We start from the raw sequence: 60,948 nt of genomic DNA on the forward strand, positions 1-60,948 counted from the left end.
TAAGGTACTTAATTGTTACCCAGAAATTATTTAATTTTGAGATTTTGAAAAAATTGGCTGCATTGGACCTTTAAAGCTATTTTATAACATATTTCCTGCAATTCTACTCATTTTGCTATGTGGCAGAGAGAATTTTTTGTTTGTTTTACAGCTAATTCCCTGCAATTCTACCCATTTCGCCACGTGGTGGAGAGAAATGTTTGCAGTTTTTAAGCAAGTTTTCTGCAATTTTACACATTTTGCAAGTCATTACAAAAGTCATTACAAAAGTCATTGCATGCCATGTTACAGTTTTTCTCAGTCGCTTTGGTGCATTTCTTAGATCAAAACTGCAATCCTTGATACTACTTGTACAAATTCCAAATCATCTAGTCACTTGTGCACATCATTAAAGCAATTTATTATTCATTTGAACAAATTGCAATTGATAATGTACAAGTGTCAGTTTTTTTCCACATTATCAATTGCTCATGTCATGTTGGTTCTCTATTGAATAGTCTTATCCCTCAAAACATCTAGGCATTAGTTCCTTGCATAAGCCATTACATGCTAAATTGTTGAACTATTTGTCATAAACTGTCAAGCATAGTTTTACACTTTTCTATTAGACCTTTTGTACAAAAACGTGAATTGATGAATGGTGCAGGTGAAATTGACCCTCACTCATAAAGGAATGTAAAGTGTTAGTTCAACCAACAATCAACCAGGTGTCTAAATTGCTCAAAGGTCCATCTCATGAAGAATCAATTGGCAAGCATATATAGACAGACCACAACATAGAGTTGCAATTTTCCAATAATGGATGGACCAGGAAACGAACAGGGTCAACAGCCAAGAGGAGAAGGAAGAGGAGCAAGGATGCGTGGTGGAAGGCAAAACAGAGGAAGAGGCAGAAGAGGACATAGGTGCATATCTGATGACATAAGGGCCACTATTGTAGACCATGTTGTCAATCATGGCCTTACAATGGCTGAGGCGGGTCGAAGGGTGCAGCCGAATATTGGGAGATCAACCGTGTCCTCAATAGTTCAAACGTTTTGAAGAGAGAACAGGTATGTCCACTAATGTACAGTGCACTGTTACTGTATATAAGCAGTATACTGTATACTTCCTACAATGTTTCATATTACAGTAGTCCACTTGTATTTCACAGCATACAGAGATATACTCTATACAGATACATACTGCACCTTACATGCACCCACCTGAATGTTTTACAGTAAAATGTGTGTTCGCATACTTTTTGTATATGTGAAATGCGATGCATCACTGCATTTTTCCCCACATAGGACTGCAAGATTACCTCAAACCGGTGGCAGAGGACGCCTTTTCACACCTCAACAGGAGGAGGCTATTTGCACCATGGTCCAAGCAAACAATGCCATGAGACTCAGGGAAATACAAAGGACCATTATAGAAGACAACGATGTCTTTGAAAACATCCATACGGTTAGCATCTCAACTATCGACAGGGTGCTGCATAGAAACCAGATGAGTGTGAAACAGCTGTACCATGTACCATTCCAAAAGAATGAGGACAGAGTTAAGGAGCTACGGTACCAGTATGTACAGGTAAAACATATATCTATGTAACTACTTTACAGCAACATTTTATAGTTATACATTATACAGTAAGCATAAACTGCACACCTTTCCATTGCTGTGGAAGGAACATGCAATATATGTAAATTTTATGTCACTCTTCCTTACCAAAACAAATTCAACTGTGTGTTCTGGGATATAGCGTATAATGGAGTTGGAATCAAGTGAACCCTCTCACAACTTTGTATACGTGGATGAGGCTGGCTTTAACCTGACCGAAGGCGGGGTCGGAATATCATCGGTCACAGAGCTACTGTGGATTTGCCAGGCCAACGGGGAGGAAATATCCCCATGTGTGCTGCTATTTCGGAGCATGGTGTCCTAACCCATATCCCCCTTATAGGGCCATACAACACCCAGCATCTACTCAACTTTTTAGAGACTCTCTACAGGGCTGTCATCCCTGATGATGAGAGGGGTCTGTTTCGAGAGGATTTGCCAAAGTATGTGGTCATTTGTGATAATGTGAGTTTCCATCGATCAAACATCATAAGGCAATGGTTTGTGACCCACCAGAGGATGCTCATAGAATTCCTCCAACCTTATTCACCATTCCTTACCCCAATTGAGTAAGGAATTGAGGAGTTCATGAACAATGACTCAATGACTTATCATTCTGATGACACTGACATGAGCATTGGCATGAATATTTACTTTTAAAAGATGTACTAAGTATTTTTAGTGACTGACTAGCTTTAGAAACATATCTATTGTATATTGCAGTTTGTACAAATTGTTCTGAGAAATGCACTTATTATTTTGCACATGTTAGGGATGATGTGAAAAATGCACCAAAGTGACTGAGAAAAACTGTAATATGATATCTGAGTTAGAATGACTAACAAATTCAATTTGGCCCCCTGCTGGTCAGGGCCCCTGGGCACATGCCCTGCGTGCCCAGTCAGTATTCGGCCATGATTACTGCAAGTTTAGATAGCTGGCTAGACTAACTACCAATCAAATACATTTTAGCTGACATACTGTAGCTAATTGAGTGACTGTCAGTGACTGACATAACAAGAGAAAAACTGGTAATGCACAAGCAAATTTCAATATTGCTCCTTGTGTATTGTACTATTATCACTCTCAATAGTAAGTTGAGACCCTGACAGAGGTAAAAAAAAGGTATTTTTTGGGGGTCGGGGGCCCCCTAGCAGCCGGGGGCCCTAAAAGACCACTTATGCCTGGAACCGGTACTGCATATCATATCATTTAAATACACATCAACTAACAGATGTCACCAGCCAATATTTCGCTCAGAGAATTATGAATACAGAACCTCTAAACACGATGGCCCTGCACAATCTGTTACTCCAAGACCAACAATCTAACTTCATTCCCCCACATTCACCTCTCTATCACTCCTCCCTCCTCTTCCCCTGTTTTCTCACATACTGATCAGCCTCTGTCTCTGATCAGAGTGATCAATAGTCAATGTTGACTCTGTATGTGTGTTTCATTGTGCTTGAAGTTCAGAAGAACAAGCATCAGAGCTAGCACATTTACCCCCCCCCCCCCCCCACACACACACACACACAGAGGCTTATGTTAATCCTTGTAAAAACAAAGCAATATATTTCGCTCAAGCCAAGCGTGGGATGTCCGTTTATATCAGGATTACGGTTTCAAATATATCTCCTCTGCTCCAACATGATCTAATACTGAACTGACATCTATATTGGACTGGGGGCACATTTGATGTAAATATTGTGTAACAGCATTGATTGTTAGTACTCAACTGGATGATGTGATGAAACTGACCACCAAGGAGCTCTTAGACCACTCCCACCCCTGACCCCTGAACCCAGATGACCTAATAACCACAGTAAACTGACCTCTCAGTGGGTGGTCTCATCTCAAGCCAGTACAGAGGTTGGACAGACAGACAGACAGACAGACAGACAGACAGACAGACAGACAGACAGACAGACAGACAGACAGTGCCTTGTGAAAGTCTACACACCCCTTGCTCTGTCTTTACATTTTGCTGCCTTCAAATTTGATCTGAAAAGGGATTAAATTAGATTTTTTTTCCTACAGATCTACCAAACCTACTCCACATTTTGAAAGAGAAAACTATTATAGAACATTTTCCACATCAATAAAAAAACGTATTGTAAGACATGTCTTGATTGCATTTGTCTTCACACCCCAGAGTGAATACTTGGTGAAAGCAAAGCAGCTTTGGCAGCCATTACAGCTGTGAATAATTTTTTCTAAGATTTTACCAACACTTAGGGCAACATATACCTATTTTTTTGTCAAAATTGCTCAAGCTCAGTAACTTGGTTGGAAATCATTGATGGACAGCAATATTCAAACCGCGTCTCTGATTTTCAAGCAGATTTAAGATCATTTCCATTCAAGAACACTCACCGCCTCTTGAAGTGTCTTTAACATTTGTGTAACTGTCCAATTGAAAAATAAAACTATCCCAGGGTTAGATTTTCAGAAGACTGAAGCGGGTTTTCCTCTAAATATTTACATTGGCTTTGCTCCTTTAATATTTATTTTGCTCCCAAACTTCCCAGTCCTTGCCGGTGACAAGCATACCAATAACATGATGCTGCCACCACAATACTTCAAAATACAGAGGGTATCTCTCTGTTGTATTGGATTTGACCCAAACCTGTAGTTTTTTATTTAGGCCAGAACGTTGTATTTGCAATGTTGTATTCTTAATGGCCTTGTTGAAAACAGAGTGAATGATTTGGAGTGATTTTTTTTCTTCTTTTAACTTTGTTATATGGGCCAATAATGTGGAGTGAATGCAATGTTGTTGATCCTCTGTATTTTCAAGTGTTGTGGTGGCAGCATCATGTTTTGGGTATGCTTGTCACTGGGAAGTTCTGGGGAGTTTGTCAGGATCAAAATAAATACAGATGTAGGATCTTAATTTGAGCCAGTTTACTATAGCAGGAAAATAATCATGCAGCAACAAGAAATGCATTATAATTGGATTATAATTAATAGAGATTTTTGTAGGGGTTGATACATTCATAATGAGGGCAAATCAAGTGCGACATTATAAAGTGTAAATTAAACTTTAGAAGCCTTTTTAAAACTAAAATACACCACAAGTTTGCATTTCCTGCTTTACAGGAACATTCTCTGTAGCAAAAGAGTGATCAAATTAAGATCATACATCTGTATAAATGAGCAACGCCCAGGTAGAAAGTTAGAGAAAAACTCGCCATCATTTTCTGAAAACCTAGAGTTGTATTTTTCACTTTTAATGCAGAGACACACCAGAATGGCTTTACAAGTGGTGTTGGGTGTTCTTGAATGGTCCAGTCTCAGTCCTGACTTAAATCTGCTTGAAAATCTGAGACAAGGTTTGAATATTGCTGTCCATCGATGATTTATAACCAAATTTTCTGAGCTTGAGCAATTTTGACAAAAGCAATGGATATACACTGAGTATAAAAAACATTAAGAACACCTGCTCTTTCCATCACATACACACCTAAAATAGTTATTTGGCTGTCCCCATAGCAGAACCCCTTTTCATTCTAGGTAGAACCCATTTGAGTTTGAAAGACCCATTTGAACCCAAAAGAGTTCTACCTGTGTCACATTGGCATGAAGAATTGGGAGATAGGTGCAGGAATGCGTAATAGTTTTTTCTATTGTACCCAAATTACGGCGTGCCGTCTAAGGGCACGGGGATGAAGACCAAACAAGCACGTACACAAAACACCGGGTTGAAACCCAAACAAAAGAACGAGGAGTACCTCGAATAAATACACACGAGCACAATGTTTAACACACGGTACAAGACCCGTAAACATCTGCCCAATCCACAAGGGCACGAAAGCCCAAAACACACAGCACATGTACTCACACGCACCAACGGACATTGGAACAATAATGGACAGCCCAATGGAAACCAAAGGGCACACGTGTACAAGTACTAATCAGTGGGAATAGGGGACAGGTGTGCTTAATGAAAGTTCCGGATGGATCCGTGACAATCTGGAACCAAAAAGGGTTCTACCTGGAACCAAAACGAGTTATCCTATGGGGTCAGCTGAAGAACCCATTTGAAATCCGTTTTTCTAAGAGTGTAGACTGACCAGGTGAATCCAGGTGCTCAAAGAATTGTGCAAGGTTGGTAGAAACTTATTAAACATTATTCACAATTGTGATGTCTGCCAAAGGTGCTTCCACCATGTGCACTAAATACACCTGAATTAATATATATTTTTTAATTTGGAGTAGGTTGTGTAGATTGCTATGTACATTTTAGATTCAATTTTAAGGCAGCAAAATGTGATTACACTAGCAACTGATTATAGACCTTATACTCTTTCCCTCTATTCCACTCTTTCTCTCTCTCGCTTTCACATTATCTCTCTTCTCTTATCTCCCTTTTACTCATCCCTCTCTTACTCATCCCCACAGTGCTCATGTGTTCATGTTAACTCTCCCTCTCTCTCAGGTCTTCTCTTCTCATGTCTCTCTGTTGCTTTCCTGCAGTAAAAGTGCCCATCTGTCCCTTCTCTCCTGTTCCTCTTTCGGTCAATTCTACAGTGAAGGAACTGTGGGGTGGAGGGGGTCATCAGGGTCAGAGTCAACACGCCCCGCTCCCACAACCATTCACAGCTCTTTAACACCTAAACCCCTCTCACCCCACACACGCACACACACCCTGCACACCGTCCCTGCCCCCTACTGCCTCATCCCTGTGTTGTGCCCCCCCAACCCCCCTGCTACATCACCCGCCTGGTGTGTGTGTGTGTGTGTGTGTGTGTGTGTGTGTGTGTGTGTGTGTGTGTGTGTGTGTGTGTGTGTGTGTGTGTGTGTGTGTGTGTGTGTGTGTGTGTGTGTGTGTGTGTGTGTGTGTGTGTGTGTGTGTGCGAGAGAACTGAGCCCAGTTGAATAGTACAGGATTATTACAACAGCAAAAGCCTCCCCCTCTGCCCTATGAGGCCAGCCATCTTAATCACCAAACTTCATCCTGCTGCAATCCAGCCTCCGCACATCCACTCTTTCATTAAGAGCAAGCCAATGGATTAGTGTAGCTAAACCAAAAGATTGAGAGCGAGATGAGAGATGAAGTTGAGGGAGGAGAGTGAGAAGAGTCGAGAGGGAAAGAGTGGGATCGGGTTGAATGGTGTAAGAGAAAAAAAGGAGGAGGGCAACTTGCCTTGTCTGTTGACATTTCTTTGTAAAGTAAGATTTCATAACCTTCACTCTGCCTATCAATGAGACATAGAGTGAAGGTATAATATCTATTGTCTGCTCGGTATGAAATATTTGTTCACAAGAGGTTTCTGATCTTTATACACTGAGAGTGAGGGCAGATGGACTCCACTGTTTGTGACAGTGTCATCATGTCTCTCAGTGAAGAGTGAGCAGGGACTCTCTGTCTCCCCCATGCTCTCGCTCTCTTTGTTTTTTCTCTCTCTCTCCTCCTGTCTTCCTCTCTTCATCTCCCCCCAATATATCTTTGGCTGGCTTGCTATCAAGACAATCTCCTCATCCTTCAAAATTCTCCCACAATAACCTTTATTGTCTTCTTGAGAACCACACAGATTTTTAGAGGTTTCAATTGTTCAAATGCCAGACAGCTTCTGAATAATGTCTGCCCAGCAACACACACCCAATACACACACCCTCGCACAAATACTCGCTGCATCACCATCTTCCACCTGTCTATGTATGTGTGCGAGTGTGTGCGTGTGTGCCTATGTGTGTGTGCGTGTGAGCAAAGTTATGTGTCATTCCAATGCTGAATGAAGAGGGATGGGATTGGTTGGAGGTGGGTTTATGAGGGGGTGTAACTTACCCTCCTGTGCATTTGCCCCCCTAGCTGTCTGTCAGAGAAATGTCCCTCCCCTCTGTTTCTCCCAGCTGTCTTTCCCTCCAGAGCCAGCAACCTCAGCACAATGCAGGGTCAGGGGTCAAGAGAAAGAACAGGCTGCGTTTACAATGGACCCACAGTGGCCATTTAACAGCAAAACTCTCCTTTATGCATCTCCATTTTTCATGTCTCTCTCTTTCTCTCTCTCTCTCTTTATCGCTCTCTCTCTCCTCTCTCTCTTTATCTCTCTCTCCCTCTCTCTCTTTATCGTTCTCTCACCTCTCTCTTTATCGCTCTCTCTCTCTCTCCTTCTCTCTCTCTTTATTGCTCTCTCTTTATCTCTCTCCCTCTCTCTCTCTTTATCGCTCTCTCCCCTCTATCTTTATCACTCTCTCTCTCCTTCTCTCTCTCTTTATCGCTCTCTCTCCTTCGCTATCTCTCTTTATCGCTCTCTCTCCTCTCTCTCTTTATCGCTCTCTCTCTTTATCGCTCTCTCTCTTTATCGCTCTCTCTCTCTTTATCGCTCTCTCTTTCTCCTCTCTCTCTCTTTATCTCTCCCTCTCCTCTCTCTTTAGCGTTCTTTCTCCTCTCTCTCTCTCTCTCTCTCTTCTCTCTCTCTTTATCGCTCTCTCTTTATCGCTCTCTCTTTATCGCTCTCTCTCTCTCCTTCTCTCTCTTTATCTCTCTCTTTCTCTCTCTCTTTATCGCTCTCTCCTCTCTCCTTCTCCTCTCTCTCTTTCTCTCCCTCTCCTTCTCTCTCTTTAGCGTTCTTTCTCCTCTCTCTCTCTCCTTCTCTCTCTCTTTATCGCTCTCTCTCCTTCTCTCTCTCTCTTGCATGCTCATTTCTCACTTCCTTTCTGGTCTCCACCTGTAGGGCTAGGGGTGTGTGTGTGTGTGTTTGTGTGTGTGCGAGTGTGAGTGCGTGTGTGCGTGCGGGAAAAGGATTTTCTCAGGGGTGGTAGCATAATAACAGTAGTCACAGAAGTACTCTCATTTGAACCCCCCCCCCCCACATCTTCTCTACTCCCTCTCACCTCTCTCATTGTGTTACAACCTGTCCATACTCTCACATATCACTCCCTCCCACTACCGGCAAACACCCTAATTGCAGTTGGTCCTTGACTGTCTTTTGACCTAACAAGACAGTTTTTTAATCTAAGCAAACTCACTTTCAGAATTTCACACAAAAAAAAATAAGTTTACATTGTTTTAATTCATAAAATGTTTGTTAAAAAATACAATCCAAAAGTTTTCAGCTCGAGGAACATTTGTACATTTAAAGGAACATATTTGGCAATGGAGAAAGTGTCTGGACAGAATATTATACAACATATACATACAGTATATTTGATTTAGGAATGTCCATGAATAAGATCCACCTGGCTGATGGTTCAACTTCAATCACATTTTGGAATTTATATTTGTTCTATTCATTACAACAGCAGACATTTCTCATTTCCTCATGGGCAGTTTTCCCCTTGGTCATCAGCAACATTACACTAGCAATATTATATGAGAATCTCTTTTCAGTGTGAAACAGGAAAGAACACACAACAAAGGAGAAATGGACACAGAGAGATAACAGATACACTGTCAGAGTCCGTCAACAATGTAACAAGGACAGCACAAATAGAGAAGGCCAAGACCAAACACATATAAAACGGATAAACACAGCATTACTAACAATAGTTCATATAAATATTAAATAAGATAATAAATAAATGTATAATGCATTAACGTGAATGATCTGTTTCATGTTCCCAGTGCTGGTCAGAAGTGCTCATAATGTGGTCATAATGTGGTCATAATGTTGTCATAATGTGGTCATAGCGGTCAAGCTGAAGTCCTTCTTCAAGACAGACTTTCCACCAATAGGAACTAGGAATAGGAAATGGTCATGAAAATGGTCAAGTTGTGGGTGCCTTTTAACCTAATCATCATTCAGAAACAACCGCAGCAAACAACTGGTTTAAAGTCAATCATGAGCAGACTTTGACAGTGTTGAGCCCTAACCTTTACAGTCCACAAATGTAAACAACAGTCCACAACAGCACTACCCAGTTGTTCACAACGATGGGCTGCTTTCACAGTGTTCAGTACCAAAGTCTGATTTCTCCCAACACCTCAGTCATAGGTTAAGATGAAGCCAGTTGGGGCAGGGTGATTGTTGTGTTGTTGGAGAGAGTAACATCTGCCCCATCTGTCCTCTCTGGCCCTTAATCCCCATAGACAGTTCCCATCTGCGGGGGTGCCATGTGAGGAGGGTGGTACGAGTCATAGGGCATCTCCAGGGGCAGCTCATAGCGGGCGCTCTGGTACAGGCCCATGGAGGAGGGGGGGTAGTGGTGAGGGGGGAGGTAGTGAGGAGAGGACTGCTTGGGCACCAGGTTATTGCCGATGCTGAGCGGGGGTGTTGGGGGGCCATCGTAGGGAGGGGTGTTACAGTCATTAGGGGAGTGGCTCTCGTAAGCCCCTCCTTTCATTCCCCTCAGATGGAGCAGGTGGGCGGAGTCCAATGTGCCATAGGGCGGGCTGGGCAGGCCGGGGGAGGAGTAGCTGATTGGTCTAACAGCCATCCCCACCCCTCCCAAGACTGTGGGCCCTCCTCTCCCCCCATTCCTGTCCTCAGGCCTCTCCTCAACAAAACCCCCAGGCCCGAGCTGCAGACAGCCAGCCACCAAGTTGCTGGTGGGCTGGGAGAGGCCTTCACACAGGGTATCCATGAAGGCCCTGCTCTCCGTGGACTGGTCCCCTTCCAGGGCTTCAGACAGGGCACAGATGTAGTTGCGCGCCAGCCGCAGAGTCTCGATTTTGGACAGTTTCTGAGTCTTGGAGTGGCAGGGCATGATGCTGCGCAGGTTCTCCAGCGCGTCGTTCAGCCCGTGCATCCTTGAGCGCTCCCGGGCGTTAGCCTTCACACGTCGCGCCTTGAAGCGCTCCTGCCGGGCTTTGGTCATCCTTTTCCTCTTGGGCCCTCGGCGTTTGGGAGCGTTCCCGTCTCCCTGGCCCTCCTCTTCCTCCTCCTCCTCATCCTCCTCCATATCCTCGCTGCCCAGCTCCCTGCCCAGGTGGCCCATTCCGCCTGGTCTGTAGCGCTGCGCTTTGATTGGCTTGTCTCCGTCTGGGGAGCTCACGTCATCATCCATCCACTCCAGAGAGCTGACTAGCTCCGCCCCCTCGCTGGGCCTTCCGTACGAATTCGCCATCATGGTCTCCTGGAAACAACACACCAACATTAGCAATAGTTCTGACCTTAACATATACACTTTTTATCAAATATTTTGTACTAAGAAAACGAGGCTCATCACAACTTTACCCGTTGACTTGTTTTGTCTATCCTGTCCAAAGCTGATGTGAATTGAGAGTAAGTTTTCTACTGATAGACCTACTGATGCTGGGACATTGACCCAAGCTGGTCTTGAGGACCAGACCAGTCTATTTATAGCAGTTTTATCCCACAGCCTAATGAGTTTTAATGACCTTGTGTGGCCTACTGTAGTAGCCTCAAGGTGAGCGCCAGATCAGGACTGATCTCGCTTGACCCAGAACAAAAATCTCACTTAATTTAGTTGTATGTTTATGTTGTCTGTTCATGAGAGATTAGGTCAGGACTAGCCTTAGCCTGTTTACTCTACAATCTACTTAGAACCACAATCAATTGTCTAAGCTAAGGCCTTTGATTACCGGTTTGGTGCAGTGCTTTGGGGGTTCTTTGAATATTTTAGTGATTTTATGTTTTAAGATTTTCATGAAACATTCTGCTTTCATATGTAATATGTTTGTCTGCAAACAGCGTGCGTAGCCTACAAGGATTATTTTAATCCGAGGGGAGACTTGATCTCGGGGGACTTCAAAACTCTGTAATTCCTCGCTTTTAGGTTGCGGCGGACACCGGGATGGACTCTCAATCTGGGCCATTGCGGGATTTGCTCCCTCCATGGATGAAGCGGCAACATGGGATTAACTCAAGGTTAGACTACATTCCCGGATCAGTAACAGGGAACGCAGAAAAATCTATTTATAACTCTGCAACAAATTGTTTTTATGATTAAGGTGATGATAGGCTAGATTTCACTAGGAGTTTTCACTGTAGGTTTGCCCATAAATTATCTATTTGGGGAGTTCTAGAAAATGATCTTAATTTAGCCTATTAGATCCTCTATAGCAGGGGTAGGCAACTAGATTCGGCCATGGGTCGATTTTTGTCGAAGTGGATGGTCCGGGGGGGGGGTGTTTGGAAAATAATTTACCTTCATTATATTGAGACACAATCACGTCTCTGTTTTTATTCGTGGGAATACTTTGGTGAATTCCTGGTGATTGTACAGACCAAAAACTTTAAATATTTTTTTTTGTTGAGGCAAAAAAACATTTGGGGAGAAAAAAAATGTCTGTTGCCAATTCCAGATCTATAGGCCTATTTGAAACTAGGTTTTAAGTGATTTTGTCCACAATTTTGTGTGTGTCATTGATTTTTATTCCACACCATAATTTAGTTTGATGAATGATAACCTAATAGCCTAATATCATAAATATGTTGTTTCTTTATTGAGATGTTTCCCAGCTATGCCAGCAATGATTCTGACCATTTTAGGAACAAGCTGATGACCAAAGTGATTCTGAAGCAGGCTGAGCAGGTGGGGTAACCCAGGTTTAGGCTGTCTTTGGATAAATAATCCCTGTTTCCATTTAAAGGGAAAATCTGCAGTTGCCACATCCATTCTTTGGACTTATAAATGAATGATATGTACCCATTGATTCTTGAAGAATATAAATGCCTCATGAGCTTAGTTCAACTGCCACACCCCTTCAGAGCCCAAAATATATGTTTGTTTTACTCCAATGTTTGTAAACAAAGTAAATGTAAACAAACACTCTATAGCTTCAAAACATGACTAAAACTATCATTTTGATATCATAGATGCTCAGTCCTTGCATTCATAGCTCTGTCTATGAATTTGAGATTGGTTACATTTCTCCAGCCCCATCCGTCAGCTTTTTACAGAAACAGGGGCGAGGACGAGGCTTTGTTATTGTTTCAACTGCTGATTGCCACTTTAAGTAGGTTTACACCTGTTAACGTTTTCCCTTAAGATTATGCCAGGCACATTTTAAGAACAGCAGCCTAGTGCCTAATGATCATGTCGCAGTTCTTAAGAATCCTAAATGGATAACTATTTATTAATCTGTCTGTAGCCTATCTAATTAATCTGTCTGTAGCCTATGCTTCATTCCCGTTACTTAGCTGAATAACCTATGGGCCGAACCCAACATTTAGAAAATGTCGAATAATAACCTACTAGGTTACCCTACCAATTTAGAAATGGTCAACATTTCAATTTCACATTCAACTTCACATAAATATTATTAAAATATTTGAATAGTCAATTATTACTATTCCAATGGGCCTATGCTATTCGAAATAGACTATGATCTTTGGAGAAAGAAACATTGACATTCATTCGAAATGAAACAGATGAGGTTGGCCTACCTGATATTTGAAATAACGCTCCCTAGGACCTCCTGTAAATTGTTATTTGCTGTTGAGCGGATTGAGCCTACAGGTTACTATCTCAACTTGCCTTAAGCACTCAATCTTGAACTTTCTCCCATGCGTCTCCTTCGCAAGTTGTCAGTGTTCCATCCCAGAGTGACGCCTCTCTGCAGTTCACTCCGCGGGGGCCCGAGGTTTTAGCGTCCAACCGACAGACAGGCTCCTCCTCCCGCTCTCTCATCCTCTCGCATCCAATTCATCTGCGCCCGAGCGCGCGCGTGGCCCGGCCCGTGGCCAACAAAAAGAGTTAACTAGTTGTGTGTGTGTGTGTGTGTGTGTGTGTGTGTGTGTGTGTGTGTGTGTGTGTGTGTGTGTGTGTGTGTGTGTGTGTGTGTGTGTGTGTGTGTGTGTGTGTGTGTGTGTGCGTGTGTGTGTGCGTTCGTGCGTGTGAAACAAAATCGTTCTAATTAGATTGATAGCCTGCAGGCCTAAGCTCTTATGGCCCGTAACATTATTGCGGCACTACATTAGAACATGTTCATAGTTGCAATAGTTTTATTTGTACAATTTGTATTACCAGTCTGTATCAACAAATAAGCAGTGCAACTTTAGCGTAGAGTGAGATGCTCTGCGAGCTTAACGGATTGTGACAGCTTGCGGTTGCGCGTGAGCAGGTGTTTGCGCCATTCCCCCGTAATTCATACATCCGCGTTTGCTGAACCGATATTGGCGTCGGGCGTGAGCTCATTGCACCCAATTACGCTAATTAAATAGGGCTCCAGAGACACCCCTCACGAGACGGGACAGGCGCGGCGCCTGCATAGAGAAGTCCTGAGGTGAAAGACAGAACAAACTAACCGAATGGAGTCAGGTCATCTAGCTACAAGTGGGCTGTTATTTGTGTAGCAAGTTGGCCTACTAATTTAGCCAACTCTACAAGTAGGTAGGTTATACCATAGACATATAATGATTCTAATTATGTGGGTTATACAGGGCATTTCATTTCCTCATTCTGTGAATTATTTTACAATTATGCTTTTAAAGGGTATGTTCATCTCTGTATAGACTTGACCGTCAATAGATACACAGTGTGCGTGTGATTGTATGAGGGAAAGATAGAGAGAGATGGAGGGAAGTGCTACTGTCCCATGAGAGAAGAAAGAATCACATGTGCTCATGCTGGAGGGAGCGGTGAGTGAGGGGTTGGATGGGGGGACTGTCTGTGCACCCAACGGATTTGTCTCACACTCCCCTGCCGACCCCACCCCCCCACCACCACCACCCCCTTCCTCTCCCTCTCCCTCTGGGTCAATGCCTGTCCTACTCCACACCTGCAACCCAGAATGGAAATAACTGAGCCAGGCCTTGCTCTTCCCCAGAGTGGGAATAGCCTCACTCAAAATCAAACTATGGGTGGCACAAAACAAGACAAAAATAAACATATGCCATTTAGATATGAAGACAAGCTGCTACTCTTCTCACATTCAATTCATCATTTTTTTGTTCTCTTTAATTTTCACACATTTCAATTTATCTGGAGCAAAATATAACTGGAGCAACATTAAAGAGGGATAAATATCCCTATTCCACAAGTGGTAAAGAGGTAGATATGATTGCTGTCATGTGCCTTAGTCCCCTTGGTGTTGGTCATGCACTATGAACCTTTCTGACAGATGGCTCATACGTCTTTCCTCTTCCCCCTTTTTCTCGTTCAGTAACTCTCTGCTAGTGGCTCAGAAGCACTTGTATTCTCACCTGACCTACCATTGCCCCTAAGGACTCTCCCTCCTCACCTTGCCTTGCATTGGTATGTTTGTATGTTTGCTTGAGAGGGCAGCAGTTTCAGCTGCAGAAAGCAGAACCCCCCCCCCCCACACACACACACAAACACACACATGCACACAATCTCTTCCTGAATCTCCAGCATTCCTGTTTTCAGTTACAGTAGGGAGAGGGGGCTGTGTCCATCTGTCAGACAGGGAGTCCTATGAGAAATCTTGATACCCTGGTTGGGAATAAGGAGAGAGCACTTACATGTGTGTGTGTTGGTGAGGGGTTGGGTGTTGCAATTTGTCTGGAAAGACTGCATGTGCAACTATAATCAAATTGTAAACACTTTTATATATATCACGTATTAGAAATGATGCTATTACAATGTGCAATAGATTTTTGGTTGTTGTTTTTTTACAATTGATTTGAGAATAACATATCACATTCACCTCTTTATGTAATACTTGTGGGCTCAACCATCCCATCACCGACATTCTCTCCAAATACTTTTGATGTTTTGAGTAGGGAGGACAATAGGCTGATCATATTGTTTATTATTGAGCGTTCAGAAAGACAAACAGACCTCCAGAGAATGAAAGTTACTCTGAGTTTCATGGTCCCTCATCATCTTGGAAGTTACATTGAGCCACACTTGAACCTCCCTCCAACCTAAGCCCTAAATGTTCTGGTGATCTGGACCATGTGTCCTTATACCAACCATCCCATTGATGAGGCCACTCCACAGGGCCACAAAAATAGACACCCCCCAGCTACACCCCAAACCCTCTTAACCCTTCCCTAAACCCCCCGTTTGCCCCCTGCGGTGCGTGCTCATTGGCCGACCGCCTTCAGGCGTCCCTTTTCCACGAGCCTATTGTCTGGCCCCATAAGCAGCTTTGTTTCTGCATGTGCAGCTGGACCATCCCGCTCAGCCATTAGCCACGACACGCTAAAGAGAGCGGGATAATATAATTACAAAACAAAAGTCAGGTGGCTACTATATCTGCCAGGGGGAGCCCATTTGGGGGGCTATCTGTGGTGGGGGTTGGCGGGTGGCCAGCTATAATTCGATTATGAAGTTGTGAGAGCGACAAAAGGAACAATTGAATCTTTTTCTCCCACTCGCCCCACTGTGGTTTAATTTGATTCCATTTCGGGTATAAAAAGAGAGGACATTTACTCTTCTACTTTTCAGAGTCGCCGGCCCAGAAAATGTAATATGGTCTGACAAAACTGAACTGGGGAAATTACTCACAGAGCGTATCGTTATTGTCAGATCGATGTGAGACTCAGCCCATTTATTGAGGCCCAAATCAGACGAATTCCTGAAAGACGTGGTTTTTGTATGAAGTGACTGGCCTTGTGTTCTCACTTGGCACGGACGCACACATACCGGGGGACAATGGGATCTAAGGCAGATCCATCTCCTCTAATACTTTCTTTAAACAGGGGTGCAAGTGTGTCCCCCTGTCCTGTCGGCAGACCCAGAGTTTATCCCGTTAGTCACCCTGGATGAGTGAATGGGTAAACTCGACCCCCCATCCCAGCTGGAAGCAGCCTCACACACGCAAATCCTCACCCCCAGCTGGGGTGGGACACACAGGGCTTTACGGACAGCTGATAGGAACAGGTTTAGCTAGTGGGTACTGTTTGGAGTAGGTCAAGCAGAATTGGATCTGCTAAATGTGTTTTTGTTTCTATTAGTTTCCATTCGTTTATCGGTGAGGAGTGCAGGAGACTGCTTATTTTTTTGCTTTATTTTTGGGGGGTTAAGACAGTAAGCGATTGTGTCTGATGCACACATGCTCTTAGTGGTGGGGTATCCCCATGTGCCCGCTATATAATGCCAATTTTCAGCCCCGTTGGGCATAGTTTGATCATGCCCTCAGGAGTGCATGGGATTCTCATACCCTGCAGATTTCTTCATTGCTTGACTAAGGGCTATATTCAATATGTAGTCTCCGTATAAATGCACCTGCACTGTGATAGTCTCAGAGGTCCGTTAAAAGCGCAGAGAGCATCATGAAGAACAAGGAACACACCAGGCAGGTCCGAGATACTGTTGTGAAGAAGTTTAAAGCCGGATTTGGATACAAAAAGATTTCCCAAGCTTTAAACATCCCAAGGAGCACTGTGCAAGCGATAATATTGAAATGGAAGGAGTATCAGACCACTGCAAATCTACCAAGACCTGGCCGTCCCTCTAAACTTTCAGCTCATACAAAGAGAAGACTGATCAGAGATGCAGCCAAGAGGCCCATGATCACTCTGGATGAACTGCAGAGATCTACAGCTGAGGTGGGAGACTCTGTCCATAGGACAACAATCAGTCGTATATTGCACAAATCTGGCCTTTATGGAAGAGTGGCAAGAAGAAAGCCATTTCTTAAAGATATCCATAAAAAGTGTTGTTTAAAGTTTGCCACAAGCCACCTGGGAGACACACCAAACATGTGGAAGAAGGTGCTCTGGTCAGATGAAACCAAAATGGAACTTTTTGGCAACAATGCAAAACGTTATGTTTGGCGTAAAAGCAACACAGCTCATCACTCTGAACACACCATCCCCACTGTCAAACATGGTGGTGGCAGCATCATGGTTTGGGCCTGCTTTTCTTCAGCAGGGACAGGGAAGATGGTTAAAATTGATGGGAAGATGGATGGAGCCAAATACAGGACCATTCTGGAAGAAAACCTGATGGAGTCTGCAAAAGACCTGAGACTGGGACGGAGATTTGTCTTCCAACAAGACAATGATCCAAAACATAAAGCAAAATCTACATTGGAATGGTTCAAAAATAAACATATCCAGGTGTTAGAATGGCCAAGTCAAAGTCCAGACCTGAATCCAATCGAGAATCTGTGGAAAGAACTGAAAACTGCTGTTCACAAATGCTCTCCATCCAACCTCACTGAGCTCGAGCTGTTTTGCAAGGAGGAATGGGAAAAAATGTCAGTCTCTCGATGTGCAAAACTGATAGAGACATACCCCAAGCGACTTACAGCAGTAATCGCAGCAAAAGGTGACGCTACAAAGTATTAACTTAAGGGGGCTGAATAATTTTGCACGCCCAATTTTTCAGTTTTTGATTTGTTAAAAAAGTTTGAAATATCCAATAAATGTCGTTCCACTTCATGATTGTGTCCCACTTGTTGTTGATTCATCACAAAAAATACAGTTTTATATCTTTATGTTTGAAGCCTGGAATGTGGCAAAAGGTCGCAAAGTTCAAGGGGGCCGAATACTTTCGCAAGGCACTGTATATACAGTGTTTACAAAATGCAGTCTCCGCTGACAGAGGAAATTTGCCTTCAAATATCAATCTGAATGCTGAATGTCTGCAATACATTTATACTGAGCGCAAAACATTCATAGATGAATTGTCCCATTTACAAAAATGGAACCCATTTACAAATACAAATAATGAAATGCTCTTATGTATCAGGACTAAGATTGGACATTGTTGAGTTTAATGCGGGATGTGATTGACAGACTGTTGCTAGCTTGTTGAATGCTGAGTGGCTGCTGTGTGCTTCAGTTCTAGGGCATTGCAGGGAAGGCGGAGCCGATGTACTTCTTCCCATTCCCATAGGAGGAGTTTTCCCAGGTGTAGGTCTGGATCACCAGTGGATTCCCTCCCAGGCTCTGTTTACACCTGGACATAGAAAACCAGATGAAATCATAACACTCAATGGTAACAAGCACAAACACACATATACAGTACACAAGCATAATGAGACATAATGGGACACACGGTCCAAAATGGATGGAAATGGAGAACAGCAATGGCTTTGAATAGTGTGTACATCATCTTTGGTAGATAAAGAAAAATAATTAACACACACACACAAAGAGTACTCACTGTTTCCCTGGATGGGTGATGTAGCAAAGACTGTACATGGCCAACTCGAACTCAGAACTGCAGCCAATGATGGCAGAACCAACCTGCTTGAAGTAGCCATCCCACGTAAACTGCATCCCTAGAACATCAGGGTAGGAAGTCCACTTAGAAAGAGAGTGAACAAAAGGAAGATAAAATTCGACATACAAATTAGGATCTGGCTAAAGATACATGAATCAGTTACAGAACCCATTGCCATTTATGGTTGTGAGGTCTGGGGTCTGCTCACCAACCAAGAAATCACAAAATGGGACATACACCAAATTGAGACTCTGCATGCAGAATTATGCAAAACATATCCTCTGTGTACAATGTAAAACAATGTAAAACTCAAACAGACCCCACAGATCCCCAGGACAGCAACACAATTATACCCAACCAAATCATGAGAAAACAAAAAGATAATTACTTGACACATTGGAAAGAATGAATAAAAAAACAGAGCAAACTAGAATGCTATTTGGCCCTAAACAGAGAGTACACAGTGGCAGAATACCTGACCACTGTGACTGACCCAAACTTAAGGAAAGCTTTGACTATGTACAGACTCAGTGAGCATAGCCTTGCTATTGAGAAAGGCCGCCGTAGGCAGACCTGGCTCTCAAGAGAAGACAGGCTATGTGCACACTGCCCTCAAAATGAGGTGGAAACTGAACTGCCCTTCTGTCACGACTCGCCCTGAAGTTCGCTCCCCCGTCTGTTCGGGTGGTGCTCGGCGGTCGTCGTCACCGGCCTACTAGAGGTTGGCTCCCCCGCCTGTTCGGGTGGTGCTCCGCGGTCGTCGTCACCGTCCTACTAGAAGTTGGCTCCCCCGCCTGTTCGGGTGGTGCTCGGCGGTCGTCGTCACCGTCCTGCTAGAAGTTAGCTCCCCCGCCTGTTCGGGTGCTGCTCGGCGGTCGTCGTCACCGTCCTACTAGAAGTTAGCTCCCCCGCCTGTTCGGGTGGTGCTCGGCGGTCGTCGTCACCGTCCTACTAGAAGTTAGCTCCCCCGCCTGTTCGGGTGGTGCTCGGCGGTCGTCGTCACCGTCCTACTAGAAGTTAGCTCCCCCGCCTGTTCGGGTGGTGCTCGGCGGTCGTCGTCACCGTCCTACTAGAAGTTAGCTCCCCGCCTGTTCGGGTGGTGCTCGGCAGTCGTCGTCACCGTCCTACTAGAAGTTAGCTCCCCCGCCTGTTCGGGTGGTGCTCGGCGGTCGTCGTCACCGTCCTACTAGAAGTTAGCTCCCCGCCTGTTCGGGTGGTGCTCGGCGGTCGTCGTCACCGTCCTACTAGAAGTTAGCTCCCCCGCCTGTTCGGGTGGTGCTCGGCGGTCGTCGTCACCGTCCTACTAGAAGTTAGCTCCCCCGCCTGTTCGGGTGGTGCTCGGCGGTCGTCGTCACCGTCCTACTAGAAGTTAGCTCCCCCGCCTGTTCGGGTGGTGCTCGGCGGTCGTCGTCACCGTCCTACTAGAAGTTGGCTCCCCCGCCTGTTCGGGTGGTGCTCGGCGGTCGTCGTCACCGTCCTACTAGAAGTTAGCTCCCCCGCCTGTTCGGGTGGTGCTCGGCGGTTGTCGTCACCGGCCTACTAGCCGCCACCGATCCCTTTTTCTTTTCGGTTAGTTTTGTCTCATGAGTTACACCTGTTCCTATTTTGTGTGTGCTTGATTTGCTTACCTATTTAGCGTGTGGAACCCGCCCCTTTGTTGTGCGGGATTATTTTGATGTTCACGTTTGTGTCGTTGGTGTTGTTTGTGCTCTGGACCGTGTTACCAGTTGTTTTGGGTTGGTCAGTGTTTTGCACCCTACGTGTTTGGGCATTTACTTTTGGTGCCGCATTAAAGTGCATCTTTCCCCTGGACCTCTCTGCACTCTGCGCCTGATTCCTATCTACACACCTAGTCAGCCGTGACAACATCCCAACCTCCTGCCAAATGTATGACCGTATTAGAGACACATATTTCCCTCAGATTACAAAGATCCACAAAGAATTCGAAGACAAACCCGACTTTGATAAACTCCCATATCTACTGGGTGAAATACCACAGTGTGCCATCACAGCAGCAATATTTGTGACCTGTTGCCACAACAAAAGGGTAACCAGTGAAGAACAAGCACCATTGTAAATACAACCCATATTGATATTAATTTATTTTCCCTTTTGTACTTTAACCATTTGCACATCGTTACAACACTGTATATATACATAATACTGTCACGCTCTGACCTTAGATACCTGTTTTCTTTATATTTTGGTTAGGTCAGGGTGTGACGAGGGTAGGTATGCTAGTTTTTGTATTGTCTAGGGTTTTTGTATGTCTAGTGGTTTTGTAGGTCTAGGTATTTGTATGTCTATGGTGGCCTGATATGGTTCCCAATCAGAGGCAGCTGTTTATCATTGTCTCTGATTGGGGATCATATTTAGGTAGCCATTTTCCCTTTTGTGTTTGTGGGTTCGTGTTCTATGTTTAGTTGCCTGTCTGCACTATTCACATTAGCTTCACGTTTCATCCGTTTTGTTATTTTGGTCAGTATTCCTTCTTTAATAAAGAAGAATGTACGCATACGACGCTGCTCCTTGGTCCGATCCTTACGACGAACGTGACAGAAGAACCCACCAAAAATGGACCAAGCAGCGTGTTTAAGAGGAATGGACCTGGGAGGAGATCCTGGATGGAGCAGGACCCTGGAAGCAGGCTGGGGAGTATCACCTTCCGAAGGAGGGAATAGAGGCAGCGAAAGCGGAACGGCGACGTTACGAGGAGTTATACCAACGAGGTAGGCCACAGAAACCCCCGAAAAAATTTTGGGGGCACATGGAGCAGTCGGCGGAGCCGAGGAGCGAACCAGAGCCAGTCAGGGAGTCAGATGAGGAGTTCAAAATCTCCGAGATTCCGGAGAGAGGTGCTAGCATTGAGAGCGCTGTAGAGCGTGCTTGCTGAGGTGCGTGTCATCAGCCCGGTGTCACCTGTACCGGTCCCACGCATCAGGTGTCCAGTGAACCTCCACAGTCGAGTACGTCCTGTGCCTCCTCTCTGCACTCGCCCTGAGGTGTGTGTCTTCAGCACGGTGCGCTCTATTCCAGCTCCTCGCATTTGCCGGGCTAGAATGGGCATCCAGCCAGGATGGATTGTGCCAGCTCTACTCACCAGGCCTCCAGTGCGCCTCCAGAGTCCAGTACATCCTGTTCCTGCTCCTCGCACTCACCCTGAGGTGCGTGTCACCAGCCCGGTACCACCAGTGCCAGAACCACGCACCAGGCCTCCAGCTCGCCTCCACAGTCCAGTACGTACTGTGTCTCCTCCCCGCACTCGCCCTGAGGTGCGTGTCACCAGCCCGGTACCACCTGTACCGGCACCACGCACCAGGCCTCCAATGCGCCTCCAGAGTCCAGTACGTCCTGTTCCTGCTCCTCGCACTCACCCTGAGGTGCGTGTCTTCAGCCCGGTACCACCAGTGCCAGCACCACGCACCAGGTATCAAGTGCGCCTCCACAGTCCAGAGCTTCCGGCGACAGTTCCCAGTCCAGAGCTTCCGGCGATGTTTCACAGTCCAGAACCTCAAACGACTGGCCACAGTCTGGAACCTCCAACGATGGGCCACAGTCCGGAACCTCCAACGACGGGCCACAGTCCGGAACCTCCAACAACGATTCCCAGTCCGGAGCCTCCAGCGACGGTCCCCAGTCCGGGGTTTCCAGCGACGGTCCCCAGCCCGGGGTCTCCAGCGATGGTCCCCAGCCCGGGGTCTCCAGCGACGGTCCCCAGCCCGGGGTCTCCAGCGACGGTCCCCAGCCCGGGGTCTCCAGCGATGGTCCCCAGCCCGGGGTCTCCAGCGACGGTCCCCAGCCCGGGGTCCCCAGCCCGGGGTCTCCAGCGACGGTTCGCAGTCCGGGGCCTCCGGCGATGATCCACGGTCTGGTTCTACAAAGGCGGAGGGATCAGCATAAGGAGGGGGGGTGCATCCAGAACTGGAGCCACCACCGAGGATTAGTTTGGTCAGTGATCTTTCTTTAATAAAGAAGAATGTACGCATTCCACGCTGCGCCTTGGTCCGATCCTTACGACGAACGTAACAAATACAACATTTGTCATTTCTTTATTCTTTTGGAACTCCTGTGAGTGTAATGTTTACTGTTCATTTTTATTGTTTATTTCACTTTCGTACATGATCTACTTCACTTGCTTTGCAATGTTATCATATGTTTCCCAAGCCAATCATGCCCCTTGAATTGAATTGAGTGAGTGAAAGAGAGAGAGAGAGAGAGAGAGCAAGAGAGAGAGCAAGAGAAATTGAGAGAGATCTCAGTCAAATCTTATTTTGTTGGAGACTTTGTGTTATGATTACAGAGTTGTGTCGTGATTGTGATGGTTTGTTTGGTGCTTACAGGTCTGTCAAAGCTGTGGCTGTAGAAGTCAATCAGACCCTGTTTCTCCAGCCGGTAGAACTGGAGCCAGTTGTGGAAGCCAGATGTCTTCCCACACTTAATCTCCCCTACAATAGCAAATATACACTTTATGAACTCACACACTCCTACATACACACACACTACATACCCATACACACACAAGTACACACACAGACCTGCTCGAAACCGCTGGAGTCCATCTTGCCAGGGTAGCAGGAGTAGAAGTCAAACCACATCACCTTCAGGTCATGCAGGAACTTCTCCTCTGAGCCATAGCATCCTGGGGAGGAGGTCAGGTCACACTGGTTACTGATTCGGCAAGGGTCCTCAGATCCTCAAAAGACTTTACAGCTGCACCATCGAGAGCACCCTGACGGGTTGCATCACTGCCTGGTATGGCAACTGCTCAGCCTCCGACCACAAGGCACTATAGAGGGTAGTGTGTACGGCCCAGTACATCACTGGTGCCAAGCTTCCTGCCATCCAGGACCTCTATACCAGGCAGTGTCAGAGGAAAGCCCTAAAATATTGTCAAAGACTCCAGCCACCCTAGTCATAGACTGTTCTCTCTGCTACTGCACGGCAAGCGGTACCGGATCGCCAAATCTAGGTCCAAGAGGTTTCTAAACAGCTTCAACCCCCAAGCCATAAGACAGAAGACAGATGAACAGCTAATCAAAGGGCTACCCAGACTAAGTAAGTAAGCATTTCACTGTAAGGTGCCAATGCCTGTTGTATTCGGTGCATGTGACAAATACAATTTGATTTGATTAATTAGGAACATTTTCTATCATTTTTCTTTGACTTTGGAAATGTACACAACCTACTCTACAACGGTAGCAAAATGTGAAGACTGTGCAAGTGGTGTAGACTTTCATTAGGCACTGTAAATACTCTTGGTGAAGAGCGAGCTCTCTGCCCAACTCAGTTGAACATGGTCTCCCTGAGGAAGGCGTCCTCCTCAGCCAGCTGCTGGGGGGTAAAGTCCTCAGTGGTGCCTATGTTCCTCTTGTAGTTGTCCTGCAGGGCCATGAAGGCAGCATATTTTTATTTTTTTATTTAACTAAGCAAGTTGGATAAAAACACATTCTTATTCACAATTACAGCCTACTTGTAAATCAAATTCAAATACAATTTTATTGGTCACATACACATGGTGAGCAGATGTTAATGCGAGTGTAGCGAAATGCTTGTGCTTCTAGTTCCGACAGTGCAGTAATATCAACAAGTAATCTAACAATTCCTCAACAACTACCTAATACACACAAATCTAAAGGGGTGAATGAGAATATGTACATATAAGTATATGGATAAGCGATGGCCGAGTGGCATAGGCAAGGTGCAGTAGATGGTATAAAATACAGTATATACATGTGATATGAGTAATGTAAAATATGTAAACATTATTAAAGTGGCCTTGTTTAAAGTGACTAGTGATCCATTTATTAAAGTGTCCTGTGATTGGGTCTCAATGTAGGTAGCAGCCCTTCTGAGTTAGTGATAGCTGTTTAACAGTCTGATAGCCTTGAGATATAAGCTGTTTTTCAATCTCTCGGTCCCAGCTTTGATGCACTTGTACTGACCTCACCTTTTGGATGATAGCGGTATGAACAGGTGAACCGGGGTCTGTAGTAACGCCTCTAGCACTGCGATGCAGTGCCGTAGACCGATGCGCCTCTCGGGAGGCCCACTAACATATGACGGCTTGGAGAACATGCCTCGTCCAGGAACTGGAACAGTCTGGATGGAAGACAACACAGTCAGGATATAGGTCAGAGAGAGAGAAAGAAATAGAGCAAGGGGCAGAGAGAAGGGGGAGGTTGGACAGTGACAGAAAGAGGGGTGAAGATATAGTGAGAGAGAAAAAATAACATAAGAGACAGAGGAAGAGAGGAATAAGAGAACAAAGGTCGTTCTGGGAGCAGGTCTGGGAGACAGGCACTCTGGCCTGGGAGTCAATGATCAGCTCTGATGTAGAGGGCTTGTTGGAGTCCAGAGCATACAGAGCTTTAGACAGAGACTGGATCAGTGATGTTACTACCGGTATCTCCACCACCAGAGCATACAGAGCTTTAGACAGAGACTGGATCAGTGATGTTACTACCGGTATCTCCACCACCAGAGCATACAGAGCTTTAGACAGAGACTGGATCAGTGATGTTACTACCGGTATCTCCACCACCAGAGCATACAGAGCTTTAGACAGAGACTGGATCAGTGATGTTACTACCGGTATCTCCACCACCAGAGCATACAGAGCTTTAGACAGAGACTGGATCAGTGATGACCGGTATCTCCACCACCAGAGCATACAGAGCTTTAGACAGAGACTGGATCAGTGATGTTACTACCGGTATCTCCACCACCAGAGCATACAGAGCTTTAGACAGAGACTGGATCAGTGATGTTACTACCGGTATCTCCACCACCAGAGCATACAGAGCTTTAGACAGAGACTGGATCAGTGATGTTACTACCGGTATCTCCACCACCAGAGCATACAGAGCTTTAGACAGAGACTGGATCAGTGATGTTACTACCGGTATCTCCACCACCAGAGCATACAGAGCTTTAGACAGAGACTGGATCAGTGATGTTACTACCGGTATCTCCACCACCAGAGCATACAGAGCTTTAGACAGAGACTGGATCAGTGATGTTACTACCGGTATCTCCACCACCAGAGCATACAGAGCTTTAGACAGAGACTGGATCAGTGATGTTACTACCGGTATCTCCACCACCAGAGCATACAGAGCTTTAGACAGAGACTGGATCAGTGATGTTACTACCGGTATCTCCACCACCAGAGCATACAGAGCTTTAGACAGAGACTGGATCAGTGGTGTTACTACCGGTATCTCCACCACCAGAGCATACAGAGCTTTAGACAGAGACTGGATCAGTGGTGTTACTACCGGTATCTCCACCACCAGAGCATACAGAGCTTTAGACAGAGACTGGATCAGTGATGTTACTACCGGTATCTCCACCACCAGAGCATACAGAGCTTTAGACAGAGACTGGATCAGTGATGTTACTACCGGTATCTCCACCACCAGAGCATACAGAGCTTTAGACAGAGACTGGATCAGTGATGTTACTACCGGTATCTCCACCACCAGAGCATACAGAGCTTTAGACAGAGACTGGATCAGTGATGTTACTACCGGTATCTCCACCACCAGAGCATACAGAGCTTTAGACAGAGACTGGATCAGTGATGTTACTACCGGTATCTCCACCACCAGAGCATACAGAGCTTTAGACAGAGACTGGATCAGTGGTGTTACTACCGGTATCTCCACCACCAGAGCATACAGAGCTTTAGACAGAGACTGGATCAGTGATGTTACTACCGGTATCTCCACCACCAGAGCATACAGAGCTTTAGACAGAGACTGGATCAGTGATGTTACTACCGGTATCTCCACCACCAGAGCATAACAGACATAGGAAAGGAGCACGTTATTTTAGGGACTGCTACCCATAGAACCTAAAATAGCCTACCACCCATAGAACATACAGTATCAGAACCATGGGGAACAGTTTACATGAATAATCATTGTACTGTTGTAGCACAGAGAAGTAACAACATTGTTTTAACATTTCATAGGTCATTTCGATGTTGTTGTGGGGTCATTAACTCATTATAATGTACTACAGGACAAATACAGTACCAGGGTTGTAATCAATTTGGTGTAACAATTAAGCCATTTCCACAGAGGGAGGTGTAGTTGCTGCAGCAGTTGTTGTGATCTCTTCACTTGGTGTTGCAGTGGTACTTGTTCTGAGAGTTGTATTTCTCCCCACGGCGGCCCTGGCAGGACAATCCTGGAGCGGGTGCTTAGAAGGGAAGTCATAATTAATATGTTTTAGCTTAAATTTACATTTTAACAATAATGTCTAAAAGTGGTATGAACTGCTGAGTCCTGTGTTTCACATATGGAGCCTATTGAAGTTTGTTGTGATGTGCATGATTAGTGACAATTTACATTACACAACAATGACCTCTACTGGCCAAACACACATCCTGCTGTAAAAGGCTGAGGGCACCCTGATTCAAACACTAGTGAACCATCCTGCCACTATGGCCCACAGCAAGGTGAATAGCTGACTGGTCTAATATTGAGCAGGTATGTTCATTTTGATTTTGTTCACAAAGGTTATGTAGTAAGGACTCTTTCAGATATGATGTAGGAGTATCTGTATGGTCAACTGTGATCGACCTTGACCACTATGTGAATTTCACCAGTTGTGGATAATTGCCCGGGATGTAAAAAAGGCCAGCTCAAACTAATAACAGATTCAAATGAACTGTGCCTAGGTGTAGTAGACAGTAGGATATGTTTCAGGGACATGGTTTTGTTTTCATGCCTCCAGATCAGAATGCCACAGTACCCTCTCACCATTACAGAGGGCTGCATAGTCATTGCAGCAGTTATCATACTGGGAGCACTTCGAGTTGCAGTGGCACTTGTTCTGAGAGTTGTACTTCTCATCACAACGGCCCTTGCGGGATGTGGAGCAAGATAGAGAAAAGGAACAAGAGAGAACAGTTTACACCCTGCTTTTGTTGACATGAAATAACTATAATGTGCTAAGCTTTTGGCTATTTTGGTAGAGTTCATATACAATTTAACTAGGCTTAGAGCCAATAAACAAAGGAATACTTCACAAACAGATGATAAACTATTCTAACTGACTAACAAGGTGAATTGCTTAGAATAGAGTTGGACACTTCCTATTATTGATGTATTGATAATTCAATATATTAGGCAGATTTCTTTCAGACAGTTTTTACCATCATAAAAAAAACCTTTAAGATCTAAATGAAAAATGTATTTAATTCGTTTTGGGTGTGTTAGGCAAAGGCCAGAGTGACAACCCACAAGACAGCAGACCCCCAGGGCCAGGACTGAGCAGCCCAGCAGCTAGGGATTTCCTTAGTTATCTCCCCTGACGTGGGCATGTTTTCAATACAAACTCCTTTATTTGTACTGAATTCCATATAAGGCAACCAGACCTTATGAAAGTTGCCCAGTTTACCCTTAATCTGGTAATAAGTCAAATCTAGTGATACATGCAGCTGAAGTCAGAGGTTTACATACACTCAATTAGTATTTGGTAGCATTGCCTTTAAATTGTTTAACTTGGGTCAACCATTTCCAGTAGCCTTCCACAAGCTTCCCACAATAAGTTGGGTGAATTTTTTTTGGCCCATTCCTCCTGACAGAGCTGGTGGAACTGAGTCAGGTTTGTAGGCCTTGCTCACACATGCTTTTTCAATTCTGCCGACAAATTTTCTATAGGATTGAGGTCAGGGCTTTGTGATGGCCACTCCAATACCTTGACTTTGTTGTCCTTAAGCCATTTTCCCAAAACTTTGGAAGTATGCTTGGGGTCATTGTCTATTTGGAAGACCCATTTGCGACCAAGCTTTAACTTCCTGACTTCCTGACCTCCTCGTGAGGCCATCTATTTTGTGAAGTGCACCAGTTCCTCCTGCAGCAATGCATCCCCACTACATGATGCTGCCACCCCCGTGTTTCACGGTTGGGATGGTGTTCTACAGCTTGCAAGCCTCTGCCTTTTTCCTCCAAACATAACAACGGTCATTATGGCCAAACAGTTCTATTTCTGTTTCATCAGACCAGAGGACCTTTCTCCAAAAAGTATGATCTTTGACCCCATGTGCAGTTGCAAACCGTAGTCTGGCTTTTTTTATGGCGGTTTTGGAGCAGTGGTTCTTCCTTGCTGAGCGGCCTTTCAGGTTATGTCGATATAGGACACGTTTTACTGTGGATATAGATATTTTTGTACTGGTTTCCTCCAGCATCTTCACAAGGTCCTTTGCTGTTGTTCTGGGACTGATTTGCACTTTTCACACCAAAGTATGTTCATCTCCAGGAGACAGAATGTGTCTCCTTCCTGAGCGGTATGACGGCTACGTGGTCCCATGGTGTTTATATTTGCAAACTATTGTTTGTACAGATGAACATGGTACATTCGGGCGTTTGGAAATTGCTCCCAAGGATGAATCAGACTTGTGGAGGTTTAAAAAAATAAAAACATTGGCTGATTTCTTTAGATTTTCCCATGATGTCAAGCAAAGAGGCACTGAGTTTGAAGGTTGGCCTTGAAATACATCCACAGGTACACCTCCAATTGGCTCAAATTATGTCAATCAGCTTATCAGAAGCTTATAAAGCCATGACGTCATTTTCTGGAATTTTCCAAGCTGTTTAAAGGCACAGTCAACTTAGTGTATGTAAACTTCTGACCCACTGGGATTGTGATACAGTGAATTATAAGTGAAATAATCTGTCTGTAAAGAATTGTTGGAAAATTGACTTGTGTCATGCACAAGGTAGATGTCCTAACTGACTTGCCAAAACTGTAGTTTTTTTTAACAAGACATTTGTGGAGTGGTTGAAAATGAGTTTTAATGTCTCCAACCTAAATGTATGTAAACTTCCGACTTCAACTGTAACTTAACATTGTGGGAGGATAGCCAACCTTCCAATTAATGGCAATGCATTTCTTAGCCGCTATAAATGCCTGGTTACACAGTTTCTTCAGATGACAGTCTCCAGTATAAACATTTCCAAGAAAACAAAAACAGGGATGAGGGAGAATCAGTAGACATGCTGAGATAAAAGAACATATAATTGTCAGATTTCAGCCAGCCTTCACAAGACCATAACGGCTGTTGGTGGAAGAAGGTGAGGACCAAGATGCAGCGTGGTACGTGTTCATCTTTGTTTATTCACACTGAACACTATATACAAAACCAACAAAGGGAATGACCTGAAAGTTGAAGAAAAAAAAACACTAAACAGAAATCAACTACCCACAAAACCCATGGAGGAAAAAGCTACCAAAGTATGGTTCTCAATCAGAGACAACAATAGACAGCTGCCTCTGATTGAGAACCACACCCGCCAAAACAACAAAGAAATACAAAACATAGAAAATGAACATAGAATTCCCACCCTAGTCACACCCTGGCCTAACTAAAATAACCAAGAATAAAAGCCTCTCTATGGCCAGGGCGTGACACATATGCAAATATGCCCCCTTTGGTGTTTTACACCTCCAGCAGAGGAATGCCATTTCTGAGTGCATGATATTCAGTTTCACTGGAATAAAGTAGATTCTATGAATGGTCTTAAACTGCAGTAATTGATGCCTGAGATGATATGAACATGACTGGGCATTCAAACATATCTGTATCCATTCATCATCAATACCAGGTCTTCCTCACATTTTTGTTTTACATGTTTTGTGTCATAGGGAAAAGCTATCAACCCTTGATACAGTTTGGAAATCAACTTTGGAGGTTTGTCCAAGTGCCTTAAATAGCTGGCTTGTCCAGTGTTTGCTGCACAGAGAAAATAAAGTGTATCTGCAAAGATTCACCTCAGCTCCATCACAGACTGGTCTTCCCTGGCTGCCTGACCCTGCTGATACCCCTGTGGCCATCTGATCCTCCTAAGAGAAGGCATTATTCCTTGATCCCAGGCTGTAGCTTTAAGCTAAAGCTGCTGTCCTGTAGCTACTGGAGGTATACCTATCAATTCAATGATGTAACTTTTTTTTAATCATTCACTGATATTGTTAATATACTGCAAAATTTACATGAGCTCCATAGAATGGTCATCTCTGGCTGTCTGACCCTGCTGGGACTCCTGTCACCATCTAATACTGCTAAGACATGATGAGCAGTGTTGTGTACTGACTGTGCATATAGTCCTATGCTAAACGTAGCCAACGTCGCTGTCGTCGTTATTGCTGCTTCAAATTCAGTAGCCATACCTGCGAGATCAGGTTTGCGTGTGGTCTCAATTAAATAGAGTAGGCTGTAGCCTATGGATGGGCAGAGAATCAGTTATCTTTCCAAGGAAACTTACTTCTTAAATAGTTTACTACACTGTATAGAAATAGTCCTAACATATTGATCACCCATAGTTCTGAGTCTAAAAATATTCCCACTCCTAAAAGGTAGGCTATAAAAATAGCTCTAGAGAAAGTGTAAGTCTCTCCATCTCTGCTTTCTTCAAACTACTTCTAACATATTGGCTGATAAAGCCCTGTAATACAGATAGCCTAATATAAGGGCCATGTGAGAATCTCTGGTAATTTAAACTATTTCTTAAGTTATTTTTGCGCTTTTTACATTCCCTATATGGTGCAAAATTGCTGGCAAGTGAGCTGCATCACAAAAGCCTAAGAGACAAGTTCTTGCAGTAGCGGGTGGGAGTCATACAGAGGGTGGTCCAGTGAAAGTTGCGTTCCTGATTTTTATTTATTTGTATACATACATTCTACACCGAGGTGAAGCCCTTTCGAACTATTGTAGGCTCAGTGTGGTAGGCATTCCAGTACGTTAGATGGCGCTAAACAAACGTTTATAGCTACATTTCCTGGCTCAAGTTTGTCCATGTTCCTTTGCCTTACCCGGCTCGGTTCAATGACATTCCAGGCTTTCATAAGGAGAAATATCTAGGTTTGAATATATAAAAAGCTCCAAGAATGGCATTAACGTATGCTTTCAGATCAATCAGAACAGAGTTCTCAAAGGTAGGCAAGAAAAGGGTGCGCTGGCATCCAGCATTTTTTTTCTGGTTGTGCTTTCTGAAGCTGCTGTCAGCTGTTGATTTGAAGCTAGCTAGCTTCCAGTACCTAGCCTAGCTAACCACGTATGGGACAAGAACGTTAAAGTATTCCAAATTATGCAGCTAGCCTTTGAGTGTTGTTGGCAACATCACAGTGAATTGAAATATCTTCCCAGGACCAGCGGTCATCATGGACATTTGATTTAATCTGTTAGCAATGATGATGGCTTCACTGAAATGTAACGTTCGATAATCTAATTTCTTGTCCACCCCAGGTGTGCACCGTTCATCATGCACAGTCTTTACACACAGGATTTCCAGTTCTTGCTGCAGAGAAAGCTCTCCTTATGAAACTACGCAAAAGTACTGGCTACACATTCATTAACTGCAAAAAAGCATTGGAGAAATGTGATAATGACATCACAAAGGTAAACATTGCTTCTTTCAGTACAGCTTTGCTTTCTGAGCAGGGCAGGGATGGATGTGTAAACTTGGCTCTGGAGAAGTGCAGGATTTGTTCTAGCCCAACAATAACAAATATGGTTTTAGTACTTTTCAATCTGGTGAGTTAGTGCTTGGTTGGAACAAAAGCCTACCCTGCAGTGCTTTCACACAATGCAGGCCTCCTGGATCAGGATTGGGCAGCTGCTGACTTGAATGTAGTGTATATTTAGGATAATGTGTGTAATGTTTTTCTCCAACCAAGGCAGAGAGCTGGTTACATGAGCAAGCCCAGAAAGAAGGCTGGAGCAAGGCCAGCAAGCTGGAGGGGAGGAGGGCCAAAGAAGGGCTGATTGGTTTGTTTGTAGGAGACAAAGCTGCAGTCATGGTAGAGGTAAGCAGATCTCATTCACTCAATGAGATCCTATCACTCATCCTCCACGGTGCAGTCGGCATACAATATTCAAGTTGAATAATACCTGCTTTGACAGTCATCTTCATTTGTTTAGTTTGATCAAATGTAAAAATGATCAAAGTATTTGTATCTCAATGTCCTCCACGTCTGTGTGTTGCAGGTGAACTGTGAGACAGACTTTGTTGCCCGTAATGAGAAGTTCCAACAGCTGGTGAAGGACGTGGCGTTCGCCACCATGGCTCACCACAGCAGTAAAAACCAGGGCCAAACTGGATATGTGAAGGTATGACACATTACCACACCATCCCCCACTCAGTAGACACATCACCCTAGTATACCTGTTGGAATACTTAAAACTGCATTTATCTTTGTTGGTTTCAGAGTCTCCTGGCAGCAGAGGACCTCTCGAAATTGAACTTGGGTGAAGGTGCTTCTCTGGCTGATCAGCTGGCCCTTACAATAGGTGAGTAAGTAATAAAAATAGCCATTTAATAATTTAGTAGGCTCTTATCAATATTGAGATGCTCTCATTGAATTTGAGCTTTAATAACCTCCTATTTGCAGCATTATTTGGAAATTGAAGACTACTCTGTTAGTGAAGTTGTAATTTCCTGTCCCGTCCCTTGTCAGGTCGTCTGGGTGAGAACATGTCAGTGAGGCGGGCGGTGACGGTTGGTATCCCTGCAGGCTGGCATATCGGCTCCTACATCCACGGTGGTGTGGCGGGTCAGTCTGATATGGCCATGGGGCGATACGGCGCCCTCGTGGTGTTCCAGGGGGGCAAGGACGGGGCGCAGGACACCCTGGGGAGGAAGCTAGGGCAGCACGTAGTGGGAGAGGCCCCCGTATCCCTGGGCAACATGGATGACCTGCCCTGTGGGGATGCGGAGACGCGCCTGCTGCCCCAATCCTTCCTCCCTGACCCTAGTAGGACAGTGGCCCAGTACCTGACGGAGCAGGGGGCACGAGTTCTGGACTTTGTCCGCTTTCAGTGTGGGGAGGTTGGCAGTGATGGGGCACATTGAAGGGTAGAGGAGAGCATCTCAGAGACCTTACAGGTCATGTTTTATCTGCCTTTTATTTGTTTCTAAATTAGGCCAAAGTGCAGACGGTTATTTGATGTCATGCAAATGCATTCAACCAATTTCAATGTCTCATGTTTTCATGCCTTGTGTGATAAGCTTAATATGTGTACCAAAATGACACATGCTGTAGGATAAATGAACTGAATCACCCCAACAATAAAGATATTTTAAACTGTAGATTACCATGTCTTCTGTACATTTATATCTCACTAATTTGTCATATGGTAACTCTAGCTGCAGTTTATATATTCGTACCACACGATGGCGCACTTGTTCAATCATACAAATGGTTAATATGACTGACTCGTATGATCGTCCACATGAAAGCTTCGATGGAATTGGCTAACAAATTTTGTTTTTCCACCACCTCAGCATACATACACCAATATTTATTTGACTCGCTTTTAAAGAACAGTCAGGATTCCAATAAACTCACGTTTGGACAGTTTTGTTGCACCTATCTTGCAGAATTACGGTAAATAATCCGAAAAGGCAACGCCTGCCAGATGTGATTGGTTTGTACAGTGCATGAATTAACGATGACGTCACGAGCATAGTTTTCTTAACGTTTGCGTCTATCGGTCTACATTCCCCTGACCTCCGCCCGTTGACAGGATTCGAACCAAGCCCGGAAATGGTAAAGTACCTTTGCTTTGTTCTGTTTTAAAGAGGTTTTGTATGTGACGTGCAGTGTAGACTGTTAGGCTAGCAAAATGTCGTTTTAAATTTGTGTAGACAAAGCCAGTTAGCTAGCTAATCCAATGAAGACGTTTCACTGCTGGATTATCATACCGTGGCTGGTCAATGTTAGCTGGTTAATGTAGTTATCGAGCTAGCTACTTGTTCTCTTCATCTTCGATAACCATATTAATTTGTTTTTCCCTTTTTCATTCTTGCCGTACCTTTTTAACCAGTCTGACTTCTCAGAAGACCAGATCATTGGTGAGTTTCAATCAGCTTTGTGACAGTAACGTTATTTGAAGGCTAACTAGCTACTGTAAAACGTTAGCTAGTTGCTAGTCTATCCCCTTGCTTCATCTGTGCCATTCATTGTGGAATAGCTCTACTTCTTTCCTGTCCCCTTTGTTGTGAGAAGCAGTTTCCCTGCTGACAAGTTGATATAAACTGGAGTTTATGGTGAGTTTTTTTTATTTTTTTTTATTTTTACGGACCAGGTTTTGTTTTTTCTAACCATTTTGGGAAGACCTTGCATTATTAGAGGCGTTGTCTGTCATGCACACATCAACGAATGGTGATATACAATTACAAAAATATTGATTCACGGTTGTCTATTGGCGCAGTCAATCCCCTCCTTTTGATCCCACATAGCGGTTTGATTGAATGGTGTTTCATCAAATTAATGTTTTGTGTTGAATGTTACTGACCAACTAATTTTGCACTGAGTTCTGTGCCTGGTATTTTTATGCATGCAGAACAAAGTAAATGGACACGTCAACATGTCAAAGCATTATGGTTAGTCATTATACGACCCGAGTGTTCAAAAGCCAGGCTACTTTGATGAAAGAGTTGCCGTTTAGTAATTCCATTTTAGTGTTTTTTTTTTTGCCAACACCAATTTTTGTATTATTTATTCTGTTCCGTTTATTTTTATGTGATGTTTAGTTCGGCTACATAGCTACGTGGTTAATTTAGTAGAGGAACCGGAAGTTCTCAATTCTGGAACGTGAATTCATTCGTTCCCGATGCCAGAACTGTATCAAATGTCTAGATATATTATAGTGAAAATCAGGCCACTATATTGTAATTTGTTCCCAGTCCTTCACTGGTGTTGACTCGTATACATTGTGTAAACAAAAGGAAATGACTAAACCACTTATTAAAAAGAGTTGTAGGCCTCGAAGGCGTGGCCGAATTAAACCTCAGACATGCTGTTCTTTGAAATTAAGTTGGCGAAGTATAATGTAACCATTTAGCAAGAATATATGTAGCGACATAGTGTTATTGTAGGCGACTCATCGTTTGCGTGTGCTTTTTTCTTTTACTCAATCAATGGCATTTTTAGGAGTTTAGTTTCGCAGTTGCTAGATTTCCTTTGCGTTCGTTTGGTTGATAGATTACACAACCAGCGCTTGCTGTCAATGCCATATATGGGTAAATGAGTGGCTGCTGTGTAGTTCCAGACGGGCCATCTCGGGATGCGCAGCATACCAGCGATGGAAGGCAAGCACCATAACAATGGCCCTGGGAAATTACCCTTATGTCAGAAACCATTCCAATAGAGGCCACCGAATTTACTGTAGATTACACATAATGAAAGAAACAACAAAACAACAAATCTTTGGATTCTCTTTCTTGACCATTTTTATGGGTGGGGGGTAAACAATAACACATACACACTCAATCCAGCTCTGCTTTTTTTGTGCTTTTTTTTTATGCCTTTCCTCTCCCCATCTGTCAGAGTTCAAGGAGGCCTTCCTGCTGTTTGACAGGACAGGCGATGGGAAGATCAGCTACAGCCAGTGTGGTGATGTCATGCGGGCCCTCGGCCAGAACCCCGTCAACGCTGAGGTCCTCAAGGTCCTGGGCAACCCAAAGTCAGAAGGTCAGCCCTACTTCTAGATGCTTACTGAACATTGACCATTAGTATCTATTGGCTGGATCAAACTTATAAAAGTATTACACACATCAGTTAACATTAGTAAGATTTTATTCCGGCATGGCATCGTCTTGTGTTCAGCTAGATTTAGGCCTATCCTTCAAAGCTTAGGGCTGGTGTGTTTTTAGGTCTGTTGCTGTTTGTAGTCAACCTCTTCACCAAACCAGTTTGACTAATTCATATCTGGTTAGGTGGAAGATGTCAATTAATGTGCTTAAGCATCCAAGGATAAAACTGACAAAACAGAATGTTCTTCTGGGTATGACATTCCCATCCTATGGAGTGTGAACTTATCCTTGTGTGTAATCTGCAATTGTCAAGTACCACAGATGTTCTGTGTTGTAGTCACGCGTTGTGTGGGGTCCTGTTCTTACGTGTGCTAATTACACACAGAATAGATGCAGCTCATGTCAACAAGATCTGATAACGTAAAGATGATTATCAATTTATAGAGAAACGCAAGTTTACCACTAATTAGGAATTTATACGGTTTGTGGATTTGTTCAGATTTTTTACAAAATTCAAAATCAAATCGAAATTTTATTGGTCACGTACACAGATTTGCAGGTGTTATAGCGTTCCAACAAACAAAGTTAGGCTACACATAGTGGGACTGAGTACAGTAGTTTGTCCTTTGGGGATCTAGGAAATTCTTATCAAAGCTCTCCTTTTTTTAATAAATACATTCCAATCCATTATTTTTACTCTCAGCATGTGGGCCTAGATGTAGATCTTTCATATAAGTTATTATCTCTGTTTATAGCAAAGTAATAGTAGTTTCTATTAATAGTATCTAATAATAGTTTTTTTTTCACTCCCCAGAAATGAACCACAAAATGCTGGACTTTGAGCAGTTCCTGCCCATGCTACAGGCCATCGCTAAAAACAAGGACCAGGGCTCCTTTGAGGACTTTGTGGAGGGTCTGCGTGTCTTTGACAAGGAGGGCAACGGCACAGTGATGGGCGCTGAGCTGCGCCACGTCCTCACAACGCTCGGTAAGACCTCAGAAAGATCTTATATAGCTTTCATGAAGCATTTGTAAGTGCTGTCACTGGCTAGGTTTACATCTCCCCTTATGAAAAGATATAGAACTGCACCGTCTGTTTAATTCTCTTGTATTAGTGAATGGTTTATATTACACTATATAAGCCAACAGTTTATTTCTCTTGTATTAGTGAATGGTTTATATTACACTATATAAGCCAACAGTTTATTTTTCTTGTATTAGAAAATGCTTTATATTACACTATATAAGCCAACAGTTTATTTCTTGTACTTGAGAGCTCAACTTCAGCTTAAAGAGCAACTACTCCTAAAAAACTTATTTCCCATTTAGAAACATCCTATGTGGCATCGATATGAGTCAGAAACATTTATTCTGTTAAAATTGATTACAAATTGTAAATAGGATAACTTTGGTCATAGTCAGTTTTGTCCAAAACAGAGTGAGGCGTGAGGTCATGACTGCGTCAATGTAAATACAGGTTGCGTTTGTTTCAATCCTGCCCACAGCTGGCAGCACACAAGTAATCCTCAATTTGGAGTGCAGCTGCATTGGACCCAATCATAATACCTGTGGTGAATTTGGATTAACTTTGGATATCTCTATGGGATAAGATCTGTAAATTACACAATGTACATGGGACAATATGTTAAAATTAAAATAGTGACAAATTTCAATGACTTAACCTCAAACAACTATAAATTGTAGAAATTAATATACAAATATTGCAAGCATTTAATGAGAACCTAAAAGGTGTGCAATCTAATGTATTTTGTGTTGTGTATTGACGGTCCCTAACTAGCCCCGGAGATAGGCTTTCCAAATTCAAACTAATTTTGCTGCAGTTGCACACCAGCTAGCTGAAGCGAATTGGTGAAATAATTTGTCCAACTCTTCCCACCTGCAAACACACGAGACACACATCAAACTCGCAACCTGAAACCAGCTCCTGTTTGAATTCAGTCACAGAATTTCTTAATGAACCAAATTTTAAAACGAGGCCAAATCAGGGAGTGCATTCGTCGTTTAACACTCCAGACACACAGTACTGCAACCTGCCATGTGACGATGTTGGAGACATAAACCATAACCATTCAGCTCTTGACGGTTTTACCTGAAATTGAATTTGGATCAAGCGAAATATTTGATCCACATAGTCCTGATAGTTTACCTCTTCTCCTTATCAACCACACCTGACTGTTGTACCAAAGGTCTTCATTGTCACTAATCAGTAATCACCTCTTAAACGAGTGACTCAATGCCCTACTGTATCCATATTGATACACTTGATTTGCATCCTGGATATCTTGTCAGTAAGGCGATTGGGCAATACAAATGACAAGATGTGGCTTTGTTGAGTCTCCCTGGTTAACTGTGTCAGTGTCCCTCTGGAGATATCTGCTTGGTAGTGTAGGGATTGACATTTAAGGGTTGCAAGTGAACTTGGCAGCCATTAAAGTTAATCCTGCGCCGAGGTTGCCTCATTGGGCAGGTGAAAAGTGAAAACAACCGAACTGCAAATAATTCCTGTAGCCTAAAACAAATCTTTCTGGTTCCTCCACACTTTTTTAGTGAAATAGACTATTTATGGATGTTGGGTAAGTTGAGCCTGCTCTGAGATATATATATATATATATATATATATATATATATATATATTTACTGATAACAACCTAAATACAAAGAATTCCAGTCTTTTAAGCATTCTGATTTCTCTCCTATGTGTAGATGAATGGCAGGCAATAAATGGCGCTTCTGCGTGTAAATAGTTAATTTGCCTGAAAATATAAGTAATCATAATAGTAAGAGGGACCCAAAAAATACTCCTGACTTGTCTTTCAGACTTTGTCAATCCGTCTAGTGGCTTTTACCTTTGTAGAATGAAAGGAAAGATGGGATTCCCTTGCTGTACACAGTCTTTTTGTCTATTTATCTGTTATGAGAATGTGAAAGAGCATTTCATTTGTGTTGCAGGTGAGAAAATGACAGAAGAGGAGGTGGAGACTCTGTTAGCAGGACACGAAGATGCCAACGGCTGCATCAACTACGAAGGTAAAGCAGAGTGGTGAACTGGATGGATATGATGGCTGTAAAGAGAGAACACTGAACCCCATCCTGTACTGTAGAATATATTACAATGGTTGAGGAATTACCCTTTCCCATAGTGTTTGAATAATAAGACATGAATTGTAACAAAATACAATAACGAAATACAATTGACTTGAATGGGATGTACTTGTGTTTTGTGCCACGTAACCACAAAGCCCTATGATTATTAAGAAGGATTAGGCGTAGGACTGGCTGGAGTTTGTATTATTGGATTTCAGGTGTGTGTCCCCCTTGTGTTGTCCCTTCACTGACCTCCCTGTTCCTCTCCCACAGTCTTTGTCCGCCACATCATGTCCGGCTGAGCGGCGAGTACGAGCAGACCCCCTAAAGCCCCCCCCTCTAATGTCTCCTACCCCAGCAGTGGGCTCTCACCTGCTCTGGGAGACTTGTGTGTAGGGGGAAGGGGGCCCTCTTGTCAGCCCATCACTGCACAGAATGCTCCTACTCCTAGCTACTGATACCGCACATATAGCCAGTAGTTTACTAACAGTTTTACTCTTTAATGTTTTAAAGTGATACTTGGTTGGGGTTGTGTGGGGGGACCAGGTGCTTCTAGTCTATCTAACACACTTGTTTAATAAGTGGCAGGCTGTTGTAGAGATGCCGAGTAAAAGCTATGATACTAATAGAGTAGGATATTGCTCTGTGCCATGATGGTGTTGTCAGAGGCTGCTGGGTTCCTGTGATGGAGTCAGTGGTTTGAATTTATGGTTTGATCTCTGTTCTCTTTAACTTTCTATCTTGCAGGGCCCTTCTCCTGCCCAGCTCCCTCGCCTCTCTCTCCCTCCCTCCCCTGGCTGTTGCCTGCATGTAGCGTCTCTGCATGTGTCTAGGTGGCTCCTCTAAATTACCCCCATGGACACTGACTCTCCAACTGGAGGAGGGCAGGAAACTGACGGGGGGGGGGGTCTGTTAGCTAGACTAGATGGGTGACAGTTCAACTCCGAATGTCGGGGAGAGAGGGGTTTGGATAAAGTGGTGTGCAATAATAAGGATTTGTTAATGGTTGAATTATCATCCTATACTATAATGATTTCTAACTATTGCAGTGAGTAGCTCCATTTCCTTGGCTGGTGACTTCTGTTCCCTTGTACTGAAGGAAGCTGCTGCTGGTACTGTAGGCGTGCTAGAACCTTGATTTATTTTTTCCCTCTGCCTTTCTGCCAGATCCATCGCTCCTCCTCCTTCCTAACAGCTATCCTTGTTCTCCTCTGTTAGAACAGCCCAAATAAGGAAGGGGGTTGCTAATCCTAACACATTCCAGGTCCTGAGGCCTGGCTGAGCAAATATTTTGCTGTTCTGGCTCGCTAGGAGATAGTTTCTCTCTGTGTCCCTCCCTCTACTGTCCCCCCCTTCGCTCCTGCCTCTAATGCGCAACCTTTTAATGCTGATTCTCTCTTCTGTCTGACTGACACATGGAGTCTTTGTGGATCAGATTCAGGCTTCAGCATCCAACTGAGAGCAGTGCTCATGTTGGGGAGGACTTACAGTGCATTCGGAAAGTATACAGACGCCTTGAATTTTTCCACATTTTGTTACGTTACAGCCTTATTTTGTTTCCTCCTCAATCTACACACAATAGCCCATAATGACAAAGTAAAAACAGGTTTTTATATATTTTTTTGCAAATGTAGAAAATAAAAAAACAAATCACATTTACATATGTTTTCAGTACTTTGTTGAAGTTCCTTTGGCAGCAATTACAGCCTTGAGTCTTCTTGGGTATGACACTACAAGCTTGGCACACCTGGAGAGTTGGTTGTCCTTCTGGAAGGTTCTCATTTCCACAAAGGAACTCTGGAGCTCTGTCAGAGTGACCATTGGGTTCTTGGTCACCTCCCTGACCAAGGCCCTTCTCCCCCAATTGCTCAGTTTGGCCAGGTGGCCAGCTCTAGGAAGAGTCTTGGTGGTTTCAAACTTCTTCCATTTAAGAATGGAGGCCACTATGTTCTTGGAGACCTTCAATGCTGCATAAATGTTTTGGTTCCTTTCTCCAGATCTGTTGCGTGACACAATCCTGTCTTTGAGCTTTACGGACAATTCCTTTGGCCTCATGGCTTAGTTTTTGCGCTGACGTGCACTGTCAACTGTGGGACCATAGACAAGTGTGTGCCTTTCCAAATCATGTCAAATCAATTGAATTTACCACATGTGGACTCCAATCAAGTTATAGAAACATCTCAAGGATGATCAATGGAAACAGGATACACCTGAGCTCAATTTTGAATCTCATAGCGAAGGGTCTGAATACTTACGTGAAGTATATTTGTTGTATTTTTTAAAATAAATGTTAATATTTCTAAACTTGTTTTTGCATTGTCATTTATAGGGTATTGTGTGTAGATTGATGAGGGAAAAAAGCATTTAATACATTTTAGAATAAGGCTGTAATGTAACAAAATGTGCAAAAAGGGAAGGGGTCTGAATAATTTTTGAATGTACTGTTCCTCTCCGTGGATTCATTGTAATTTCTCCTTGTGATTTTTAAATATATAGGTGTCTAGACTGTGCCATCATTTGAGTGTGCTTTGAAAATGACAGCTTGGTGGGATAATGCTTAGGAAGGCTTTTGGTCAAATTTCTTTGCATGTAATAGCCCCTCCATAAATTATTCTCGGATACCCAAGCCATTTCATATTGAACCATTCAGTAATGAGTCACAGTATGAAGTCATAAGGAAAATAAGGCCCAATCTTCATGGTGAGTCTGGGGCTATTTGGGAGAGATGGGAGGCTATAGCACTGCTGGCAGATGCTGGAGGTGGGGTTTGCTCTAGGCTCTTCTCAGACACTGATGACCAAGCATGCTGCTGATGTTGTTTCTTCTTCTCCCTCAGAACTCGTCCGGATGGTGATGAGTGGTTGAAGATAAAGAACACATCCGGATAATTTTATTCCCAAATGTTTTTTTCTTCTATTATATACGCAATGTCTGTCTCACCCCCATCCACTGTGTCATTCCCCACCCAACTCTTGTTAGCCCTCGTTTTGTCATATTTTTTGTATTTTCTTTCAGAAGTGCCTTTTCTGTGTCTGAGTTGAAGAGCCCCTTTTCATTTCACTTCAAAATATCGTCCAACCACGGAGGCGCATGCTATCATGCCTGGCTCGTGGACAGAATCGGCAATAACATTCCCTTGATTATTCCATACATTCCCATCACCCACCCTGTCACTCAACCCTTGTCAGCCCCACCACCAAATAGCTGTTTTTTTATACGGAGGAGATGCATGTTCATTGGCTGAGACCATGCTGTAATGTGGGTTTTACCAGGCCAACCAACCAATCATGAAATTACAGATTTACTGTCATGTATATGTTATAATGAACGGTATTTAATAAAAATCCCCAGTTTCTGAAAGTAATGTATTTTTTCTTTTTAATAAAACGATGGTGAAGCAACATTCTTAATTTAGTTTAAGAGTCAGTGGAATTTTAATAAAGCTGCAGTGCAGTAATATACAAATGGATACATCATGTACTGGACCATTTTGGCCTAGTGTCCAGGATGGGCCGGATACCTAGCTATTCTGACTACACATCTGGGATGGCTAAGAGGATGCATGTTTTGAGTTGACACCATGTAATGCAATCTAGGAAGTGGTATTCAAGTAGCAGAGTTTAACCGTTGGATAATTTAAGTGAACAAACTTCTCTGATAGCTTTCTTTCAAATGTAAAGGTCATTTGAATATTTTAACAGAACTGTATAGGGCCTTTTCTTTGCTTATTGTAAGGCCTACTCAACTTTGTCATATCTTTTTTGCAGTAGTCCTTTATGGTAAGATGGGTATGTTCTACTGCAGTGGCCCTGTATAGTTAGTTCTCTATGATGTAGTTCCAGTACTTACACCAGCCCTTGTATAGTAATGCAGGTATGAGTCTTTGCTCGGAGGCAGTAGGCCCTGTATGGTAAGGTGAGATATTTTCCTGTTGGATTGTTTGTGGTCTCTGCAGTATCTGTTTAGTACTAGGTGTTAGTTCAGTGGAAAATTAGAAATGTTCAGGATGCAGCAGTCTCATGCATGGAGGGAGGGGGGGGGGGGCTGTAAGTAAGACAAAACACACAGCCTGCCCTCTTGTGGTGCCTGCAGTGCAGACACTGACTTTAGGATTATTTCCATATAGGCCTAATGTCACATGAAAAAAGTGAAAGATCCTCAGTCTATTCCACTATATAAAAGTTGTGTAAAGAAATAAACTTGGAGTAATAGTTCCCTCAAATGTAGAGGTCAAAATGATTGAAATACCTTTTTTCAATACCTCACTGTGCGAGGATAATGACACTGAGCCTTTTCCTAAAATGTTTTGAGATTGGAGAACACACTGGGAGAGATATTAGACCTTCTCAGTCGCCAGACTTGAACCCCATTGAAAACCTGTGGTTTGAATTGAAGAGGGCAGTCCATAAGCACAGACGAAGTATATCAATGATCTGGAAAGACTGTATAGAGGAATGGTCTAAGATCTATCCCAATGTGTTTTCCAATCTCAAACATGTCAAAAAAAGGCACAGTGCTGTTATCCTTGTAAGGTGAGGTATTGAAGGCAGGTGTCAATTTTGACTCGACCTTTTTTGAAAAAATATTACTTGTTAAAGGTCCAATGCAGCGGTTTCTAACTCGATATCAAATCATTTCTGGGTAACAATGAAGTACCTTACTGTGATTGTTTTCAATTAAATGGTCAAAAGGAAACCAATAGCTTCTTAGCTAAGAGCAATTTCTCAAGCAATAATTTTGCAAGTGTAACAGATGTAGTAGGAACTCTCTTGCGTTATGTATTTAAAGAAAGGACTGGCCAGCCAGCGATCCCAGTTGATGGTGTTTATTCTGACGATAAGACACGTAGAAACAAAGATGTACAGGACAACAATATGTTGATGGCAGTATATTTGTGATTCGTCGCTTGCATGTCAATATCAGACGGGATATTTTGTAAACATAACAATGACAACAATAGTACAAAATACAATAAATGTAAGTGTCTGACGATAGACAAAAGGAAGCACATTAGATGTGCAGGACAACAGTATGTTGATGGTTGTAGATTCGTAATTCATCTGTTGGCATGTAAATAACTCAATTAGCAGGGAGCTAATGTGACCATTAGAATTAGAGCATGCTAGCTAACTCGCGCTTTTTTAGCAATTACGTACAAAAGCACATGCCAGAATGCCCCCAATATCTAACAGGTACCGTGCATATACACCGAGTATACAAAATATTAGGAATACCTGCTTTTCCATGACAGACTGACCAGGTGAATCCAGGTGAAAGCTATAATCCCTTATTGATGTCACTTGTTAAATCCACTTCGATCAATGTAGATGAAGGGGAGGAGACAGGTTAAACAAGGATGTTTTAAATCGAGACAATTGAGATATGGATTGTGCATATGTGCCATTCAGAGGGTGAATGGACAAGACAAAATATTTAATCGTCTTTGAACAGGGTATGGTAGTAGGTGCCAGGTACACCGGTTTAAATGTTTCAAGAACTGCAATGCTGCAGGGTTTTTCACACAACAGTTTCCCATGTGTATCAAGGATGGCCTACCACCAAAAAGACATCCAGCCAATTTGACACAACTGTGAGGAGAAACATTGAAGTCAACATGGGCCAACATCTCTGTAGAACGCTTCCAACGAATGTAGGCTGTTTTGAGGGCAAGGGGGTGCAACTCAATAGGAAGGTGTTCCTAAAGTTTGGTATACTCAGTGTATATACATCAGGACATGTACAAAGTGAACTCGTACATTTGAAAATAGAATGCATTATTTCAGAACGTGAGCTCCTGCTTGCATGTTAATATCAGACTGGGAATAATTGATATTCATGATCTATGATCACCCCCTATCTGCAAGCGTTACGAATGGCATAACACTTTATTGATATGTAAATTCAACCAACCAATAAGAATACATAAACATCGAAAACATAGTTCTGCAGTGGCAAGTGGAAACATAACCAACATTGTTACACTAGGACTGTCTGGAAGTGGTCTGAGCTGGGAGGGGAAAACTGAAAGCTAGCTGTTATTGGCAGAGATGTTTGGAACTCTTTCTTATTGGTCTACAAACTAATTTACCACCTGGGGTTGTCACCAGGCAGTGCAAAATTCCATCCCACCAAAACAGGCTGAAATTTCAGGCGGTCTTTTCAAGCCACTCAGACTAAAAGCGCATTATCACCATTTCCACAGTTTTACTGTTTTTTTTCAACATCAATGTGGAAATATATATATATATAAAACTTAGGAAAAATCCGTTTTGATTGCACAGGGCCTTTAAACAAAATCTCTTTCTTTGAGCAATTGTATTAGTATAAAATATAATTAAAAACAAATATATTGCATACAATACAGCTCAGTATTTGAATTATTTCTTTTATACAGTCATTTTTGCTCATCTTTATCCAGTGTGTCAATAATTGCGATCCCCACAGTAGCAACAATGACCAAACTATACACGTCGCGTCATCTTCATTTATTTGACTTTCCCCCCAAAATTGTAAGTAAAACCTTCGCATATATATATATATTTTAATTCAATACGAACTGCAGAGCAACTTTTGACACTCATTTGGCAAGAGTTTGACTGAGGAAAGGTTCATTTCTACTGTATAATCAATGCAATCATTGCTATCGTCAGCAATCATGAAAAACAAACAGAAACAAGAAACGGAACATACACACGTATTTCATATCACGAAATCCACACAATGCAATAACAGAGACCAAAGCAGTCCATCCATGGTCACGACTGTAGTGAAGTTTCTAACACTGGCTATCTGGACAAGTTGTATTATCAGAGTATATATACGACACTGTCAGAGGAGTGGGTTTGTGTAATGTGTTGCTGTGTCATCATTTTCTACTTCTGTATGAGAACAATGAGCATCCCAATTCCTCAGCCTTTGTAACAATTCAAAAACAATGGCACAAGGGGGTTAGATGGAACTGAACTGAAGGAACAGTGGGGAAAACACACCCATGCTCACAGTCACACTGATTGAAAGGTCATGGAGGCCTATCAGGATCGCGCACATGACAATGAGGGAGGGGATTAGAGGTTACATAGATAATAAAATACAGCAAAATGCAAACAATAACATAAAAGAAATGAAAATGGAAAACCTGACAGTCAAATATTATAAAAATAGATAGGATACATAGAGAAGATATTGTTTACAGATATTAAAAGGACACAATTCTCCTCTGTAAGCTGAACTGACTTCTCAGATTCCTTGATTTAGAAAGTTATTTTGTAACATTAAAGCCACTTCCATCACATACTAACAGCTTCATGCGAGTTGGACAGGTTATTGGAAAACACAAAACAAACTATAAAAATCAGTGGATTTCCAAATGTCCACATCCCACAAACTCATATGGAGAAAATGGCAAACCTAAAAAAATGAACAGAGTTGTGATGGTGATACCTGCTATCTTTGAAGTTGCCAATAAGGTTCTTCCGGAGCTATATCCAGTCATTGTTTTAGAGTATAATCTCTACAATGGTATGATTCACTGATACTGACTAGCCATACTGGACATACTGACAAACACCATCTTATTTATGCAGTTACTGCTAGGCTTATGATTATGCTCTGCTCTGAGCATGTGCAACTGTTTCAGAAGTGCTTCAGATGTTAAACTTAAAAAACAAAGGGCTCTGTTCAATCTGTATTGCTGAAGTGTTACAGATTGTGCGATAGCAATGTAAATGTAATTTCTGATTGAGCTGACATATGCAGTGTTTACTGTGAATGCAGTATCCGCTAACATTACCTTTACATTTCAATCACACTGTAATGCTAAACTTTTGCTATATGGATTGAATCGAGCCCAAAATAGAGTTCAAATAAGGCCTTTTAGGACATTGTGTCCGAGAGGACACTGACTCTGGGGGTGTGGCCCTTCATCAATACTTTAAGTGGTTTCTAATGCTCAGTCATGGAGGGATTTTCTGTTCCAATTGGAATGAAACATTCGTAACAGAAAATCCAGTTTACAGTACATAGTCTTAATAACAAATGGCAGTAGGGCAAGATGAGACGGTTTCCACGTGGAATACATATCATTACAAAAGAGTAATACCATTCGTTCATCCTTTTTCATTTCCCTAACACATACTTTGTTTCAGTTTACGATACATCTAACCAACAGACCAACCCCAATGCTCTATAACAGCACATTCACACACATAGGGCAACAAGCAGTCAAACCAATGAAATAAGGTGACCTAGAACTGAGAATCTCATATTTGGAAACTATGACGTCGTAGTAAAAGTTCAAAACAAGAGAGCAGCTAAGTGCTTCAGGTCAATTGAGTTGGGGCTCTATTCAATCTGTATTGCTGAAGTGTTACAGATTGCGCAATGGCAATGTAAAGGTCATTTCCAGATTGAGCTGACATATGCAGCGTTTACTGTGAATGCAGTCTCCGCTAACATTACCTTTACATCTAAATCACGCTGTAACGCTGAACTTCTGCAACGCCTATTGAATAGAGCCATTAATAATGCTTCATGTCTCTAGATAGATATGGCCACCGGGGAAACATCTTTTCAAAGTGCAAATCTTTTTTTCTCTTATAAATTCCTACCAGGGGTACCGTGGGTGAATAGGTAGGTAGGTACCTCTGGGAACATGGTAGGACATCTGACTACAGTAAACTATAACAGGAAACGAAAGCACCAAAGCACCACTGATCAAAGGACTGCTAGTTCTCTTCATATCCTCAGGTCAAGTGGTGTATTTACATGACCATACTCTCTTGGTTTAACCTTGGGCTCTGATGTGAAAGGTGAAAGTCATTAGGCAATTTATGTCTGAAAAAATGCCTGGGGGACTGTTAGTTTGAAAACCGATAAAGTTCTTCATTGGTATTTTCTTGTTTAGTTGAGGGGGATCTTTATATTCACTCTGGTAAGGTAAGGTAGACTTCAGTGAAATGTTTTTGTTTTGCTTTTCTTTCTCATGTAAATGTTCAAAATGTTAAACATGATCAAAGTTTGTTATATGTCCTTCAGTTTGACTTCTTCATTTTTAGATTAAACAGGCAGGATTCATAGGTACAAAGTGGTCAATGTCATTCAGTTTGCCAGGACCCTTTCTCTCACTCTCTTCTTCCCTCTCTCTTTTCACTGTGGAGGGGGAACTGGGGCTGAGGAGTGGTGTGTATCCTCAGGTAGAGGGGCACTAGGCTCTGGGTTCAAGAAAAGAGAATAACACACACACACACACACACACAGCAAAAAACAGCAAAAACAATAAGTCACAGTAAAATTCAAGTTGATTCCAGTGGCTCATGTGATTATTATTATTTCTTTTTAACCCCCTTTTCTCCCCAACTTTGTGATATCCAAATGGTAGTTACAGTCTTGTCTCATCTCTGCAACTCCTGTACAGACTCGGGAGAGGCGAAGGTCGAGAGTCGTGCCTCCTCCGAAACACAACCCCGCCAAGCAGCACTGCTTCTTGACACAATACTCGCCTAACACGGAAGCCAGCCGTACCAACGCGTCGGAGGAAACACTGTACACCTGGCGACCGTGTCAGGTGCGTTGCGCCCGGCCTCCCACCGGAGTTGCTAAAGCATGATGGGACAAGGACAACCCGGCTGGCCAAACTCTCCCCTAACCCGGACGACGCTGGGCCAACTGTGCGCCGCTTGATGGGTCTCCCGGTTGAGGCCGGCTGTGAAACAGCCTGGGATCGAAACAGGATGACGCAACTAGCACTGCGATGCCTTAGACCGCTGCACCACTCAGTAGGCCCACGTGATTACTTTTGTACAGTATTAGCTAAATACTGAATTCACAGTTCGATAACACAAAGTGTGACTCACCGTGGAGTGTTGGGGTGGTGCTGGAGTGGGCCGTGGGGGGCTGGCCTGGCGGGCGGGGAGGTGAGGTGTGAGGACCACTGGGGGGAGCCTGGGGCTCAGCAGGCTGGGCAGAGGAAGGGATGGAGGTGGTAGGGGGTGCTGGGCTGGGAGCTGGCTGTGGTGCAGGGGTACTGAGGGTTGGCTGGGACTGGGTGGCTGAGGGGCCCTGGGGTGGGGGTGGGGGGCCAGTGGGGGCCGGGGCGGAGTGTGGGCCTCCAGTCTGGCTGTGCTGCTGGATCTGTTGGAAGTGCTGCTGACGCGCCCTCATCTCTGCATATTTCAGCTGCTCCATGTGGAACGACTGACGGTCTGCCAGCAGCTGCTGCCTCTGGTACTCCAACTGCACACACAACACACACTCACAAAGGGTAAGAACATGTATATGCACACTCCAACCAACAAAGCAAAGCAAACAAGTCTACTTAAACTACATCCCCCATAACCCTTCACTTCTGCTTGACTCACCGCCTCCCTCTCTCGGTCCATGATGGTCTCCAGCTCTTCAAAGTGTCTAAGTTTGATCTCCAGCTTCTTCATCTGAGTCTCCACCAGCAGAGCCACCAGAGACTTGATCTTCCTCTCCTCCACAGCAGCCAGGTGCTATGGAGAGAGAAACACCGAGAAGGATGGAGGGGGAGACGGGGGGGGGAGAGAAAATGTATAGGGGAGATCGAGAAAGAGAGAGTATGGATGTGAGTCATCTTTTCATGTGAAATGGCACAGACATATTGAACAATCCCTGGTTGATAATCAGTATGAGAAACAGATAGGGTCAGATATGATTTAACCCCTGGGGGTTGGCTAGGAGAGCTGATCTAGGATCAAGTGCATCCTAATGTAATCTGGAATGAATTGCAAAAATATCTGAAGCTGGAGACTTATATTTCCCTCACTAACTTTAAACATCAGCTACCTGAGCAACTAACCGATCCCTGCAGCTGTACATAGCCCATCTGTAAATAGCCCACCCAATCTACCTACCTCATCCCCATATTGTTATTTACTTTTCTGCTCTTTTGCAAACCAGTATTTCTACTTGCACATCATCATCTGCACATCTATCACTCCAGTGTTAATTTGCAAAATTGTAATTACTTCACTACTATGGCCTATTTATTGCTTTACCTCCTCACGCCGTTTGCACACTGTATATAGACTTTCTTTTTTCTATTGTATTATTGACTGTACGCTTGCTTATTCCATGTGTAACTCTGTGTTATTGTTTATGTCGCACTGCTTTGCTTTATCTTGGCCAGGTCGCAGTTGTAAATGAGAACTTGTTCTCAACTAGCCTACCTGGATAAATAAAGGTGAAAAAAAACAACATTCTTATTCATTATGATCCCAAAGGCAAAACTGACCCTACAGATGTAGGATCTTAATTTCAGCCAGTTTGCTACAGCAGGAAATGAATCCTGCAGCAACAAGAAATGTGATTATAATTAATGGACCTTTTCTGTAGGGGTTGATGCATTTTTCGTTAGGGCAAATCAAGTCTGACATTTTAAAGTGGGAATTACAAACTTTAGAAGCCTTTTTAAACCTTAAACAAACTGCTGTGCAAGAAAATCTTCAGCAGCAAAATAGTGATCAAATTAAGATCCTACACCTGTAGATCAGCACTCCTACTCTGAGAAGTCTGATAAATACAGCCCCTCATCCTAGATCTGTGATTAGGGGGATCATGCAAAACACGGGTCAGAGGTTAGACCTTGGCTTTGACGGCAGCAGCAGCCAGGGCAGAGGCAGCTGCGGTAGCCAGGTTCCCCTCTCCCACATCCCGCTCCACCTTAGCCTTCCTCTCTCCCTCACTCTCTCCTTCTCTCTGGCTCTCCTCCGAGCCCTCCTTCCCTTCCTTATCCTTCTCTCCATCACCTAATGCAGAGAGGGAAACATAGAAGTCACGCATAATTAAGTGTCTGTAAAAAACATGAGACAGAGTTGACTATTTTACAAAGTTTACAGAGATACATTCAAATTCAGTCACAGACATAAACATTACCCATCTCAGAGTCGGTCTTCTCAGCCTCTTGCTCTCCCTCTCCTTCTCCCTCTCTTCCTCTCTCCTCCTCCTTCTTCCCGTTTTCTCCTTGCTTCTCCCCCTCTTCCATGGCTCCCTCTTTGTTCTCCTGTTATCACCATGGGGACGGGGACAAGGACAATGGTCAACACTTGAGTATAAATCATCACAACCTAGACAATTCAGACCCAGACCGTAGCTGGTTACAGAAGACTCAACCACATAAACACAAGTAAAGTAGAAGTCCTAAAGACACCATACCTTGGTCTCCCTCTTCTCTTCACTGGATTGGCTGTCACTTTTACTCTCCTCACTGCTCTCTTCTGGAGGCAGAGAAAAGACAAATGAGTTGTCAGCAAGCCTAGTGTCCTAAGTGCACCCCACCGGAAACTCATTTCTCTTCATTGACATACAATACAGGGAAATATGACCAAAGACAACTATAGTTTTAGATAATAGTAGATGGAAGTTGCACCAGGTTTTTCTCCCTCCTCCAGGCTGGTGCCTGCGATGCCGCTGCCTTCCAGGCCGTAGAGGGGGTCCTGTCTCCCACTGGTCCGCGCCGCCTCTTCCACCCTCCTCACATGGGCCTCCACCAGTGCTGCTGGGACCTCCTCCTTCATACGGGAAAACTCCTCTGAGAGAGAGAGAGAGGGGGAGGGAGGAAGGAAAGAGAGATAATGAACGGTGGTAAAAGAAGCAGGGAGATGGTTCTGAACCATTGAAGGCTACACAAAATACACACGCCACCTCTAAAAAGTATCTCTTGAGAAAAAAAAGATCCAAAACTTCCAAGACACTTCCTGGTAAATAAAGGTTAGCTAAACAGCTTTGACACAAATCAGGCCAGCCTGTACTCTGTGTGATCCAACGGTTATTTAGTGAGTTGACCTCTCACCCAGGGCAGATTTGGCGGCTGCGGAGGCCACGCGGGGGTCCACTACGGAGGCCAGGAAGGCCACGGTGCTCATGACGGGGTTGCCTGCCTGGCTGAAGGGGACGGGCTGGTAGGCCAGGGGGCCCAGGGACGAGGACGTGTCCTCCAGGTATGGGTCCTCGATGGGCAGACGCAGGAAGTGCAGGATACACTCGTCCTGGGTACGTGAGCCCACGTGCTCCGACACCTTGTTCCAGTCATCCTTGTACATCTCTAGACCCTGAGAGGAGAGGGGAGAGGATATGATTGATATTAATAAGGATGTTATATTAAGCCCTAGGTTACATTTTCAGATAAGTTATTTGTGTGTTTTTGTTGTCGATCCTCAACACTGTTTCAAGGTTATTTGGATTTAAAGGGCACTCTATTGAATGGTAATAAAGTGGATGAGACAGAGCTGTGCTGTTATTTACCTCTAGCAGCAGTAGTGTCTCCTGTTCGGTCCAGTCTCGCATGGCGCTGGCAGCAGTCTTACTCTGCAGACAGGAAGAAGTAGCATCCCCGTAACACACCTCACTACTCTTTACAGATTGCTACACAGTGCACTATGATCCTCATCAGTCCTGCAATGTTGTGAGCCATACCTTAGGAAGCCCAGTCTTCTTGCTGTACATGTCTGTCCTCAGGCCAAAGTTCTGCAGGTCGGCTGGCTGCTTCTCCTTCACCTTGTCTGGGAAGGACAGAATCTGCTGGGCCGCCGGAGTCTGGAGGGGACAGAGAGAAGTGGAGTAAAGCTACAGTCAAATAGAGGCATCTAGATCCAAAATATAGAAACAACCTGTCTGTGTGTGTCTGTGTACCTGGGAGGCCTTGGGCTGCAGTGGCACCAGGCTGGAGGGGGTGTCAGCCAGGACGTGGAAGTGGGAGGTGGGCGGGGGGCCCATGGGGGTGGGCCGGCTCTCTGAGTCCACCTGGTAATTGATCAGACCCCACTGCTCCAGGAACGCATGCACCCTGAGGAAGAGGAAGAGGAGAGAGGGATAAATGGGGGGCGGTAAATATTTCTGCATGAAGTAGATGAAAAGACAATGCGACTGTGGTAAATGTCCTGTGTGCACTAAGTCCTCCCGACCTCATGATGGCGCACACGTCTCCGGCCAGGTTCCTACGACAGGCGGTAGAGGTAAGGTACTCCTGCGGGTTCAGCCTGTAAGTGTCTATCATGAAGTTCCTATAGGCCAGGTAACTGTGAAGAGAAAGAGAAACTCTCGTCATTGGTTATGCAGCTCAGTTACTCCAAACTCCAAAGCTGCTGGTCTCTGTATAACACAGAAGAGTGTACATGTGTATTAAGCTAGGCATGTGTAATAATAATAATAATCATAATAACATTATGTTAGTATGTATTTACTCACATCTCAGGGGTTTTGGATTTGTTCTTTCCGTTGAAAAACTCTGGGAGGGCTCTACGCTCAATAGCATGGACACTGGAAAAGACAGAAAGAGGTCAAACATACATCATTGATCAAACTATCATCATTGATGGTCGGGAGAGACGCGGAGATGTGTAGCCTACCTGTTGTAGTCGAACCAGGCAGCATAGCTGGGGATAATGATGTGGTGGGTCTGCTCGGTCACGTTGTCCTCATGAAGGTCCGACCCTTTTACCGGCTCTCCCTTCACACTTGGAGAGCCCTCCTCCTCCTCCTTTCCTGCAGTTTCCATGGATTCATCCTCTTGCTCATCTGTTCAAGAGATAAAAGAGGAGAGAGTGAAAATACAGATCAGGGGACAGATAAAGGATGGAGAAAGCTAAAATATTGTAAGAAGTGACCTCATCCTGCAGACAGTGTATATACACTGAGAACTTATTAAGTTATTCAGGGAACTCACCCAGGTCTGTCATGGTACCTCCCTTTACTGGTGTTGACTCAGAGTCTTTCTTAGTGTTGGCTACACACACACACACACAGACAGAGAGAGAGAGAGAGAGAGAGAGAGAGAGAGAGAGAGAGAGGGGTATGGGGGAGAAAGAGAGAGAAAGAGAGGGGTATGGAGGGGAGAGAGAGAAAGAGTGAGAGAGAGAGAGAATGGTGTGGGGGGAGAGAGAGAAAGAGAGGGGTATGGAGGGGAGAGAGAGAAAGAGAGAGAGAAGGGTGTGGGGAGAGAGAGTTGCATTTCCTGTGATACAACAATTCAGTTCAACCCCTGACTTTGTCACAATGATGATGAATACTAACTTTTCAACCAATGTAAATATCAGGAGGACAAGCCAATTGGCTGAGTCTAAATCTTAGATATATATATATATATATATATATATATATATATATATATATACACACACACTTGTGTGAGCATGTGTACCTGTCTTAGGTAGGGTGACCTCCTCCACTGCAGGTACAGGTGATGGTTCATCCAGATCTTTAGTCAGATCCTCCGGCTCCTCCTCTCTCTGGCCTCGCTTAGACTTAGTGTACGGGGTGGTGGGCCTACACACACACAAAGTTAGTCATTATGTATATATAATTTTAAGGCTTATATTTCTTAGTCATTGTGTATTTCAGCAATCTACAGATCTCCCAATGTATTACACAGTAGTAAACAAAGGGTAACACACCCACACCCTTTCTTTGTGTTCTTCTTCTTGCTCTCCTGGGGTGGTGGGGTGGGCGAGGGGGAGGGTGAGCGCTTCCTCTTCTTGGCACTGCCGGGCTTTTTGTCACGACGCTCGTCCCCTGGGGTGGTGACCTCATCCGTCAGGGTCTTGGCTGAGATTCTCTTCCTCTTGGGGCCCCCCTCCCCCACCTCATAGTCCTCCTCATTCATCCACTCATTAAACTGGTCAAGGTCCAGGATCCACTTGGCATGGACCTGAAGACACAGTTTATATGGTGTTAATTTAATGTAGTAAAATGTTATATATTGGCTATAAAAAACACAAACAGAGAGGAGGGAGAAAGAGCGAGAGAAAAATAGAGACTTAGAGAGGATGTGTCCGAAACCTGTCTTGCCTACTACTTACTAAAACAACATTCTGTGTACTCAATGTTCTACATACTATTTAGAACATACTGTTTAGTAAAAATGTATGCAGTAAGCAACAAATATCAACAGACAATGTGTCATCTAATGCGCAATTGCGTTGTTTCCCGCAATTTGTTCATTATGGTACAGCCCCGTCCCCTTATCTGACTATCAGCTCACACAGAAAGACACAGAAAGAGAAGAAGGAAGGATGTGTGTGCCGACCTTCCTGGGTTTCTCTGGGCTGGGCGCTTCTTCCACAGCAGCCTCCACCTCACTGGCTGAGATCCAGGTGTCATAGCTGAGCAGCAGGGGACAGAGGTCAGAGGTTAGACTAGACTAATGTTTCTAGTGCACCACATATCATCACATGGTGCTTTAACACAGGCTGAGAAAATGGTGTGAAGCTCAAATGGTAAAGGAGATGTGGGTATGGGATAGAGAAAATGGTAAAGGAGATGTGGGTATGGGATAGAGAAAATGGTAAAGGAGATGTGGGTATGGGATAGAGAAAATGGTAAAGGAGATGTGGGTATGGGATAGAGAAAATGGTAAAGGAGATGTGGGTATGGGATAGAGAAAATGGTAAAGGAGATGTGGGTATGGGATAGAGAAAATGGTAAAGGAGATGTGGGTATGGGATAGAGAAAATGGTAAAGGAGATGTGGGTATGGGATAGAGAAAATGGTAAAGGAGATGTGGGTATGGGATAGAGAAAATGGTAGAGAAAAGGAGATGTGGGTATGGGATAGAGAAAATGGTAAAGGAGATGTGGGTATGGGATAGAGAAAATGGTAAAGGAGATGTGGGTATGGGATAGAGAAAATGGTAAAGGAGATGTGGGTATGGGATAGAGAAAATGGTAAAGGAGATGTGGGTATGGGATAGAGAAAATGGTAAAGGAGATGTGGGTATGGGATAGAGAAAATGGTAAATGAGATGTGGGTATGGGATAGAGAAAAAATGGTATGGGATAGAGAAAATGTGGAGATATGGGATGGGAGAAAATGGTAAAGGAGATGTGGGTATGGGATAGAGAAAATGGTAAAGGAGATGTGGGTATGGGATAGAGAAAATGGTAAAGGAGATGTGGGTATGGGATAGAGAAAATGGCGGTGTACTTTCAATGCGTCTGCACCCCAAATTGTGACATTTAAGACACATGGTGCCATGAGGCCAGCAGAACACCACCCTGCATCCCACTGCTGGCTTGCTTTTGAAGCTAAGCAGGGTTGGTCCTGGATGGCAGACCAGATGCTGCTGGAAGTGGTGTTGGAGGACCAGTAGGGGTAACTCTTCTCTCTATTCTTAAGATCGAATCCCAATGCCCAAGGGCAGTGAAAGGGACACTGCCCTGCTGTCTTTCGGATTGGATAGGATGTTTAATGGGTGTCCTGACTCTTTCTGGTCATTAAAGGTCCCATTATCGTATGAGTAGGGGTGTTAACCCTGGTGTCCTTGCAGAATTCCCAACCTGGCCCCATTTCCATCATGGCCACTTAATCATCTCCCTCATTCCTAGTTGGCATATATCACTCCTCACCATGCTAACTGTTGTATGATGAGCGTTCTGGCACAAAATGGTTGCCATGCATCACCCAGGTGGGTGCTGAACATGTGGTGGATGAGGTGTGTTTCCCCCTTACTGTGTAAAGTGCTTTGAGTACCAATGTAGAAAGGCGCTATATAAATCCAATCCATCATTATTATTATCATCATCATCATCCTGGGTTTCCATGGTGTTAGAGCACCCTGTTCTGCACAAGGCTTTATCCGAAGGTTGTGTTGACGTTGTCATGCTGAGGCCCCAATATGGACAGTCCCTACCTGTCAGGATAGTATCCCCAGTGGAGCAGCACCTGCTTGTCTCTCTTCATTACCAGACGCACCCACTCCTCTGAACCAACGGGGGAGGGGAGAGGAAGAGAGAAAAATGTCTCTATGGTCAATCCATTAGTCTAGTTAGCTAATAGACCAATTCACTTTCCAGGCATACATTCAGAACAAACATTCTGGCCACCAGATAACGTTTGATCCATAATGTTAGACTGACTCACCCTCCTCCAGACTGGCAGGGATGGGAACCACCACATGGGAGCTGGACGTCTTGTCTTCAGTCACTGAGCCCTGCAGGAGACAGCAAACACACTCTGCTTAACTGTGTTGTACTCTATTGTATTATATTGTGCTGTATTGTATTGTATTGTTTTGCATGAAGCTGTACTGTATTGTATTGTACTGCATTGTATTGTGCTGTATTGTTTTGTATGACGCTGTACTGTAATGTATTGTGCTGTATTGTTTTGTACGAAGCTGTACTGCATTGTATTGTACTGTATTGTGCTGTACTGTATTGTATTGTTTTGTATGAAGCTGTACTGTATTGTATTGTATTGTGCTGTATTATAATGTATTGTATTGTTTTGTATGAAGCTGTACTGTCTTGTATTGTATTGTGCTGTATTATAATGTATTGTATTGTTTTGTATGAAGCTGTACTGTAATGTATTGTTTTGTATGAAGCTGTATTGTACTCTAATGTATTGTGCTATACTGTAATGTATTGTGCTGTATTATAATGTATTGTATTGTTTTGTATGGAGCTGTACTGTAATGTATTGTACTGTATTATTTTGTATGAAGCTGTACTGCATTGTATTGTACTGTATTGTGCTGTACTGTATTGTATTGTTTTGTATGAAGCTGTACTGTATTGTATTGTGCTGTATTATAATGTATTGTATTGTTTTGTATGAAGCTGTACTGTATTGTATTGTATTGTGCTGTATTATAATGTATTGTATTGTTTTGTATGAAGCTGTACTGTAATGTATTGTTTTGTATGAAGCTGTATTGTACTCTAATGTATTGTGCTATACTGTAATGTATTGTGCTGTATTATAATGTATTGTATTGTTTTGTATGGAGCTGTACTGTAATGTATTGTACTGTATTATTTTGTATGAAGCTGTACTGCATTGTATTGTACTGTATTGTATTGTATTGTGCTGTATTATAATGTATTGTATTGTTTTGTATGAAGCTGTACTGTAATGTATTGTTTTGTATGAAGCTGTATTGTACTCTAATGTATTGTGCTATACTGTAATGTATTGTGCTGTATTATAATGTATTGTATTGTTTTGTATGGAGCTGTACTGTAATGTATTGTACTGCATTATTTTGTATGAAGCTGTACTGCATTGTATTGTACTGTATTGTGCTGTATTGTATTGTTTTGTATGAAGCTGTACTGTATTGTGTACTCATACAGTTTCATCATTAGGTCAGTGAAGACAAGCCTACCTGGTGCCTCTTGATGATGTCCTTCAGTTTCCCCAGTAGCTTGGCCTCAATGTCAGAGCTCAGGTAGATCACTGGTCGACTCAGACAGTTGTTCTGATGGACAGATGCAGAGAAAGAGAGTAAATTTAAAAAAAAAGAGTGACACAGACAAAGAAAATAGTTTTCCAAAGAAGACAAGGGCAGACGGACCTGTACTAGAGATTTCTCGATAGTCATGAACATCTCCACATTGCGGTCCATCCGAGAAGGATTCTGAAAGTCAAACCTGCGCCTGCCATGAAGACAGACAGGAGTCAAAAATCTCACACAACCTCATAAAATATTTCAATAAAAATGCAGAAGAATGCATAAAAATGTAGAATGAAACTCTTACCAGCCCTGATCGCTCTTGAACTTGTAGGCTGCAGCCAGAATGTGGCAGAGAGCCCCACCAGACTTAAAGTCCAGGAAACTCTTAGTCTGAACAGAAAGACAGAGGGTCAGATACACTATTAGAACAGTGGAATAGGGGAAGCACAAGAGCAAATTGTGTGTGTGTGTGTGTGTGTGTGTGTGTGTGTGTGTGAGCACATGTGTGCGTGCAAGTTCTCTCACCGGCAACCTGGTGAGAGGTGGGTTGCTGACATGTCGTCCGAACACCTCCTCCTGAAACTGCAGCAGCTGGACCACCAGGCTGGACAGAGACTTGTTGGTGGGGGGCTCCGCCTGGATGTACTGAGGGACAAGAGAGAGAGAGAGGATTTACATGGAAATATCAGGATAAATATACATTGTAACTATGTTGAATTGCACATCATCATTATTCTGGTATTATCCCATATATTCAAGTATGGTGTGAGTGAGTGGGTCTTAGATATATCTTTGATAGTTGGAACTGTACAATTAACAAAAACACAGGTAAATTGATGGTCAAAGAAATTATAGTTTCATCTATTGTGAATCTTTGTATTCTTTCTGTCTGGCCCAGGTTGAAAATGGTGGGGTTGAGCGCTTGCTCTGAGACAATAGACATGTCTTTTTTGGCAACACTATAATGAGAAAATCCTTCTCACCATCTGGGGGTAAAAGGAGCCGGACCATGAAAAGTCATGGCGCTTATATTGCCCTAAAAGACCATGGAGTGAAATGGGGTGAACGAGAAAACTGAAGGCGCCGGTAAAAAAAAAAAAAAAAACAGTTTAACATCTGGATTTGTGCACTTGCGCTGGCCGGAGTAGGCATCTGCAATCCATGAAATTACCGTTAGCTAGCTAGCCAGCTAGCTAGGTTCCCTCCCCTCCCCGAACAGCGACCTCCAACACAGGCCATTTATTTCCCTCTACTAAATGGGTGTAGAAAAATCCACTTAAAACATATCAAGAGTCCATGTCCATCACGCGGCACTTGCCAAGACGTTTCCTCAGCATCCTTTTGTTTCCGTCTCGTGAATGTGTGGATTAAACAACTGAACTGTACCCATCTCATCACACCCTCACTCGCCTGCCTACTCCTTCTACTGTTAAGATTGCCCTCTTTCATTTATGATCATATGAATGAATGTATTCATTACATTAACAAAATACAGCAGTACCTTTTTATAATTCTTGCCCAACCAAACGCGGACATTGTCGAACTGCGAGACTGTATCAGACGCTTCGAAATATTTTACGTTCGGGCCGCCGTCTTTCTTCCGCACCGCCATCTTTGTCTGCAGAATGTCGACGTCGACCCCCGCCCGGTGGTGGAAATATGACATTGCAGCCAATGGGCACATTAATACCGCTGTAGTTGCAGTAAATGTACTGCAAGCGGTGTTATTGCATAAAGAAAATTCAGTTTAAAGGGCTTTCACCCAGACAGCATATATATATATATATATATATATAGTACCAGTCAAAAGTTTGGACATATCTTCTCATTGAAGGAGTTTTCTTTTTTTGTACTACATTGTGAAGACATCAAAACTATGAAATAACACATATGGGAAAATGTAGTAACCAAAAAAGTGTTAAACAAATTAAAATAGATTTTAGATTTTTCAAAGTAGCCACCCTTTACCTTGATGACAACTTTGCACACTCTTGGCATTCTCTCAACCAGCTCGGAATACTTTTCCAACAATCTTGAAGGATTTCACACATTTGCTGAGCACTTGTTAGCTGCTTTTCCTTCACTCTGCAGTCCAACTCATCCCAAATCATCTCAATTGGGTTGAGGTCGGGTGATTGTGGAGGCTAGGTCATCTGATGCAGCACTCCATCACTCTCCTTGGTCAAATAGCCCTTACACAGCCTTGAGGTGTGTTTGGGTCATTGTCCTGTTGAAAAACAAATTATAGTCCCACTAAGCGCAAACCAGATGGGATGGTGCATAGCTGCAGAATGCTGTGTAGCCATGCTGGTTAGTGTGCCTTGCATTCTAAATAAATCCCTCACAGTGTCACCAGCAAAGAACCACCACACCATCACACGTCCTTCTCCATGCTTCACGTTGGGAACCACACATACGGAGATGATCCGGTCACACGGCGGTTGGAACCAAAAATCTCAAATTTGGACTCATCAGACCAAAGGACAATTTCCAACGGTCTAAAATCCGTTGCTTGTG

At 43.6% G+C, this 60,948-nt stretch overlaps 4 protein-coding genes across 5 annotated transcripts; 2 read left to right on the top strand and 2 right to left on the bottom strand.

The window, feature by feature from the left end:
• Positions 1-9,597: 9,597 nt before the first annotated feature.
• Positions 9,598-10,617, bottom strand: LOC135527546 (neurogenic differentiation factor 4-like). The gene has a single exon (XM_064956045.1). The coding sequence runs from the start codon at positions 10,615-10,617 to the stop codon at positions 9,625-9,627; it is 993 nt and encodes a 330-aa protein (XP_064812117.1). The 3' UTR covers positions 9,598-9,624.
• A 20,786-nt stretch (positions 10,618-31,403) lies between these two features.
• Positions 31,404-33,689, top strand: LOC135539989 (elongation factor Ts, mitochondrial). Its single transcript, XM_064966276.1, has 6 exons — positions 31,404-31,536; positions 31,847-31,999; positions 32,278-32,406; positions 32,588-32,710; positions 32,809-32,890; positions 33,058-33,689. Exons 1-6 carry the CDS (start codon positions 31,489-31,491, stop codon positions 33,450-33,452), a joined length of 930 nt encoding a protein of 309 aa, XP_064822348.1. The 5' UTR covers positions 31,404-31,488; the 3' UTR covers positions 33,453-33,689.
• A 378-nt stretch (positions 33,690-34,067) lies between these two features.
• LOC135539991 (myosin light polypeptide 6) lies at positions 34,068-42,602 on the top strand. 2 transcript variants are annotated; one of them, XM_064966278.1, is made up of 7 exons: positions 34,068-34,149; positions 34,427-34,454; positions 35,932-36,075; positions 36,952-37,125; positions 39,108-39,185; positions 39,516-39,551; positions 42,079-42,602. In XM_064966278.1, exons 1-6 carry the CDS (start codon positions 34,147-34,149, stop codon positions 39,542-39,544), a joined length of 456 nt encoding a protein of 151 aa, XP_064822350.1. In that variant the 5' UTR covers positions 34,068-34,146; the 3' UTR covers positions 39,545-39,551; positions 42,079-42,602. The 2 variants fall into 2 exon arrangements, with proteins under 2 accessions (XP_064822350.1, XP_064822349.1); XM_064966277.1 differs by lacking the exon at positions 39,516-39,551.
• A 1,449-nt stretch (positions 42,603-44,051) lies between these two features.
• On the bottom strand, positions 44,052-60,058 carry LOC135539992 (SWI/SNF complex subunit SMARCC2-like). Its single transcript, XM_064966279.1, has 25 exons — positions 59,933-60,058; positions 58,957-59,076; positions 58,736-58,821; positions 58,552-58,633; positions 58,363-58,455; positions 57,114-57,183; positions 56,884-56,953; positions 55,282-55,357; positions 54,650-54,903; positions 54,397-54,521; positions 53,923-53,982; positions 53,606-53,774; positions 53,445-53,516; positions 53,162-53,275; positions 52,890-53,043; positions 52,674-52,793; positions 52,503-52,565; positions 52,051-52,309; positions 51,628-51,789; positions 51,414-51,475; positions 51,135-51,261; positions 50,844-51,007; positions 49,598-49,732; positions 49,094-49,472; positions 44,052-48,451 (listed from the first exon to the last, which is right to left on the bottom strand). Exons 1-25 carry the CDS (start codon positions 60,041-60,043, stop codon positions 48,387-48,389), a joined length of 3,192 nt encoding a protein of 1,063 aa, XP_064822351.1. The 5' UTR covers positions 60,044-60,058; the 3' UTR covers positions 44,052-48,386.
• Positions 60,059-60,948: the final 890 nt, after the last annotated feature.

This window comes from Oncorhynchus masou, chromosome 5, assembly GCF_036934945.1.
Source record: "Oncorhynchus masou masou isolate Uvic2021 chromosome 5, UVic_Omas_1.1, whole genome shotgun sequence".
NCBI lineage: Eukaryota > Metazoa > Chordata > Actinopteri > Salmoniformes > Salmonidae > Oncorhynchus > Oncorhynchus masou.

What these genes read in the sequence shown, in the direction of transcription:
- LOC135527546 (XM_064956045.1), bottom strand. Translation starts at nt 10,617, where the DNA reads ATGATGGCGAATTCGTACGGAAGGCCCAGCGAGGGGGCGGAGCTAGTC.
- LOC135539989 (XM_064966276.1), top strand. Translation starts at nt 31,489, where the DNA reads ATGGCATTAACGTATGCTTTCAGATCAATCAGAACAGAGTTCTCAAAG. An exon ending in AAGCTGCAGTCATGGTAGAG is followed by an intron (nt 32,407 to 32,587) that starts GTAAGCAGATCT and finishes TGTGTGTTGCAG; the next exon opens with GTGAACTGTGAGACAGACTT. An exon ending in GCCAAACTGGATATGTGAAG is followed by an intron (nt 32,711 to 32,808) that starts GTATGACACATT and finishes TGTTGGTTTCAG; the next exon opens with AGTCTCCTGGCAGCAGAGGA.
- LOC135539991 (XM_064966278.1), top strand. An exon ending in GGGCAACCCAAAGTCAGAAG is followed by an intron (nt 36,076 to 36,951) that starts GTCAGCCCTACT and finishes TTCACTCCCCAG; the next exon opens with AAATGAACCACAAAATGCTG. An exon ending in CGGCTGCATCAACTACGAAG is followed by an intron (nt 39,186 to 39,515) that starts GTAAAGCAGAGT and finishes CCTCTCCCACAG; the next exon opens with TCTTTGTCCGCCACATCATG.
- LOC135539992 (XM_064966279.1), bottom strand. Translation starts at nt 60,043, where the DNA reads ATGGCGGTGCGGAAGAAAGACGGCGGCCCGAACGTAAAATATTTCGAA. An exon ending in CACCTCTCACCAGGTTGCCG is followed by an intron (nt 58,822 to 58,956) that starts GTGAGAGAACTT and finishes CTTTCTGTTCAG; the next exon opens with ACTAAGAGTTTCCTGGACTT. An exon ending in CACCACCCCAACACTCCACG is followed by an intron (nt 48,452 to 49,093) that starts GTGAGTCACACT and finishes TCTTGAACCCAG; the next exon opens with AGCCTAGTGCCCCTCTACCT.